Raw genomic sequence first — 52,953 nt, 5'->3', positions numbered from 1 at the left:
TTTTCCTGCAGGATCTTTGTGGTAGAGGGGGCTGATGGCACAGCAGCTGGAATGGCTGAATTGGGTACCTAATTTCTGCTTGGAGAGCATAGATTAGAGATTCTAGATATGTAATCTGTCCACGTAGACTGCTAATTTGTTTACAAAGAGGACAGTACCCAAATTTGAAAAGAGTACTGCGAAAGACAGCTGCAAAACAAGTATTGCACTGAACTAAGCCAGTCATTTTGAATAGAATAAAATCACAATCTCAAGTGGACCAACCCTGAATATATTATTGCAATTTTTGATTTATAGTGATTAGATTAGGTTGTGAAAATGAGAAAGAAATGCAGGCAGTTTCCCACCCCCAATTCCTCCTTAAAGCAGCAACTCTACTCACGTGCTTCTCTGAAGCAAATCAGGAAGAAATGCAGGCAGTTTACCACCCCCAATTCCTCCTTAAAGCAGCAACTCTACTCACGTGCTTCTCTGAAGCAAATCAGGAAGAAATGCGGGCAGTTTCTCACCCCCAATTCCTCCTTAAAGCATGTGTTCAGTTGTACATTCATTTGTTATCCAATTGATAAGAGGTAGGTTGAGGTCACCCAGGAAGATGAGAGGATAAGGGCAAGAAGCAGCCCATGTTAGTAGTGTGGTTTTGGTGAAGGAAATTGCTGGGAAATATTAATAAACTCACTAAACCACAATTCATTTGTGTGTGTGAGTGAATGGAGTAGCACAACATGGGAGAAAGAGGTGTGTGCTGGGTACTCCTTACCTGGAGGCATTTCCTAGAAGGGAATAAGCTCTCTTTCGAGGTGTGGATGGACCACAAAAACCTGGAGTAGGAGAACAACAGGGGTCCTATAGAAATATCTCAGATGCTATATTAATTACCAGTAGGATGATTGTACCAACTTCCTCCCTTTTGCTGAAGTGGCTCATAACAATGCCGTACATGGTAGCACAGGATTTACCCTTTCAAAGTGGTTACAGGGCAGGACTTTGTGTCAATGATCTGACTAGCAAACCCAAGAAAAATAGACACTCAGGAACTTTTAAAGCAAAACCTTATTACACCTCACTGCAGGAAAAAAAAAACTTTTCCTCAACCAAACAGCAAGCTAATTGTTCTGAGTCTTGCAGATTGAGCAGAAAAGTAAAACTACTATTTTTTTTTTAAATGTTCAGAATACTGTTATGTGACTTGACTATGCGGTTTCATCACTGGAAAAGAAGTGTATTAGCTGAAGAGAATGGAGACTAAGCAGATATAAAATGAGCTAATTGTAGGGATGGAAAATATTCAATGTGCTTGGTTATCATTTATTACAACGGGAATTTTTAAATATCCAAATTTTGAGGGCTGGGGGAGTAGGATAGCTGCCAACTATGCTGCAGCCCTGTTTGTATTTATTGTTTTATTCTCTTCTTTTCTTTTCTTTCCTGACTCCTTCTAGGCAAATAATTCTGCCATTATTGATCACATTTTTGCCAACAAAAGTATGGTAAATTCTGCCATCCCAGCTTATGCACCAAGACAAATTCCTTGTGTGTCCAATCACACTTGGCCAATAAAAAATTCTATTCTATTCTATTCTATTCTATTCTATTCTATTCTATTCTATTCTATTCTCACCTCAGAGACCTCCTCAAAAGGTATGCTATCCCTATTTGAAAAAGTGGTCCCTTTTACAAAAAATTGTATCCTTAGTTCAAGATCAATTCCAGAAATACAGCTTGTCCACATTATTGGTTTTGGCCAAGAATGTGGACTTGTGAATCTGAATAATGCTAATTTTATCGTTGGTATAGATACAGGACAGTTTAAATTGGTGACATTGCCAAGTTCATAGCGGAATCCAACATGTATAAATTCACCAGTTTAGAAATTACACATGGTATGTTTTCATTAAGGTAGCAGTTTAGCTTTGACTTCTGTAAATCTTCAGATGGCTTAGTTTAAAAAAGATAATGCCCTACTAGTTTAAAAGTTGCAACTGGAGATATACCTAGTGTTAGAAATAAAACTGGTGATTTATTTATTTTATTTATTTATTTATTTATTTATCATATTTATATACCGCCCTATCTCCCTAGGGACTCAGGGCGGTTCACAGGAAGATAAAAATACATATATACAGGATAAAATAGCAATTAAAAAACTTATTCTACATAGCCCGATTATTTTAAAAAACCATATCCATAATAAAACCCATTAAAACCAATATAAAACCAATATAAAATTTAAAATCTACTCCAGTCCTGCACAAGTAAATAGATGTGTTTTAAGCTCGCGGCGGAAGGTTCGGAGGTCCGGGAGTTGACGAAGTCCTGGGGGGAGTTCGTTCCAGAGGGTGGGAGCCCCCACAGAGAAGGCCCTTCCCCTGGGTGTCGCCAGACGGCACTGCCTAGCTGACGGCACCCTGAGGAGTCCCTCTCTGTGAGAGCGCACGGGTCGGTGAGAGGTATTCGGTCGCAGCAGGCGGTCCCGTAAGTAACCCGGCCCTATGCCATGGAGCGCTTTAAAGGTGGTTACCAAAACCTTGAAGCGCACCCGGAAGGCCACAGGCAGCCAGTGCAGTCTGCGCAGGAGAGGTGTCACATGGGAGCCACGAGGGGCTCCCTCTATCACCCGCGCAGCCGCATTCTGAACTAACTGAAGCCTCCGGATGCCCCTCAAGGGGAGCCCCATGTAGAGAGCATTGCAGTAATCCAGACGAGACATCACGAGGGCGTGAGTGACCGTGCATAGGGCATCCCGGTCTAGAAAGGGGCGCAACTGGCGAACCAGGCGAACCTGGTAAAAAGCTCTCCTGGAGACGGCCGTCAAATGATCTTCAAAAGACAGCCATTCATCCAGGAGGACGCCCAAGTTGCGCACCCTCTCCATCGGGGCCAATGACTCGCCCCCAACAGTCAGCCGTGGACTCAGCTGACTGTACCGGGATGCCGGCATCCACAGCCACTCTGTCTTGGAGGGATTGAGCTTGAGCCTGTTTCTCCCCATCCAGACCCGTACGGCTTCCAAACACCGGGACAGCACTTCGATAGCTTCATTGGGGTGGCCCGGCATGGAAAAGTACAGCTGGGTGTCATCAGCGTACAGCTGGTACCTCACACCGAAGCCACTGATGATCTCACCCAGCGGCTTCATATAGATGTTGAACAGAAGGGGCGAGAGAATCGACCCCTGAGGCACCCCACAAGTGAGGCTCCTCGGGGCCGACCTCTGCCCCCCTGTCAACACCGTCTGCGACCGATCGGAGAGATAGGAGGAGAACCACCGATAAACGGTGCCTCCCACTCCCAATCCCTCCAACCGGCGCAGCAGGATACCATGGTCGATGGTATCAAAAGCCGCTGAGAGGTCTAATAGGACCAGGGCAGAGGAACAACCCCTATCCCTGGCCCTCCAGAGATCATCCACCAACGCGACCAAAGCCGTCTCAGTGCTGTAACCGGGCCGGAAACCGGACTGGAACGGGTCTAGATAGACAGTTTCATCCAGGTGAAGGGGAAACTGATGTGCCACCATACTCTCTACAACCTTCGCCGCAAAGCGAAGGTTGGAGACCGGACGATAATTACCTAAAACAGCCGGGTCCAGGGAAGGCTTCTTGAGGAGGGGCCTCACCACCGCCTCTTTCAAGGCGGCCAGAAAGACTCCCTCCAGCAATGAAGCGCTCGTAATCGCCTGGAGCCAGCCTCGTGTCACCTCCTGAGTGGCCAGTACCAACCAGGAGGGGCACGGGTCCAGTAAACACGTGGTGGCATTCAATCTACCCAACAACCTGTCCATGTCCTCGGGAGCCACAGGGTCAAACTCATCCCAAACAATATCAACAAGACCGCCCTCAGACGCCCCATCTGAATCGCCGCAATCTTGATCCAGACCGTCCCGAAGCTGAACGATTTTATCGTATAGATAACCGTTAAACTCCTCAGCACATCCCTGCAACGGGTCATCCCGCTCTCCCTGGTGAAGGAGGGAGCGGGTCACCCGAAACAGGGTGGCTGGGCGGTTATCTGCCGATGCAATGAGGGAGGAGGCGTAGCAACGCCTCGCTTCCCTCAGTGCCACTAGGTAGGTCCTACTATAGGATCTAACTAGTGTCCGATCAGCCTCTGAACGGCTGGATCTCCAAACACTCTCTAGGCGTCTTCTCCGGTGTTTCATCTCCCTCAGCTCCTCAGAGAACCAAGGAGCTGGTTGAGACCTGCGCCGGGTCAGAGGCCGCAAAGGCACGACACGGTCAGCCCGACCCGCGGCTCGTTCCCAAGCCGCGACCAGTTCTTCAGCCGTGCCATGGGCAAGATCCTCAGGGAATGGCCCAAGCTCCGTCAGGAACCTCTCCGGGTCCATCAGGCGCCTGGGACGGAACCACCGTATTGGTCCCGTCTCCCTGCGGTGTTGGATGGCGGTCTGAAAGTCTAGACGAAGGAGAGAGTGATCCGACCATGACAATGGCTCAATGACTACGTCTCCTAAAACCAGATCACTCATCCACTGACCAGAGATAAAAATCAAGTCCAGTGTGCCTCCCCCAATGTGGGTGGGGCCATCCACTACTTGAGTCAGGTCCATGGCCGTCATGGAGGCCATGAACTCCCGAGCCGATGCTGATGATGTGCCGGAAGAAGGCAGGTTAAAGTCCCCCATGACCATAAGTCTAGGGGTCTCAACCGCCACCCCGGCAACCACCTCCAACAACTCGGGCAGGGCTGTCGTCACGCAGCAAGGAGCCAGGTACATGACTAACAGACCCAACTGACCCCTATGGCCCCACTTCACAAGGAGGGATTCACAACCGGCAATCTGAGGAACAGTGGTCTCCCTCGGCTCCAGACTTTCTTTTATAACAACCGCCACCCCACCACCCCTACCTTGATCCCTCGGTTGATGGAATACTCGGAAACCTGGTGGGCACATTTCCCCAAGGGGCACCCCCCCTTCAGTGCCCAACCAGGTCTCCGTGATGCCCATAAGGTCCGCGGAGCCCCCCTGTATAAGATCACAAATAAGGGGGGCTTTGTTCACCACGGACCAAGCATTGCACAACATCAACCGAAGGCCCAAGCTCTGAGGATCCTGACCATCCGGGGAACGGGAGAAGTCCAAGGGATCGGAGCGCGTGATCGCTTTCAGACATCAAGCACGCGCTCCCGGAAATTGATATGACCCCTCACTTCCACCATACCTGCCTCTCCCACTTACCGTGTCAATAGAACCACCCTCACAAATAGGAACACACTCCTCCCTCATAACCTCCGAACCTGATAAAGAAGAACCGCCGCGAGCATGTGCAGGAACTGGCCCCCCACCCGACGGGCTACCCCCATTACCCGCCCTTACCCTCCCACCCCTTAAAAATTCCATTTCTAAAAAACCCCACAGGCTCTTCTTTTTCGCGTGCCACCTCTGTGGGTCCTAAGACCCGTCATGGAGGCCGGCTCTCGGTAGTGAGGAGGGCCATTCCTGCGAGGCGGGGGCACCTCGCAGGCGCAAGAGTTCACAAGAAGTATAATGCGTAGCAGCTGAGGATAGAAATCGGCAGTATAGAGGCTCCATCTCCAAATGGCAAGATGATAACAGATGGTACTAGTCCAGAATGAGGACAGACAAAGAATGGAACACCAGTTGGCACCGAATGACAGTCTGGATGGTAATCTGTCCGGTGCATAGATCCTAGGAGACAGTGGTTCTGAGACCTGAGAGAACTTTTAAGCCATCCAATTGCCTCCCAAAGCAGTGGTCACCAACTGGTGGTCCATGGACCACTGGTGGTCTGCAAGAAAATTTTGGTGGTCCATAGAAAAATTATTTCCATTTTTTATATTGCACTAAATCAGGGGTCCTCAAACTATGGTCCCTGGGATGGATATGTGCAATGAACGTTTGTGTTGCTGCAGAGAATCTCCCCCTTCGGGGTCTTTTTCTGTGGGTCGGAGGGAGGCAGAAATTCTGAGTTGGGGTCTGCTTCAGCTTCCTGGTGCTGGGGTTGGGTGAAGGCTGGAGGGAAGTACCACTGGTGACGAACAGCCGGAGGGCCTTGTTTCAGTGGGACTGCATCATGGCCTGGAACTGGCTGACCATCTCAGCCCGCTGAGCTTCCAGGCGCCTGTACCTGGCCTTACACTCCTGCAAGTATTCCCTCTGTTTGGAAAACCTATGCTCGTAGTCCTCAATGAGGTGCTTCTACTGAGCCTCCTTCTCGGTCAGATCCAATCTGAACTGAGCTGTTTTGCCAACTCTTTCTCATGATGGCTGCTTTGCTCCAACAACTGCTTCCTGTTGGGGCCATAAGGAACCTGGGCAGGGAGGTGAGAAGTAGCTGGGACGGGAGGGGCGAGTAGAGGCCGGCGAGGCACCACTCAATGTGAGTGACATTGAGTTGGCCACACCCACTCAGTCACATGCCCACCTAGCCATGCCCACCCAGCATGGCAGATCATTAGGCCGATCATATTAGTGGTCCGCAGGATTTAAAATTATGAATTTAATGGTCCCTAAGGTCCAAAAGGTTGGTGACCCCGTTCCAAAGGATTTTAATAGAGCAGTAAAATATTATTCACAACTTTCTACTTGAGGCTTGTTTTGTTTTGCTTTTTAAGGACTATCAGTTTCAGTTCTTGAAACAGAAGTTGTCCATCTACAGCAGTAATGGCTAACCTTTTCTGGACTGAGTGCCCAAAGCGCGTGCCCAAATTCCTAAAATGCAATGCATTGTGGTACCGTGCATGCGCCACGCCACCCATGTGCACCCCCACACATGCGCATGCGGCCCCCCTCAGGAGCCCCACCCCCTGCGCATGAGTGGCAGGGACCCGAAGACCAGCTGGCTAGCGGGAGGTACATGCGCATGCGCAATGCAGCTGAACTGGGACGACGGTTTGCGTGCCATTGGAGAGGGCACTGCGTGCCACCTCTGGCACACATGCCATAGGTTCGCCATCACGGATCTACAGAAATAGCATACTGTATTAAAATTAGATATTGTTATAAGTTCTTGACAAAACATCGTTTTATCACCAAGAGATTGGACTGCCATTTGTCAGAAATGGTGTAGGGTCTCCTGCTTGAATGGGGGAGGTTGGACTAGATGACCTATAAGATCCCTTCCAACTGTGTTAATCTGTTAAAGGATAGCCTTGTTCCAAAATGAGACTGCACCTTTTCCTCAAAGTGACTTTATACTGATTTTGAAAATATCAAAATCTCATGGGACAACAGATTGACATTTTAATTATCAATGCCTATTTAATCATAATGGAAATGCTTATTGTGCTTTTATTATTTTAACAAATCATAGTTAAGTTCAATTCCTAGAAGTCAAGTAAGAAATCTGAGATAGCACAGTTCAGTGGCCTTTTTTTTTTATTGAAAAAGTTTTTACAAAAAAAAAAAGCTTTCCCCCATTCCCCCCCTCCCCCCCTCCCTTCAAAAATTTCCTCCCCCTCCCCCCCCCGAATTTCCGGAACAAACACAAGGTATAGTTTAAAAATAATACAAACATATACTAAAAATTTCCCTCCTAATTCAGTTATACTCCTGCAATTCTCATCAAATCCTAACCTCCCCCATAGCAATCAGAAATAATACATCCTAATCATTCAAAGGCAGTCTGATATCTCTTAGTCTGATATCTGTTTTGGATACAGTCAATCCATTTTTTCCATTCATTTAAGTATCTTTCTTGTGTATTGTCTTTCAAAAAGGCTGAGATGTTTGCCATTTCAGCCAAATTAGCAACTTTCAATATCCACTCTTCTATTGTAGGTAATTCTTTTTTCTTCCAATACTGTCCTATCAGTAATCTTGCCGCTGTTATTAAATTTAAAATCAATTTAATCTCAATTACTGTACAGTCTGTGATAATTCCCAGTAAAAAAAATTGTGGCAGGAACTTTATCTTCTTTTTCAAAACATTTTGTAGAATCCACCAAATTCTTATCCAAAAAGCCTTAATATTCTTGCAAGTCCACCAAATATGAAAATATGTAGCATCATCACAATTACATCTCCAACATTTTGCTTGCATATCTGGATACATACACGATAATTTCTTAGGATCTAAATGCCATCTATAAAACATTTTATAAAAATTTTCCCTTAAATTCTGTGCCTGCGTAAATTTAACATTTCTCAAGTTTCCAATAATATTGGCTCCTGAAAATTTTGTGCCCACTTTATCATACAGTCCTTTACCAAATCCCTTTCAGAATCTATTTCAAGTAACACATTATACAATCTCTTTATATGCTCCTGAGACTGGTTTCTAATTTGCTTTACCAAATTTTCCTCATTCTGCACTATACCAATTTTCTGATCTTCTTTCCATCTAGCACGTAGTTGCCCATATTGAAACCAAGTATAATTTTTCCCTTCTTCTTTTAATACATGCAGAGATTTTAATTGCAAACTACCTCTTTCAGTATACAAAAGATCTTTATATGTAATCATTTCCTGATTCTGTTCTATATTTATATTCTCTATTGTATGTCTGGGATTTGCCCACATAAGAACCTTATAATTTAGTTTGTAGGAGTATTTTTTCCAGACACGCAAGAGAGCAGTTCTTAACACATGATTTTTAAAAGCCTTATCCACTTTTTTATCATAAATTAAATATGCATGCCATCCATATAGTAAATCATAACCTTCTATATTCAGGATTCTTTCCTCCGTTAGATTAAACCAATCACTTATTGCAGAAAGAGCAGCTGCTTCATAATATAATTTAAAATTGGGCATTTTTAAGCCTCCCCTTTCCCATGAGTCTTGCATTATTTTCATTTTAACCCTCGCTTTTTTACCTTCCCATATAAATTTATTAATTCCAGTCTGCCATTCCTCCAAATTTTTATCTTTCTTAATTATTGGTATCATCTGAAACAGAAATAAAAATCTAGGTAAAACGTTCATTTTAATAGCAGCTATTCTTCCCAGTAGCGATAACTGCAATTTTTTCCAAACAGTCAACTCCTTCTGAACTTTTTGCCATAAAACCTCATAGTTATTCTTATACAATTTCACATTTGATGATGTAATATAAACCCCTAAGTATTTAACCTTCTTTACAATTTCAAATCCTGTTATTTCCTCTAGTTTTTCTTTCTGTTGTGTGGCCATATTTTTTATTATCACTTTTGTCTTTTTCTGATTTACCTTAAACCCTGAAACCTTCCCATATTGATTAATTATTTCCAACAAAGATTTACTAGAATTTATAGGGTTTGTTAGAGTAATCACCAAGTCATCTGCAAAGGCTCTCAGTTTATATTCATGTTGTCTAACTTTAATTTCCTCTGTCTCCTTTGATTCTCGTATTTTATCCAATAATGGCTCCAGAGTTAAAATAAACAATAATGGTGATAAAGGACATCCCTGTCTTGTTCCTTTCGCAATCTTAAAAGCTTCTGTTAAATTACCATTAATTATTATCTGGGCTGTTTGCTCTCCATAAATCGCTCTAATTATTCTTACAAAACCATCTCCAAATTGCATTTTATCTATTAATTTAAATAAAAAATCCCAATGCAATCGATCAAAAGCTTTCTCTGCATCCAATTTATTAAATATTTTTGATCTGATAGTTTAATATGTGTCTCTTGTAAAGAAATCACATCATTTTTAAATTGTTTCAAATAATGAAATATTTTTCTTCTTTTTTGAGCTGAATTCAAACCATTGACATTCCAGGTCAGAATTTTATTTGCCATTACTGGCCTCCTGAAGCTTTTGAACAATTAGCTAAAGATCCTCCTCCGTATCTTCGGCCTTGCTCCTCCCACCGCTTCTGTAGCAGAATCATGACCTTTGCTTTGAATTTGTTGGTCCTTTTCTTTACGCTTGAGGGCTTCCCTCGTCACTCTTTGTTCTTGTGGTTGTTCCTCAGATGATAACATCACTGGGGTCACCTCAGCTTCCACACTCATTTGACTCTCTTGAATTCTTTTTTCTATTACTTCTATTTCAACTTTCAACACGGTAGAAAGAAAATCTTTGGCCTTAAGCACAGTATCTATACGATATCTTCTTCCTTGATAATACACTGTCAAACCAACTGGTACCTCCCATCTAAATTGAATCTGGTACTTTTTAAGTTCTTGTGTAAAAAATATAAAGTCTTTCCTATCTCTTAGCATCTTGGGAGGAATCTCTTTCAAAACCTTCAGCTCCTGTTCTCCTATTTTCAACTTTTTCTGATATGCAACTTGCAAAATCTGATTTCTCATTGTTCTTTTCACGAAGTAAACCACAATGTCTCTAGGAAGTTTCTTCTGCCTAGGAATCCAGGAATTAACTTTGTATGTTTTATCAATTTGATAAGCAATGTCTTGTGGATCAGATTCAATAAATTCAGCCAAGGCTTCTGATAAAATTTTCTTTAAATCTTCACCTTTTTCCTCCTGTAATCCCCTAATTCTCAGAGCTCCTTCCATCATCCTATGCTGCATCACCACCACTTGATTTCTTGATTTCTTGCACCTCCTCCTCCAACCCCTCCAGTTTTTTTGCGAAATCTTGAAAAGCCATCAAAATACCTTCTCTTATTTTTTTATTATTCTCTTTTATTTTATCTCTTATTTTCTTATTATTTTCCATCATCTCCTTAAACCTCTCTTCAAACATTTTCCCTTGCTCCTTAAGCATTTCTTCCAAAGCTACTTCCGATCCCCTTCTGGCAGCAGCCTTAGGTGGTTTAGTAGCCATTTCAATTTTTAAAGTCACAAAATTTAACTTTAAAACTTTTCTTTTCCCCTTTGAGTATAGGAGAGCTCAATTCGTTACAATCCATAAATAACGTTTCTTAGTTACGCAGCCAGCTTCCACTTTCACTTCCTCTCAGAAGCCATTTTAAACAGTCAATTAAAGCAAGAAAAAAAAATTCTCTTTTTAAAGGGTAGAAGTCAGGAAGTCAAAAATACTTGCAATCCAGTAATTGTTCACTCGCGCTCCTTCCATCTGCATATAGAAATCCACAAAGAAAATCAATTAGGCAGAGATGGACACTTTCTTCTTTTCCTGCTTCTGCAAGAGTGCGCTGAAGTTCGGAGCTCAGCGGGGTTCAGTGGGACCCAACCCTCCGGGGCTCCGCTTTACAAAGCCAAGCCCCTGGGGAGATCTACCACTCTCCCGCCGCTCTAGTCTCTCCCTTTCTCCCAGGGAGAGAGCTTGAAGCTGGCAAACAGCTGATTTTTGCTGTTTCGCCAGCTTTTACGAAGTTTCAGCACGGAGCGCCTCGTTTAGGCGCCTGGCGAGGAAAGTGGCGCCACCGGAAGTCAGTTCAGTGGCCTTTTAATTGAAGATTTAAAGTTATAGCTTTAAATAAATTGTAAGTATTATTTAATATTTATTATTCAGAATTTATATAGCCACCCATCTGATATATAGTGGCTTATAAACAATTAGAACAAATATAAAAATAATACAAGTTGTTTGTTTTTCTTAAAACAGAAAAAAACCATCATAGTATTCATAATAGGACTGGACTAGAATTTCAAATTTTAAATTTGGTTTTACCGGGGTTTTATTATCTTATTGTAGTTTTAATATTCGGCCTTATTTAATAAGTTTTTTAAATTGGTGTTTTATTTTGTATTTATATGTATTTTTATTAGGCTGTAAACCGCCCTGAGTCCCTTGGGAAATAGGGCGGTATAAAAATGTGATTAAATAAATAAATAAATAAATAAATCTCACAGCTGAGGGAACCCAATTCATCAAAATAATTAGTACATTCACTGCACCTGTTTCACCACACTCATCAGTCCTCATGCCCATTGGCAAAACATCAGGGCCTTGCAAAAAGCAAACCAGGTCAGGGCTAATCTGATCTCCAAGGGGACAATGTTTTTGACAATAAAGACTCAGTTCAAAGATTGATAAACAGTGGTGGGTTGCTACTGGTTCGCACTGGTTAGGGAGGACTGGTAGTGGTAATTTGGGCTGGTTCACCGAACTGCTAGTAATTGCTGGCTGGCATGCTCCTGAACCAGTTCCTGCTTGCTCGCCCTAGCTGCCTGACGCTCGCTCACCCTGCCCCCCTCCACCCAGTCACTCCTCACTTATACTGTGTGGGTCCTCACTTGCAGCTTGCTGCCTGAAGCACTGCACCCCAACTGAGCGGCCCTGATCTGCCTTCCAGGTAAGTCTGTGAGTCCTGTGAGTCATGGCCTACCTAGCTGCCCCTGCCTGCCCCCCACCATCCCAGCCTGCTTCCCCTACTCCCTTTCCTGCAGCCCATAGCCCTTCCATGCTTGCCTGCCTTCCATGCAGCCTTCCCAGTGTCCCCGAGACCAGCTTGCAAATGCAGGTAACAGGCCTGACCGTGGGGACTGCCAGGAAGGCTGGCAAGCGTGGCAGGGTCAGACTCCCAGAGTTCCTCAGCCAGCAAACCTCCCAGAGTTCCTCAGCCAGCAAAGCAAAGCTGGCTGAGGAACTCTGGGTGTTGAAGTCCACAAGTCTTAAAATTGCCAAGGTTGGAGACCCCTGCCCTAGGCAAACAATCCATGTCACTAAACCCCCCCCCCCCAAAAAAAACCCCAATCCACGTTGCATCTGTTTTAGAGGAGGAGGTTCAATTCATCGCCCAGTTAAAGACTGAAATGAAATGCTCCGGGCTGACAGCATTGCTTCCAAAGACATTCAGCTCCAGATCAGATTGGGCTTTTTTTTCCCCCATGAAGGAAAAACATGGAACAAATGAAAAAAAGAGCCTCCAGCCTCCGACAGATGCTGTAGCGGCCATCTCCAGTGCTGGATGCCGGGTACACCTCTTATTTTTGTCAGACAGTTACCTCTTTGGGGCAAGGGTTGCTCTTTACAGCTTGGTGAGGAACAACAAACAGCAACCGTCACCTTGGGTGCTGCTGCTTCCCTTACCCTGCAGAGGTCAAGCTGTCCGAAGATGTCTCCGTGGTCATGTGGCCGGCATGACTAAATGCCAAAGGCGCACAGAACGCTGTTACCTTCCCACCAAAGGTGGTCCTTATTTTTCTACTTGCATTTTTCATGTGCTTTCGAACTGCTAGGTTGGCAGAAGCTGGGACAAGTAACAGGAGCTCACCCCGTTACGCGGCGCTAGGGATTCGAACCACTGAACTGCCAACCTTTCGATCAACAAGCTCAGCGTCTTACCCACTAAGCCACCGTGTCCCTTGCAAAGTTGTGGTAGTAACACTAGTCAGCGGCTTTTGATACCATCGACCATGGTATCCTGCTGCGCCGGTTGGAGGGATTGGGAGTGGGAGGCACCGTTTATAGGTGGTTCTCCTCCTATCTCTCCGACCGGTCACAGACGGTGTTGACAGGGGGGCAGAGGTCGTCCTCGAGGTGCCTCACTTGTGGAGTACCTAAGGGGTCGATTCTCTCACCTACCCTGTTCAACATCTATATGAAGCCGCTGGGTGAGGTCATCAGTGGTTTCGGGGTGAGTTATCATCTGTACGCTGATGATACTCAGCTGTACTTTTCCACCCCGGACCACCCCAACGAAGCGGTCGAAGTGCTGTCCTGGAAGCTGTACGGGTCTGGATGGGGAGAAACAGACTCAAGCTCAATCCCTCCAAGACGGAGTGGCTGTGGATGCCGGCACCCCGGTACAGTCAGCTGCACCCGCAGCTGACTGTTGGGGGCGAGTTAGTGGCCCCAAAGGAGGTGGTTTGCAACTTGGGCGTCCTCCTGGATGGACGGCTGTCCTTTGATGAACATCTGGCGGCCGTCTCCAAGAGGGCCTTTTACCAAGTTCGCTTGGTCCGCCAGTTGCGTCCCTTCCTTGACCGGGATGCCCTATGCACAGTCACTCATGCTCTGGTTACGTCTCGGCTGGATTACTGCAATGCTCTCTACATGGGGCTGCCCTTGAGGGGCACCCGGAGGCTGCAGTTAGTCCAGAATGCAGTTGCGCGAGTAGTAATTGGAGCCGCTCGAGGCTCCCACGTAACACCACTGCTCCGTAGTCTGCACTGGCTTCCTGTGGTCTTTTGGGTGCGCTTCAAGATTCTGGTTACCACCTTTAAAGCGCTCCATGGCTTAGGACCCGGGTACTTACGAGACCGCCTGTTGTTACCGTATGCCTCCCACCGACCCGTACGCTCTCACAGAGAGGGTCTCCTCAGGGTGCCGTCCGCCAAACAATGTCGGCTGGCGGCCCCCAGGAGTAGGGCCTTCTCTGTGGGAGCATCGACGCTCTGGAATGAACTCCCCCCTGGCCTACGTCAAGTGCCTGATCTTCGGACCTTCCGTCGTGAGCTAAAAACATATTTATTTACTCAAGCGGAACTGGCATAATAGTTTGATTTTATATTGGGGTTTTATTAATATTTTAAATTTTAAATTCATTTTTAACTATCAGCCGTTTAGTAATTGCTATATTTTAATTTCTTTTAATTGTATATATCTTGTATTTTATTTCTGGCTGAGTCCTTCGGGAGAAGGGCGGTATAAAAATTTAATAAAATTAATTAATTAATTAATTAAATAAAATAAATTTCTTTTAGGATTCTGCTTTGTTCTCCCAAGATTTTATAGATTCTTGCCTAGATTACCATCCACTGTTATCACTGAGTTGCTTATCTATTATTTATAATTTGTATTTATTTTACACTCTAATTTTTATTTCTATTCTATTATCCTTAATTACTACAGACCTATCAGCCTGACCTCAATACCGGGGAAGATTCTGGAAAAGATAATCAAGCAACGAATCACTGAACACCTAGAAGCAAACCAAGTTATAACCAAAAGCCAGCATGGGTTTGTCAAAAACAGATCATGCCAGACTAATCTTATTGCATTCTTTGACAAAGTGACAAAATTAGTAGACCAGAGGAATGCTGTCGATATAATTTACTTGGACTTCAGTAAAGCATTTGATAAAGTAGACCATAACCTACTACTAGATAAAGTAGAAAAATGTGGGTTAGACAGCACCACCACCAGATGGATTCGTAACTGGCTGACCAACCGCACTCAACGTGTAGTCCTCAACGGAACTACATCCACATGGAGGGAAGTATGCAGCGGAGTACCCCAAGGCTCTGTTTTAGGCCCAGTACTCTTCAACATCTTCATCAATGACTTGGACAAGGGGATAGATGGGGAACTCATCAAATTTGCAGATGACACCAAGCTGTCAGGAATAGCCAACACTCCAGAAGATAGGCTCAAATTACAGAAGGATCTTGACAGACTTGAACATTGGGTGCTATCTAACAAAATGAAATTCAACAGTGAAAAAAGTAAGGTTCTACATTTAGGCCAAAAAACCAAAATGCACAGGTACCGTATATATGGTACCTTGCTCAATAGTAGTACCTGTGAGAGGGATCTTGGAGTCCTAGTGGACAACCATTTAGATATGAGCCAGCAGTGTGCAGTTGCTGCTAAAAAAGCCAACACAGTTCTGGGCTGCATAAACAGAGGGATAGAATCAAGATCATGTGAAGTGTTAGTGCCACTTTATAATGCCTTGGTAAGGCCACACTTGGAATACTGCATTCAGTTTTGGTCACCGCGATGTAAAAAAGATGCTGAGACTCTAGAAAGAGTGCAGAGAAGAGCAACAAAGATGATTAGGGGACTGGAGGATAAAACATATGAAGAACGGTTGCAGGAACTCGGTATGTCTAGTTTAATAAAAAGAAGGACTAGGGGAGACATGATAGCAGTGTTCCAATATCTCAGGGGTTGCCACAAGGAAGAGGGAGTCGGGCTGTTCTCCAAAGCACCTGAGGGTAGAACAAGAAGCAATGGGTGGAAACTGATTAAGGAAAGATGCAACTTAGAACTAAGGAGAAATTTCCTGACAGAGCAATTAATAAGTGGAACAACTTGCCTGCAGAAGTTGTGAATGCTCCAACACTGGAAATTTTTAAGAAGATGTTGGATAACCATCTGTCTGAGATGGTGTAGGGTTTCCTGCCTGGGCAGGGGGTTGGACTGGAAGGCCTCCAAGATCCCTTCCAACTCGTTGTTGTTGTTGTTGTTGTTGTTGTTATATATCAGTAGCAAAATGTAGAATACAATACAATATAGTTACAATCCAATTACAAATCATTCTATATAGTTACTTCGTATTTAATCAATTCCTTTAATTAATTAGACCAAGTAAACTAAATTAAATATAATAGGTGTATGTACTCTTGTACATTTAATTTATGAAAATCTATAAACATTTCTTTATTAAATATAATATCTCCGCTATGATCTAATTAATCAAAAATTACTGGTAATACTAGATCTATATATTTTTACGTATGATCTTACTATAAGAATAGAATAGAATAGAATAGAATTAGAATAGAATTAGAATAGAATAGAATAGAATAGAATAGAATAGAATAGAATAGAATAGAATAGAATAGAATAGAATTATTTTTTTTTATTGGCCAAGTGTGATTGGACACACAAGGAATTTGTCTTGGTGCATATGCTCTCAGTGTACATAAAAGAAAAGATACGTTCATCAAGGTACAACATTTATAACACAATTGATGGTCAATATATCAATATAAATCATAAGGATTGCCAGCAACAAGTTATAGTCATACAGTCATAAATGGAAAGAGATTGGTGATGGGAACTATGAGAAGATTAATAGTAGTGCAGATTCAGTAAATAGTTTGACAGTGTTGATGGAATTATTTGTTTAGCAGAGTGATGGCCTTCGGGAAAAAACTGTTCTTGTGTCTAGTTGTTCTGGTGTGCAGTGCTCTATAGCGTCGTTTTGAGGGTAGTAGTTGAAACAGTTTATGTCCAGGATGCGAGGGGTCTGTAAATATTTTCACGGCCCTCTTCTTGATTCGTGCAGTATACAGGTCCTCAATGGAAGGCAGGTTGGTAGCAATTATTTTTTCTGCAGTTCTAATTATCCTCTGAAGTCTGTGTTTTTCTTGTTGGGTTGCAGAACCGAACCAGACAGTTATAGAGGTGCAAATGACAGACTCAATAATTCCTCTGTAGAACTGAATCAGCAGCTCCTTGGGCAGTTTGAGCTTACTGAGGTGGCACAGAAAGAACATTCTTTGTTGTCCTTTTTTGATGATGTTTTTGAAGTTAGCTGTCCATTTTAGATCTTGCGATATGATAGAACCTAGAAATTTGAAGGTTTCTACTGTTGATACTGTGTTGTCTAGTATTGTGAGAGGTGGAAGTATGGAAGGGTTTCTCCTAAAGTCTACCACCATTTCTACTATAAGAACAATATCAAATATCAAAACAATACCAAAATAACTATTCAGAAGAAGGGAAAGATCCTACTTCCAAAATATTAGTCACTGTCTATAATATAGCAGCCTTATTGATATTCTTTTCTTTTTTTTTAATTATTTTTTACACACAAACAAGAACATACAATATATCTTTTCTGAACAAAATATGTTCAACATCTACATGAAGCCGTTGTGCGAGGTCAGCAGTGGCTTCGGGGTGAGTTATCAGCTGGTGACACTCAGCTGTACTTTTCCACCCCGGGCCACCCCAACGAAGCTGTTGAACTGCTGTCTCGTTGTCTGGAGGCCGTACGGGTCTGGATGGGGAGAAACAGACTCAGACTCAATCCATCCAAGACGGAGTGGCTGTGGATGCCGGCACCCCGGTACAGTCAGCTGCAACCACAGCTGTCTGTTGGGGGCGAGTCGCTGGCCTCAACAGAGAGGGTACGCAACTTGGGCGTTCTCCTGGATGGACGGCTGTCGTTTGAAGATCATTTGGTGGCCGTCTCCAGGAGAGCCTTTTACCAGTTTCGCCTGGTCCTTTCTGGACCGGGATGCCTTATGCACGGTCACTCATGCTCTCGTCACTTCCCGCCTGGATTATTGCAATGCTCTCTACATGGAGCTACCCCTGAAGTGCACTCGGAGACTCCAGTTAGTCCAGAATGCAGCTGCGCGGGTGATCGAGGGAGCTCTTCGTTGCTCCCAAGTAACACCGCTCCTGCGCAGTCTGCACTGGCTACCTGTGGTCTTTCGGGTGCGCTTCAAGGTTTTGGTTACCACCTTTAAAGCGCTCCATGGCTTAGGGCCCGGGTACTTACGGGACCACCTGCTGTTACCTTATGCCTCCCATCGACCCGTACGCTCTCACAGAGAAGGTCTCCTCAGGGTGCCGTCCGCCAAGCAATGCCGGCTGGCGGCCCCCAGGGGAAGGGCCTTCTCTGTTGGAGCACCTACTCTCTGGAATGACCTTCCCCCCGGTTTGTGCCAAATATCTGACCTTCGGACCTTTCGCCGGGAATTAAAAACTCACTTATTTATTCAAGCGGGACTGGACTGATTTTTTAAATTTTAAATTTTAATTTTTAATCCTTTGTAATTTTATATGGGGTATTTTAGGTTAGGTTAATCTGACGGTTTTAATTCGGCCACTATTGAATAAGTATTTTAAATTTATATTTTAACTTTGTATACTTGCTATTTTTATCTTTGGCTGTACACCGCCCTGAGTCCTTCGGGAGAAGGGCGGTATAAAAATTTAAATAAATAAATAAATAAATAAATAAATCAGGTACATGTTTACATCTAGTTAGCTTTTTTCCAACACTTCTTATATGCTTTCATCAATATATTTTCCTTCCCCTTTTTTTTATTCCCCTACTTGCATTTCTCTTGAAAATCTAATCTAACCCTCCATCCCCCATTTTAATCTTTAATCAAATTTATCCCTCTCTTCCCCCCCCTTTTTTCCCCATTCATGTTAAACCCTTATATTCCCATTTACTAATTTTTCTTTTCAAACTTCTGCATAACATCAACATCGATCATATCTTTACATTTCAACGACAGTTTTTAAATTGTTATCCATAATCCTATAAAGAAAATAAAAAACAAGCAAAACTCTATTTTATTTTTTTCCAAATTAGCTTCTACATTATTCTTAATAAAAACCTTCAAACATTTTCATCATTTCAAAAGTCTAATATTTGTATATTCCCATCTCATTAATATTTCAACCCTTAAATTAGTTCAGTTCTCTTCTTTTCTTTTCTAAATTCCTTACTCTCTTTGCTTGTCCTATATTTCTATCCATTCTCCTTTTCTTCCCTTCCCACATTTTTTGTTTTTCTCTATTAGTCCCTATGTAGTCCTTTGACTTTGTGTTTTTTCCCTTCCCTTCTTTCTTTCCTTGTGTCTTCCTTCCCTCATTATTTTTTCCCCTTCTTGTTTTCAGTATTTTTCCATTTACTTTCCTCAATTTCTTTGTGCTATTTCCCTTTTTATTATCCCTTTTTCTGGAGATCCCTTCACCTCTCCCCTTAAACTGTTTTAAAATTTCATAATCATTTAATGATTCTTCATCACTGTTTTTTTCTTCATCTTCCAACGCCCTCTCTTGCTTCATGGATTCATTGTTTGCTGTCAGTTCTGGTGCAGCTCTTATTTCTTCTGGTTCCTGCTTTTCATAAGGTCTTGTAATTATTTCTTTTATTTCTTGCTTAAAAGTCATATGCATCTCTTTCATCATTTCAATTATTCCCTGTGCCATTGGGGGGGGGGGATTGTAATTCTTATTTTTATCAGAGTCAAACAGTTTGTTGACAAAATCTTCCCTTTTGGTTCTCACCAGCTTTATCACTACAGTAAAGAAATTTTCCACAGCAAATGTTAGTCAGAGTAATTTTCTCTTCTGCCTGAGGGTGTCACTTTCCAATCCACAATTCAATCAACAATTAGCAAAGGTATCCCTCTTGTTTCCTTTACTTAAAGCTGCACCTTGTTTTGCTTTAACTTTTTAATTCTTCCAATTAGTCCCACTTAAAATCCATATCCCAATTTACTTAATTCCAATTCATAGAGGAAAAAGAAAATCAGAGAAATTCCACCACGTTGTAGTTTTAAATCCTGCGGGTTTTTTTTCTTTTTTCCTTTTTGTAGTCTATAACAAGTTTTAAAAGTCTCCAAATTTTCCAGCTTTATTAAGGGTTCCCTTATTTTTTCTTTTTTGTTTGAGGGGGTCTCTGCTTCAGTTTTAAAAGTCAAACTTCTCTTAGGTCTTTGGGTACTGCTTCCATTTCTTTTATTTTGCTGTGTTTACAGTCCTTCTTAATTTAGCTGCTATTCCACCACCAAATTTTTTTTGCAAATATCAAATTTAGAGTGCTTCTTTGTGAGTTGGTATTCAATCACCCGGCTTCGATATTTCATCTAAATCACTGCTCCTGCTCAAAAACTTGGTCCAGTTGCCCCAGCTTAATGATGGCTGCCATAGCCATCTCCCCCACTGTTGAGTCAAAGAGTTTTCCTCTGACCTCCGAGGAATTTGCTGGTTCTTCTTGGTCTTCCGAGGCACCTCTCCTTCTTCACTATCCCTACAGGACAGTTCTGGTCCAAAGACCCCTCAAACGGCAGTTCGTCGGCCCAGGGATTCACAGAGCTCACCAGAGCTCGCTTTCCCCCATCCGTCTTGCCAAGAGACTTCCGGTCGAATCCAGCCTTATTGATATTCCACACGAGACAAAGCCTCTGTTGTATCTTTTAAGTTTTTCAGATGTTTCAATGGTTTTACTAATCCCAGCTTCGTTTCCACAGCACCGCTATCCTCTTTTCCACTTAGTTGCTCAATATTGTATTATATTCAAGTCTCTTTATCACTGCTGTTCCTCTTTCTTCTCCTCATCACTCTCTCACTGTTTCTCCTTGGCATCCTTACTTCCACCGGTAGAGTCCAATTTAGCCTAATCACTCCCTTTTCTCTCCACTTTTCTCGTTGAATATCACCAATCTGCTCTCTCAGACATCACTTTCTCCAGATCTTTCCGTCCGATTCTCCTCTCTTTTCCAAGTTATTCCTTGCCTCTCGTACACTTCTTCATCACCATTCAATTCCTGTCTTGGTCTGTCTCCTTCTAATCTCCAATAGTTTTATTAATTCCCAAAATGTGAGTTCTCTTTCTTCCCCCCCCCTTTCTTCCCACCATTATCCTATACTCTCTCACTTTTGTTCTCACACTTACAGTCTTATTCAAATCTTACTTTCCTTTTTGCTCTCCTCCCTCAGCAGTTTTCTTTTTTTTTGATGAGTCACAGCTCATCTTGCTAATTTTCTATTGGAGCTTCTTTCAGTTTTGCCAAATAATTTTTAAATTTACTCACTTTCACAGGTCCAATCACCACACATAAAGGAGTTTCTCACCAGTAAAAATAGGCACAGTCTGCTAATAATATTTTCTTCTGATCCTTTTGTGGGCTGTCACAGCCTCGGGGCCGCCATTTCAGATGAAATGACAGGACGTCTTCTCACCGGGGTAAAGAGGGCTTCCCTTGCTTCAGCGGGCAGTTGCACACCACCTCGCCGATCTCCGGGATTCCCCTCTGCTTCCCACAGCTTTTCAAGCTCCACATGCCTTCTGTAAAAAGTTTTTTATTTTTTAACACACACACCAACATACAATACATTTTTTCTGAACAGAATATTGGCCAGGTTTCAAATTTATACAACTTTTAGTTTTCTTCCAACACATTTTGTATGCTTACATTAATACATTTTGCCTTTTCTCTCTCATTTTTGCTTTTTGCTTTTGTTTATGTTATATATCTAATCTTACCCTTCACCCTGAATTCTAATCATTTATCAACTTCTCTCTTTTTCCCCTCTTTCCCCCCTCCTTACTCCCTCTAAATTAAACCCTTTATTTCCCAATTGATATTTTTAAAATTTTATATATACTACTTATGTTTGTGGAGGATCTTGGGAGGAGGGCTGTGCCGTTTTCTTGTTCTCTGTCTTGGATTTTAATGGATTCCAGAGAAATAAGATTACCAAACTAATCCAAAAAGAACCCCCCCATTAAAATCCAAGACAGAGAACAAGAAAATGGCACAGCCCTCCTCCCATATATAAAAGGCACCACAGACAGAATCAGCAAGATCCTCCACAAACACAACATCAAGACAGCATTCTGCACAAACCAAAAAATATCCACCATCCTAAGAAACCCCAAAGACAAAATTGAGTTAGAAAATCAAGGAGTATATGAAATCCCATGCACCACCTGCCCCTCCACATACATTGGACAAACCAACAGAAGAATAAGTGCACGCATTGAAGAACACAAGAACTCAGTCAAAAAAGAGGAACCAACTTCTTCCCTGGTCCAACACTTTAAAGTCACAGGACATGATATTGACTTTAAAAAGACCAGAACTATCGCCAAAACTGAACATTTTAACAACAGAATAATCAGAGAAGCCATTGAGATAGAAAAACGCCCACACAGCATGAACAAACAAGATGATACCTCCCGCCTACCAGCCATTTGGAAACCTGCCCTTATTGACAAACGAGTCCCTAACACGAGGAATGACACCAGACCCACACTCACGAGGTCCACACAGGATGTCACCACTGCACATCCACCCAGAAAGCAGACCCAAACCCACACTGATCATGAAGCACGACCAAGGACCAGAAGCCAGACCGCAGCTGCAACATTAGCCATTTCAAACCCCTCCAATCCATACATGCAGCAGACTGACACCCACTATGAAGATGTAGCACGACCACAAAGCCAAGCAACAGCTATGCAGCTCACCAGCTCAAGTCCCTCTGCAACACAGACTTAACTGAGCACAACCAAGCCCCCACCCAAACAGGACACACCCCCAGCCAATCAGAGCACAAAAACCCCCCCAGCCAATCAGAGCACAGCCAAACTCCCACCCAATCAGTTCAAACCCCCACTAGCAGTTAAAAGGAAGAAACAGCTGCGATCACACATTGCTCCCAGAAGCACGAAGCTGAAGCCTGAAGATGACGAATGAGACTTCGTTGAAACGTCGCCAAGACACTTCCAATTTTACACGGGAGAAAACCCGAACAACCAAAGACCTACATACAAACACCTGTGAAAACCTCAGAAAACAAATATATATATATATGCAGGTTTTGGTATGTTCGGGTCTTTTCCCATGTAAGATTGGAAGTATTTATGCAATGTTTCAATGAGATCTCACTCATCATCTTCAGGCTTTGGCTTTGTTCTTATGTGAGCAAAGTGTGGATTTTAACTGCTGTTTCTCTATAAATACTGGTGGGGGGGCATTTTTTTGAATTGCAGGCCTAACTGTTGCAAGCTGATTGGTTGGCTGTGTTGCTAATTGTTTAATGGGGTTGATGTTTGTGTGGGAAGTAGCATTTTGGGCCCTGGTCTGGTTCCGAGTTTGAGGTCCTATTATGTGTTGATGTTTGTGTGGGGAGTAGCATTTTGGGCCCTGGTCTGGTTCCGAGTTCGAGGTCCTATTATGTGTTGATGTTTGTGTGGGGAGTAGCATTTTGGGCCCTGGTCTGGTTCCGAGTTTGAGGTCTTGTCATGTGTGGATGTTTGTGTGGGAAGTAGCATTTTGGGCTCTGGTCTGGTTCCGAGTTCGAGGTCCTGTCGTGTGTTGGTGTCAATTTTTCTAGCTGGGATTCGTTTCTTGACTAGTGCTAGTTTCCAGATGTTTGGTGAGCAGGAAGTATCGTCACGTTTATTCATGTTATGGGGGTGTTTCTGTATTTCTATGGCTTCCATAATTATTCTCTTGTGATAGTGTTCAGTTTTGGAGATTAATTTGGTTCCTTCAAAATCTCCAAAACTGAACACTATCAATGCATAGTCTCATCCCACCATCTTTCTTTTCTTTGAATAATAAGGGGCCTGGGTTTTGCTAGCTGTATGAAACCCCTAGTCAGGTTGATGTCAATGTACTCCATTACCTCCTTCATTTCTCTGTGGGTCATGGAGTACATTTTTGGTTTTGGTAACTTGGTCCCTTCCATGAATTCTATCATGCGATCCGTGAATTGGTGGGGGGGTAATATATTGCATTCTTCCTTGCTGCGGTCTGGCTTCTGGTCCGTGGTCATGCTTCATCATGGGTGTGGGTTTGAGTCTGCTTTCCATGTGGATTCTGCTTTCCGCTTCACCACCACACATCTATGTGGAAAGCAGATTCAAACCCACACCAATGATGAAGCACAACCATGGACCAGAAGCCAGACCGCAGCTGCATCATTAGCCATTTCAAACCCCTCCAATCCATACATGCAGCAGACTGACACCCACCATGAAAATGTAGCACAACCACGAATGCGAAGCCAAACAACAGATATGCAGCTCACCAACTCGAATCCCCCTGCAACTCAGACTAACCTGAGCACAACCAAGCCCCCCCAACCAAACAGAACACCCCCCCATCCAATCAGAGCACAGCCAACCCCACCATCCAATCAGAGCACAGCCAAACCCCCAACCAATCAGAACACACTTCCACCCAATCAGAACATGGCCAAGCTCCCAACCAATCAGTTCAAACCCCCACTAGCAGTTAAAAGGAAGAAACAGCTGCGATCACGCATTGCTCCTAGAAGCACGAAGCACTAAACACCAGCCTGAAGATGATGAATTAGACTTCGTCGAAACGTCACCAAGACACTTCCAATTTTACGCCGGAGAAAACCCGAATAACCAAAGACCTACACACACACACACACACACACACACACACACACACACACACACACACATGATATGAATCCTACTCCAAAATTTCTTTACTTTACCACATGTTCACCATAAATGATAAAAGGTCCCTTCTTTACATTTACATTTACAACATTCATTTGAAATAACTTGTCCGATGTTAAATATCAGCGATACATCACCTTATAGAAATTTTCTTTTAAATTGGTCTTCATGAATAAAATCTTATCTAGTCTTTTTGCCAAAACTGCAGCAAAGAGTTTATAGTCCTTGTTTAATAATGCAATTGGTCTGTAATTCTTTGTCATAGTAGCATCTTGACCTTCCTTCGGTAGCAACACAATATAGGCTTCTTTCAACATTTGAGGTATCTTTCTCCCCTGTAATATATCATTCATTATTATATCCTTTAGTGGCTGAAGTTCATCTTCGAAGCTTTTATAATATTGGCGAATAGAATAGAATAGAATAGAATAGAATAGAATAGAATAGAATAGAATAGAATAGAATAGAATAGAATAGAATAGAATTTTTTATTGGCCAAGTGTGATTGGACACACAAGGAATTATCTTAGTGCATATGCTCTCAGTGTACATAAAAGAAAAGATATGTTCATCAAGGTAAAATACTTAATGATAGTCATAGGGTACAAATAAGCAATCAGGAAACAATCAATATCAATATAAATCGTAAGGATACAAGCAACAAAGTTACAATCATACAGTCATAACTGAAAGGAGATGGGTGATGTGAACAATGAGAAGATTAATAGTAGTTTGATAGTGTTGAGGGAATTATTTGTTTAGCAGAGTGATGGCGTTCGGGAAGAAACTGTTCTTGTGTCTAGTTCTGGTGTGCAGTGCTTTTTAGCGTTGTTTTGAGGGTAGGAGTTGAAACTGTTTCAACTCCTACCCTCAAAACGACGCTATAGAGCACTGCACACCAGAACAACTAGACACAAGAACAGTTTTTTCCCGAAGGCCATCACTCTGCTAAACAAATAATTCCCTCAACACTGTCAGACTATTTACTGAATCTGCACTACTATTAATCGTTTCATAGTTCCCATCACCAATCTCTTTCCACTTATGACTGTATGACTATAACTTGTTGCTGGCAATCCTTATGATTTACATTGATATATTGATCATCAATTGTGTTGTAAATGTTGTACCTTGATGAACGTATCTTTTCTTTTATGTACACTGAGAGCATATGCACCAAGACAAATTCCTTGTGTGTCCAATCACACTTGGCCAATAAAAATTCTATTCTATTCTATTCTATTCTAAAACAGTTTATGTACAGGATGTGAGGGGTCAGTAAATATTTTCACTTTTGTAAGGCCATTTACATTCATTTTTCATTTGTTTGTTGAAGAGCAAAAATCTGGTTTGGATATCTCCTTTTCATATAAAGACCCACGCTTTCTAGATTTTCATTGTCACATTACACAATTTCAGTCAGAATGCTTGCAAATATTTTTCCAAACATGCTTTACAAACTAAAAATTAATGTTTTTGCATTCACTCTTGATGTTTTTCTGATAGTGAATTATCAGACATGGATTGCACCTGTGTTAAATAAATTGCATAGCTCCTTCATCAACAAATCACACCCACATATTAATATTTTCCCAATTACATCATCTATTTCTGCAGCTGTACCATTTTCAGCATTTAGTATTCACAATATTTATGACTTCCTTTTCATTAATATTTTTTTTATCACTAGCATTTCTAATATTTGCTTCAACTCCACTATCCACTAAATTACTATCATTCTCATTCAGCTCTTTCAACACCCCTCATTTTGGTTTTCATTTTATCACTCAGAATTCATCAGTCAGCTTGGCTCATTTTTAGATATGACACAAAGGCAATCAAAACTCAGTATAGCATGCTTAGTTTGCTCAAGTTATTCTATGTCAGGTAGGATCGAGAGCTTTTCTTTCCTCCCATCTTTCCCAGTTTAAGAGCCTCCCCTAAAAAGTTAAATTTATAATAATGTATTCGAAGTAGAATGATTTGGGCCTGGTTATTTGTGCCTATGTAATAGAAAACTTTCGTCTTAAAGTGAGGAGACAAGACCACGAAGGATTTGAGAAACAAGAATTAATTTATTATTTGCGCAAATAGGACACAGACCCCCGCTCACGTGGAAAACAAAGGTCTGAGCATCAAGCATAATCTTTTATACCTTTGGTTACAGATATTGTCATAAGCAAAAAAAAGAAGTTATCCTAATTGGTTAAAACAGACAAAAGCCCATATATGGACTACTCTTATAACATAACATAACATAACATAACATCAGAGTTGGAAGGGACCTTGGAGGCCTTCTAGTCCAACCCCCTGCCCAGGCAGGAAACCCTACACCATCTCAGTCAGATGGTTATCCAACATTTTCTTAAAAGCTTCCAGTGTTGGAGCATTCACAACTTCTGAAGGCAAGTCGTTCCACTTATTAATTGTTCTAACTGTCAGGAAATTTCTCCTTAGTTCTAAGTTGCTTCTTTCTTTGATCAGTTTCCACCCATTGCTTCTTGTTCTACCCTCAGGTGCTTTGGAGAACAGCCCGACTCCCTCTTCTTTGTGGCAGCCCCTGAGATATTGGAACACAGATATCATATCTCCCCTAGTCCTTCTTTTTGTTAAACTAGACATGCCCAGTTCCTGCAACCGTTCTTCATATGTTTTATCCTCCAGTCCCCTAATCATCTTTGTTGCTCTTCTCTGCACTCTTTCTAGAGTCTCAACATCTTTTTTACATCGTGGTGACCAAAACTGGATGCAATATTCCAAGTGTGGCCTTACCAAGGCATTATAAAGTGGTACTAGCACTTCACGTGATCTTGATTCTATCCCTCTGTTTATGCAGCCCAGAACTGTGTTGGCTTTTTTAACAGCTGCTGCACACTGCTGGCTCATATCTAGATGGTTATCCACTAGGACTCCAAGATCCCTCTCACAGGTACTACTATTGAGCAAGGTACCACATATACGGTACTGGTGCATTTTGCTTTTTTGGCCTAAATGTAGAACCTTACTTTTTTCACTGTTGAATTTCATTTTGTTAGATAGCGCCCAATGTTCAAGTCTGTCAAGATCTTTCTGTAACTTGAGCCTATCTTCTGGAGTGTTGGCTATTCCTGCCAGCTTGGTGTCATCTGCAAATTTGATGAGTTCCCCATCTATCCCCTCGTCCAAGTCATTGATGAAGATGTTGAAGAGTACTGGGCCTAAAACAGAGCCTTGGGGTACTCCACTGCATACTTCCCTCCATGTGGATGTAGTTCCGTTGAGGACTACACGTTGAGTGCGGTTGGTCAGCCAGTTACGAATCCATCTGGTGGTGGTGCTGTCTAACCCACATTTTTCTACTTTATTTAGTAGTAGGTTATGGTCTACTTTATCAAATGCTTTACTGAAGTCCAAGTAAATTATATCAACAGCATTCCTCTGGTCTACTAATTTTGTCATTTTGTCAAAGAATGCGATAAGATTAGTCTGGCATGATCTGTTTTTGACAAACCCATGTTGGCTTTTGGTTATTACTTTGTTTGCTTCTAGGTGTTCGGTGATTCGTTGCTTGATTATCTTTTCCAGAATCTTCCCCGGTATTGAGGTCAGACTGATAGGTCTGTAGTTTCCTGGATCTGTTTTTTTTCCTTTTTTGAAGATGGGAACTAGATCAGCTCTTTTCCAGTCCTCTGGCAGCTCCCCTGTGCTCCAGGATCTTTGAAAGATATAGTTCAGTGGTTCTGAGATCACGTCTGCCAGTTCCTTCAGAACCTTGGGGTGTAATCCATCCAGTCCTGGTGATTTGAACTTGTCTAGGGTAGACAGGTGTTCACTTACCATTTTCTTCCCTATTTTAACTTGCGTTTCTAATCTGTTTTTTGTAGTGCTGTTTTTGATAGGTTGGATTGTTTTTTCCTTTTGTGTAAAGACAGATGCAAAATATGAGTTAAGTAGATCTGCTTTCTCCCTGTTGTTTGTCATCTTCTTGCCACTTTCTCCCAGCAATGGGCCAATTGTTTCCTTGACTTTTTTCTTGTTTTTAACATGTTGGAAGAAGCTTTTTTTGTTATTTTATCTTATCATACACCTTCCGGATACATATGTTGATACATATGTTACTCTCAATGCCCCCTCCTTTGCACATATAGTTACTGGAACAGGTTACAAAAAACAGTTTGTAGAAATATTTCTGCACTTTCCCGAAAGCTTGCAATACCAGATCCCTGCCCAATGGTATACTTCTGCTTTTTAAGTGACACGTTGACTTCTATACAAGTTTGTAATATCTGATTTTGGGGTTATCTATATTGGGGTTTTTCTTTAATTCCCCCCTCCTGGAACTACCCAATTATCATCAGATTCCAGGGTAGTTTCATACACATTGGGTTCTGTATCAAAAGTAGTCATTTGTTCATATTCCTACAAGACCAGAACCTTGTCTGTAGCTCTCTTGTCTACTAGCAAAGACAAGCTCTTAGAAATTGTACAGACAAAAATGGGGAGAATACAAGGTAAAATAACACATCCTGCTGCAATCAAGCCAATTAGGGCTACGATAGCCTGTAACCCAGGGAGTTTAGGAATCCATGATCCAAAAAGGTTGCCCCAGTCGAACCCTTTCCAGTGGTGAACCGGGACATGGGCAACTTTTTCTATACGCCGAGCATTATTTTCAATGATTTCTCCCACATCATCAAAATTCCAAACAACAGTTGCTGAAATTGAATTTTGCACATATACCTCCCTCAGCAGCCAGGAGGTAATCTAAAGCTAAACATTTCTGATAGATCGCATCCTTAAATTTTCTCTGTTGTTGGGCCAATGTTCACAAAGATTGGGCAGTTTCATTGGCTATGAGCTCTACCACTGCTTGTAGCCTGATAATGCGATTGAGCATATAAATTGGAGTCTGGTATCCCCACATGCCATCATTTGCCCACCTGGCAGGATCGTACACCTGGATAATGCGTTCCGCAGGCTATTCATCTTCCCTCCATTTTTGATTACCACCTATTTTAAAGTCTGTTTTCAATTTTCTTCCCTGCCAATGGTCTGCCTCCAATACCTGCAGGCGGTCCAGGGGCAGCATGAAAAAAGCAGGGTTCACTACTCCCAATGTACATGTGCCTTTCCATCCTATCGGAAGGCTATTGTATGCAATGTACTCACAAATCCAATGTACCCCCGGAGGGGCTACAGTGATATTGTCTAATGAGAAGTTTGACCAGAAGTTAATAGTCTGATTAGGCCAATAGAGCCATTCCCTAGTGGTTTGATTCCATTCATGAGTTTCCATACAGCAAGTATTGCCCACCTGGGGTCCAGTTCCGTTAGAGTTGGCCAGACACCATCGAGCTACAATGGCTGTTTGTAATTCCCATCTCGACTCAGGTTGGTGTGCTGGCATTGCAGACATATTATATGGATTGGAGTAGTTCTACTCTTGTGCCACCCAGGGCCACTGATCACCCATTTTTGTTCCCCCGCATACATAACAACTAGATACATTGAGGGTGTACGCAATGGTGGAAGCCAATTCCAAGAATAAATTACGAGCCTGCTGAGAGGGCTGAAATTTGATTTCTACTTCCTTCCAAAATTCAGAGAAATGTCTAGTATAGTTCTTAGTAGGATGATATCTGGTTTCCAAGGATAGATGAATAAGGCCCCCTGGATCAGTACTTGATGCCCATAGCCTAATACCCATAGTGGGTTCTGCGCATGCGCAAGATGGCGCAGTGGTGAAGAGTCGGCTCTGGCGTTTGAGGGGCCTCCGAGCTTGGCAAATGTCTAAACCGCCCGCCTAGCCGCCTGCTGTCCCCGGCCTGGACTGTCATCTGATCGGCAGCCGTGGGAAGGGTTTTCAGACTTTTTTGAGCCCACGGCTGCTGAGAACGGGGCCGGGTAAGCAGTCGGTGAAGTTCCGGTGGCCATGTTTGTTTTCGGGCCTGGGAGTGGGGCGATGACTCGGCGTTTTCTCGGCTGCTTTTCTGGCCGATTTTTCAGTTAATTCTCCAGTTGGCTCCTGCAATTGGCGTTGGGTCCTAGCTTGTTATGGTTGGCCTGCCTCCTGATTGTTACATCGTGTCGTCCTGGCTGCGCTGTGCCGTTCGGGTCTGGATTTTTAATCGGGTCTGGACTTTCCCTTGCTGCCAGATGATGATCATGGCGTCCTTTTTATCCTCCAGCCTCTCGGAGAGGCTCAACCTACAGGATAGGCTTGGCCCCTCGGAAGGAGAGGTTTGGAGAGTCCGGGCCTCCGAACCGGGTGAGGAAGCACTAGGGGGTGCTGGAGTTGAAGGGACCCCTGGATTGTGTTTTCTATCCTGGCTTGAAGGTGTTGGTTGGAGGACAGCGGGAAGGCGATGGAGGTGCTGTGGATTTATCAGCTTGGAGACCCTCTTTGGACGGTTTAACATCTGCTACACCTCTTCTGGCCTTGTTGGCATTCTTGGCCGGTGTTGGCCCTTTTGGGGCCTTGGAAGACGCAGGAGATTCAACAGAGGCCGACATTGCATATGATGGAACATCCCCCTCCCCTTCTTCTTATTCCAGGATGTTTGATTTCAGACTTCCAACAGACTACCATCTGGACTGTTTTGTGGTTTTTACTCTTGTCTACCCTTATTGGGATTATCAGCATTCTGGTTCATTTATTTGTGCCATCATTTTAGGCCTGCTTTTATTTAGGATTAATAATATTAGATACCATCACTAACTTTACCATCATTCTTGTCTCTCGGAGTTGGACCCCTTTTCGCCGGTCCTATCTTCTATTACGACGCGCTACTCTTATGAACTCTTGCAACTGCGAGGTGCCCCCGCCTCGCAGAAATGGCCCTCCACACTACCGAGGGCCGGCCTCTATGACGGGTTTTGGGACCCACAGAGGTGGCATGCGAAAAAAAAGAACCTGTGGGGTTTTTTAAATAGGGAATTTTTAAGGGTTGGGAGGGTTGGGTCGGGTAATGGGGGTAGCCCGTCGGGGGGGGTTTTAAAGAAGGGGAGGGGATTGCCAGTCCCAGTGCATGCTCACGGCACTATTTTATCGGGTCCGAAGACAGGGGGGGAGGGGGAGGTTCAGAACGGAGTGTGTTATTCCATCTGTACGGTGAGTGGAAGTGGCAGATATGGCGGAGGCAAGGGGTCATATCGTTCTCTGGGAGCACGTGCTCGATGTCTTAAAGCGATCACGTGCTCCGGCCCCTCAGTCCTTACTCGTTCCCCGGTTGGTCAGGATCCTCAGAGCTTGGGTCTTCGGCTGATGCTGTGCAATGCCCGCTCCGTGGTTAATAAGGCTCCCTTGATTCATGATCTTATCCAGAGGGAGTCCGCGGACTTTACGGGCATTACGGAGACCTGGTTGGGCACAGAGGGGGGTGTTCCCCTGGTCGAATTGTGCCCACCAGGTTTCCGTGCATTTCATCAGCCGAGGGCCCAAGGTAGGGGTGGGGGGGTGGCGGTTGTGATCAAGGAAAGTCTAGAGCCGAGGGAGTCCACTGTGTCTCAGATAGCTGGTTGTGAATCCCTCCTTGTGAAGTGGGGCCATAGGAATCAGATGGGTCTGTTGATCACGTACCTGGCTCCTTGCTGCGTGACTACAGCCCTACCTGAGCTGCTGGAGGTGCTTGCCGAGGTGGCAGTTGAGATTCCCAGACTTTTGGTCATGGGAGATTTCAACTTGCCATCGGCCGGCTTGTCGTCGACGGCAGTTCAGGAGTTCCTGGCTTCCATGACGGCCATGGACTGATTCAAGTAACTGATGGCCCTACACACACGGGGGGAGGCACACTAGACTTGATTTTTATCTCTGGACAGTGGATTAATGATCTGGAATTAGGAGATTTAGTGACGGAACGGTCATGGTCAGATCATTTTCTCCTTTGCCTAGACTTTCGGACTGCCGCTCACCACCACAGGGAGACGGAGCCAATGCGTTGGTTCCGTCCCAGGCGCCTGATGGACCCGGAGAGGTTCCAGATGGAGCTTGGGCCGTTTCCTGAGGATCTTGCCCACGGCACGACTGAAGAACTAGTTGCGGCCTGGGAACGGGCCGCAGCTGGGGCTTTGGATCGTGTCGTGCCTTTGCGGCCTCTGACCCGGCGTAGATCTCAATTGGCTCCTTGGTTTTCTGAGGAGCTGAGGGAGATGAAACGCCGGAGAAGACGCCTAGAGAGCACCTGGAGGTCTAGCCGTTCCGAGGCTGATCGGACACTAGTGAGTTCTTTTACTAAGACCTATCTAGTGGCAATGAGGGAGGCAAGCGTTCTCGTTTCCACCCTCATTGCATCGGCAGATAACCGCCCAGCTGCCCTGTTCCGGGTGACCCGCTCCCTCCTTCGTCAGGAGGGGCTGGATGACCCCCTACAGGGACGGGCTGAGGAGTTTAACGGTTATCTATACGATAAAATCGTTCAGCTTCGGGATAGTTTAGACCAAAATTGCGATGATCCAGGTGGGATGGCTGAGGCACTTCTTGTTGAGGTTGTTTGGGATGAGTTTGAGTCTGTGACTCTCGAGGACGTGGACAGGTTGCTGGGAAGGTTACATGCAACCACATGTTTACTGGACCCGTATCCTTCCTGGCTGGTGCTGGCTACTCAGGAAGTGACACGAGGCTGGCTCCAGGGAATTATAAATGCTTCATTGTTGGAAGGGGTTTTCCCCGCCGCCTTGAAAGAGGCGGTGGTGAGACCCCTCCTCAAGAAGCCTTCCCTGGACCCAGCTATTTTGGGTAATTATCGTCCAGTCTCCAACCTTCGCTTTGTGGCGAAGGTTGTAGAGAGTGTGGTTGCATGGCAGCTTCCCCAGTACCTGGATGAAGCCGTCTATCTAGACCCGTTCCAGTCCGGCTTCCGGTCCGGTCACAGTATGGAGACAGCTTTGGTCGCGTTGGTGGATGACCTCTGGAGGGACAGGGGGTGTTCCTCTGCCCTGGTCCTATTAGATCTCTCAGCGGCTTTCGATACCATCGACCATGGTATCCTGCTGCGCCGGTTGGAGGGATTGGGAGTGGGAGGCACCGTTTATCGGTGGTTCTCCTCCTATCTCTCCGACCGGTCGCAGACGGTGTTGACAGGGGGGCAGAGGTCGACCGCGAGGTGCCTCACTTGTGGGGTACCTCAGGGGTCGATTCTATCGCCCCTCCTGTTCAACATCTATATGAAGCCGCTGGGCGAGGTCATCAGTGGTTTTGGGGTGAGTTATCATCTGTACGCTGACGATACGCAGCTGTACTTTTCCACCCCGGACCACCCCAACGAAGCTGTCAAAGTGCTGTCCCAGTGTCTGGAAGCTGTACGGGTCTGGATGGGGAGAAACAGACTCAGGATCAATCCCTCCAAGACGGAATGGCTGTGGATGCCGGCACCCCGGTTCAGTCAGCTGCAGCCGCAGCTGGCTGTGGGGGGCGAGTTATTGGCCCCAACGGAGAGGGTGCGCAACTTGGGTGTCCTCTTGGATGGGTGGCTGTCGTTTGACGATCATTTGACGGCCGTCTCCAGGAGGGCCTTCCACCAAGTACGCTTGGTGTGCCAGTTGCGCCCCTTCCTTGACCAGGATGCCTTATGCACGGTCACTCATGCCCTCGTCACCTCCCGCTTGGATTATTGCAATGCTCTCTACATGGGGCTGCCCTTGAAGTGCACCCGAAGGCTGCAGTTAGTCCAGAATGCAGCTGCACGGGTAATAGTGGGAGCAACTCGTTGCTCCATGTAACACCACTCCTGCGCAGACTGCACTGGCTACCGGTTGTTTTCCGGGTGCGCTTCAAGGTATTGGTTACCACCTTTAAAGCGCTCCATGGGTTAGGACCCGGGTACTTACGGGACCGCCTGCTGTTACCTTTCACCTCCCACCGACCCGTACGCTCTCACAGAGAGGGCCTTCTCAGGGTGCCGTCCGCCAAACAATGTCGGCTGGTGGCCCCCAGGGGTAGGGCTTTCTCTGTGGGAGCTCCCACGCTCTGGAACGAGCTTCCCCCTGGTTTACGTCAAGTGCCTGATCTTCGGACCTTTCGCCGTGAGCTGAAAACGCACCTATTTATTCAAGCGGGACTGGCCTAAAATTTTATTGGGGTTATTTATATCTTAATATTTTAAATGTTTTAAATTCGGCCACTTTATAATATGTTTGTTTTAATTTCTTTTAATATTTACATTGTAATTTTTTACTTGGCTGTACACCGCCCTGAGTCCTCCGGGGAAGGGCAGTATAAAAATTGAATAAAATAAATAAAATAAATAAATAGAGTTTCTGTACCTGGAGATCCATGCCTGAGGGTTGGGGATGGTGATGTTTACTAGGTTGCACTGATATTTTTGACAATCAGAGAGGGTAGGAACTCTAGATATTTTGAGGTAGGTTCCTTTGCCTTGGTCTTGGAAGAAGGTCGCCCATGCGGCACACTTCCAATAGGGACAATACAGTTCCTCGGTATTACTACAGTCCCATTTTCCAATTCCATACCCTGACGGCCACTGGTAGGGGCAAATGTAAATGTCATTCTGAGTAAGAGACCTATGCCTTGCCAGGTCACCACAGGATGTGGGCCAATAAGCTATTTTGCAAATATCGAACTGTAAGGTGCCAGAATGTGCAGTTGATAATATCTGAGTTTGTGCCATCACAGGCCCACTACTTGAACCCTTAGCTCTAGCTATCAACCAAGTCTGGGCTGGATTTATTCTTGGATCATAACATTCAGCCTTTTGGTCACAAATAGTATACCACGTTCCCTTATAACAACAAGAGGTACGTTTTCCCTCACATCTATAATAAGTATGATAGATCAAAGTAGTAGTGATTGTGCTACCTCGAAGCACAGTTTTTATGCAGGTTGTGCAATTGTTAGGACACGGGGAGTTATTAGGAGGAGGTGGGGTAGGTCCTCCCAGAGTGTGTTTGGGAAGAATCCTAGGGATTAAGGAACCATTATAACACTTGGTTATTCCTCCAGAGAGGCAGGTTGTGTACATCCGCTTGTCATACTGACAAGTTCCCTTATTGTTGCATTCCTTGGGCAGCTCTGGATGCATGAGTCACACCTCACAGTCTGACCCCTCGATGGTGCCAGTCATGGGACTCTAGCCCACCTTCGAGCCCCCAAGTGTTTGGGGATCCAAGTTGTGTTTAGCAAATGGCATTTTATGGTAGCATTGTATGCACATTGCCAAAAGTACATTCCATGGTGTATGCAAGGTGGAAGGTTATTAATTGGACAGTTAGGTAATTTGGCAATTTTGTATATAAAATGTTTTCCTGTTGGAGCGTTAACAAAACAATGTTCACACTGGGAATACTGTTGTGACACAGTTTCCGTCTTCAAGGGTGATAAAACTCTAGCTTCCCTATTTTGTGGCTCAGGGTGTTTGTAAGTGGGTATTGGGATCATCATTTTCCTCCACCCTTCTGGGACATAGGTATGTGCGCTCCTTTCCCTCTGATATCTAAGTTCCTCCTCTGTTAAGGGACTCACTTCAAAATTTCCCCCTTCTTTGGCATTCAAAAGCTTGAAATGAATGACAATACTGATAAGCAGTAGGATCATCACGATCCATGTGGTTGTTATCAGACCTCTGCAGATGTAAGTGGTCTGGTGCAACCTCTGGTTAGATTCCATTATTTGCTATCTTAGCCTTCCCCCCTTTTTCAACACAAGCAAGTGGTTTACAGTGTCCTGTTAGATAGGTCGTATCTGTGATCACAGCATCCCTGGAAATTTCCTGCCGTTGCCAGTGCGATGGGTGTCACGTTTCCGGAGTGACACCTGCAGGGGATTTATTCACCTCATTCGTTCATTGAGGGACAGCTTCCTGGGGTATCACCAGAAGGAGTGAGGTTCCCGTTCTTCCTTCGTTTCTTCCTAAGGGTTAGTTTAAACAGTTGGGAAGAGTCCCTCTTTATTTCCCACTGAGTCGGAGCAGCCAACTTAACACGGGACCAGTGAAGCCAGGGTTTGATCTCAGCTACGTTAACAGCAAGGGGAGAACACATGACAACTGTATATGGCCCTCTCCACTTGGGGCTTAGAACCTCCCTTTTCCAATCTTTCACCCAAACCTCATCTCCTGGGCAGATGTTACGGGTAGCTGTGACCAACATCTGGTGTCTACAGGTTAAAACATATTTCTGTAGTCTTTTAACTACGTTGCTCAAAGCTACCAATTGCTTGGCCTTAATGGTGTCAGCTATGTGATCACTATTAGGGACATGGGGTTGGACCAAGTTCGGGACCCTACCATATAGCAACTCAAATGGAGATACCCTTAGGCCTTTTTGTGGCGTGCAGCGTACAGCAATAAGCGCCATGTTAAGGGCATTTGGCCACTTGAGGTGTGTTTCCTGACAAATTTTTGCTATTTTCTCCTTAATAAACCTGTTGGCCCTCTCAACAAGACCTCCACTTTCCGCGTGGAATGAACAGTGAAGCTTCCACATTATCCCCAAGGTGGTGGCTAGCTTCTGAGTGGCCTTATGTATAAATTCAGGGGCATGGTCAGAGGAGATCCTAGAGGGCAGACCATATCTAGGGATAATGAGTTGTAGTAATGCCCTGGCTACCTCAGAAGCTTTCTTTGTCCAGGTCGGTAGGCACTCAGGCCACCCGGTGTAAGTACAAATGATAACTAGCATAGCCCTATATGGACCTGATCTGGGCATGACAGTGAAATCTATCATTAGGGAGTCAGAAGGGTAACTTCCTCTTGGTTGATGTCCCCGCGGGGGCTGGGGCCCTTGCCTGGGGTTGTTGGCTGCACAAACCTGGCACCTGGTACATACGTTGGCTGCGGTACTGTGGATTTTGTTAATGTAAACTTCCTGCAGTAACTCATTAGCCAAGACTGTCCTCCCTAAATGCAGGTGCCTGTGCACTTGTTGTACTACATCCCATGCCAGGCTCTGAGGGACAAAAACTCTCTGGTCAGATAAGATCCACCACCCCTGCTCTTGGATTGCCTCAAGTGCCTGGGCCTGTTCCGATTCTTCCCAAGAGTAGCAAGGTTTAACTCCCTCTTCAGGGACCCAGAGAGCTAAAGAAGTTTCTATAGAGATCATTTTATTTGCTGCTTGGCGTGCTTCCTGATCAGCCCTATTATTTCCTAGGATGGTGTCTGACATTCCCCGCTGATGTCCCTTGCAATGCACAACAGCTACTTTCCGTGGGGCCCATACACTCTCTAGCAGCCGCCTGATCTGTGGTCCATGCTTGACTTCTTTTCCTCCAGCGGTGATGAGGCCTCTCTCTTTGAGTTCCATGTACTTGCACTGTCATGAAGGCGTATTTTGAATCTGTATAGATATTAACACACAATCCTTCTGATAGTTCTAGTGCTCTGGTTAAGGCATGCAGTTCGGCAAGCTGGGCACTTGTGCCTGGAGGGAGGGGCTCAGCTTCCCAAACATCTTGCAAAGTTACAACTGCGTAACCTGCTTTTTGTGTCCCTTCATAGAACAAGCTTGTTCCATCTGTATACAAGATATAATCTGGCTCAGGGAAGGGCACATCTTTCAAATCTGGGCGGCTAGCAAATGTTTCCTCAATGGTGTGAATGCAGTTATGGGATGCGCCTAATTTTGGTTCAGGCAACAAGGTAGCCGGATTTAAGGCGATGGACTGAATTATTTTGACCATTGGGTTGTGCGTGATCAAAGCTTGGTAACGAAGGATGCGAGGATTCGTTAGCCACAAATGTCCTTTCGCCTCTAAGATACTCTTTAAAGCATGGAATGTGTGAATTTCAATTTCCTGACCAAAAGTTAACTTGTTAGCTTCCTGTGTTAGCAAGGCTGTTCCTGCAATGGCTTTCAAATAAGCTGGCCAAGTCTTGGACACGTGATCTAATTGCTTAGATAGATAAACCACTGGGCGGTACCATGTTCCCAATTTCTGGGTCAGCACCCCCACTGCAACGTTTTGCTTGGTATCCACATATAACTGGAAAGGCTTATCTAAGTTTGGCAGTCCTAAACTCGGGGCTTGTAGTAAAGCGTCTTTGAGGGTTGTGAAACGTTTCTCTTCCTGTTTTTCCCATATCAGCGGATCCTTATCACTTCCTCTTGTTGCTTCGTACAGAAGCTTCGCAATTAAGCTGAAGTTTGGTATCCAGATTCTACAGAAGCTTGCTGCCCCCAAGAATCCCCGCAACTCCCTCTTGGTTTTGGGGGTTAGTAACTGACAGATGACTTCTTTCCTTTCGTGACCCAAAGTCTGTTTCCCCTGCTCTGTCATATCCTAGATACCTAACCCCAGTTGAGACTAATTGTGCCTTTTTCCTGGATGCTTTGTAACCACATTCTTGCAAGAGATGAAGCAGCTCATATGTATTCTGCCAGCAACCCTCCTCTGTTTGTCCTGTCACTAATAAATCATCCACATTTTGAAGCACTACATCCGGTGGAGGGATCTGTAACCCCTGCAGATCCTTGCTTAGAGCCGTGCCGAAGAGCGTGGGACTATTCTTAAACCTCTGTGGCAGTCTGGTCCATGCATATTGTTGCTTTCTCCCAGCTACTGGGTCTTCCCATTCGAAAGCAAACAGATGCTGGCTCTTTTCATATATTGGTATGGTGAAAAAGGCATCTTTAAGATCTATGACTGAGAACTAACGGGCTGTAGGGGGGATCAATCCCAGGATTACATACGGATTGGGGATGGCTGGATGAATAGTGACCGTTGAGTTATTGACAATTTGGAGCACTTGGATCAGCCTGTACCTCCCCTCACCCTTAGAGATTGGTAGGATTGGGGTGTTCCATTTGGACTCTATAGGTTCTAGAATGTGATGGGTAAGGTAGAAGTCTATGATCTTCTGTACAGCCTGCACGATGGGTTGTGGATATGCACATTGCCTAACTCTCACTGGGTATTTCCCAGGGATTTCTTCTACTATTATCGGAGGATGGTGACATGCAAAGCCTGGAGGATTATCTTCAGCCCAAAGGGACCTCAAATTCTTTCCATCTGGCGTCTTTAATTATCTCTTGCATCAGCATCGTCATTCTCCATCCCTCTTCTCGGGGCACTTCCATCTTCACCTTCCCATATTTCATTGCCATCGTCCCATCTTCCTCAAAAGAGATCTGCGTCCTTAATTTACATAGCAAATCTCTCCCCATAAAGGGGACTGGGCAGTCAGGCATGTATACAAATTGGTGGGTAATAGTTCAGCCTCCCGTGACACAGGTTAAAGGTTCTAGGATTGGTGTTTGCAATATATTTCCAGTTGCACCCTGAATACTATAATATATAATATAATATAACAGCAGAGTTGGAAGGGACCTTGGAGGCCTTCTAGTCCAACCCCCTGCCCAGGCAGGAAACCCTACACCATCTCAGTCATATGGTTATCCAACATTTTCTTAAAAATTTCCAGTGTTAGAGCATTCACAACTTCTGCAGGCAAGTCGTTCCACTTATTAATTGTTCTAACTGTCAGGAAATTTCTCCTTAGTTCTAAGTTGCTTCTTTCTTTGATCAGTTTCCACCCTTTGCTTCTTGTTCTACCCTCAGGTGCTTTGGAGAACAGCCCGACTCCCTCTTCTTTGTGGCAACCCCTGAGATATTGGAACACTGCTATCATGTCTCCCCTAGTCCTTCTTTTTATTAAACTAGACATATTGAGTTCCTGCAACCGTTCTTCATATGTTTTAGCCTCCAGTCCCCTAATCATCTTTGTTGCTCTTCTCTGCACTCTTTCTAGAATCTCAGCATCTTTTTTACATCGCGGTGACCAAAACTGAATGCAGTATTCCAAGTGTGGCCTTACCAAGGCATTATAAAGTGGCACTAACACTTCACATGATCTTGATTCTATCCCTCTGTTTATGCAGCCCAGAACTGTGTTGGCTTTTTTAGCAGCTGCTGCACACTGCTGGCTCATATCTAAATGGTTATCCACTAGGATTCCAAGATCCCTCTCACAGGTACTACTATTGAGCAAGGTACCACATGGAGTGAGGGGAAGCAGGGATCAGGGGTTTTGTTAAAACTGATCGCATTGTGCCTGTGTCCACTAGGAAGGGGATAGGCTTGCCTCCTATATTCAGGCAGACCATAGGCTCCCGGAGGCTTGAACCTGGTCGGCTTCAGTCCCATTCCTCCACTTCTGCCAATCCTACGAGAGGGGGCCTTGTAAATCCACCTCTATTTGGCCTCCCCCTCCAGCTTCGTCCTAGGCCGCATCTGGAATTCTTCACAAACCTTCCCCTATTTCCTCCTTCTTCCTTCTCCTTATCCTTCTCTGGGCATTCCCCTTTCCAGTGCCCTTCTTTCTTACAGATTGCACACTGGTTTCATCCCAGACTCATCTCATATCCTCGACCCCTTCCTGCTCCCCTCCCCTTTGGCATTCCTGTGAAGGCAACAACTAACAGTTCAGCCTTCCTCTGCATTTTCTGGTCCTTTTTCCTTTCTTCTTCCTTATCTCTGTTAACAAACGTTTTCCGTGCTATCTCCATCAATTCACTCATGGGCTTCCCCAATGCCCCCTCAAGATGCTGTAACTTCCTCCTTATATCAGGGACACTTTGGGAGATAAAATCCATTGCCAGCATTTGACCGTTTTGTGGGTCGGTTGGATCTATAGGAGTATAAATCTGGTATGCCTCGATTAGTTGGGTATAGAAAGCTTCAGGGCTTTTGTTAGCTTCCTGGATAACCAATGAGGGTTTGGACATGTTAGTGGCAGGCTTTCCTGCTCCCCTGATTGCACTAACAACCACTCCTTGGTATTCTTGTAATTCTCTCAGGTGCCTGTATGGATCCCACTGGGGGTCCTTTGAGGGGAAGCGCCGGTCCACCCATTCCTCCATTGTATATTGCATGGGTTTACCTGGCTTCAGGATCTTGGACACTTCAATTCTGATCTTTTCTCTTTCCTCTGGATTAAACAATGTTCCCATCAACTGTTGAAAGTCCATCCAGTTGGGGTTATGGGCATCGACTATAGTCTTAATTAGGTCAGCTATCTCGTTGGGCTTTTCGCTATATGGGCCATAATGGAGTTTCCAATTCAGGAGATCAGAGGTGGTAAAGGTATGTGTTGAAAGAGAGAGGCTCTGTCTGTTTTGGTTGGATCATCTTTATTGACAATCATTTGGTCTAGTTGTCTGAGGGGGGCATTCAAGATAGGCTGTTCCATTTTGGCCCTTATTCTTTCAGCTATTGGTCCTTCCACTACTGGTTTAGCTGTGGCTGGCCCTGCTCTTGCTCCCTCCTGTTCATCTTCATCCTCTGGGTCAGGGGTGGAGGCTTTCGGTGAGGGCCCCACTTGACCGGACCTGTCTTGACTCTCTGACCTGGGCTTAGCAACGCCCTTACCTTTCCTTTCCCTTGATTCCTTTGACATTGGGGATAGCATGCACTGCCACCTTGATTCCCCGTTAGTGACTAAGGATCCTCCAGTCCTCATGGACCTTCATCCCAATCCTGATGGGGCACATATGGAGGTGGGTGGGGTAATTCTTCTGGGCAGCTAGGTAAAATTGGAGGGGGACACTTCCTACTCTTTGAATGTTGGATGGTTCGGGAGATTAGAGCTTGCACTGTCCTGCCTTGCATTGTTTTAACCAGTTCAGGGGATGGTTCAAAAGGTCTACCCAAACATCAATATACGGTGCCTGATCCGGATGACCTAGTGTGGGGTGGAAAACTATCTGATGTACCCTCACAGCTATGGATATGTCCAAAGTTCCCTTTTCTTGCCATCCAATTTTAAAAGTTGGCCATTCTGCTTCACAGAAGGTTTTCAGTTTCTGCTTACTCCAATTAATACCATAATCTTGGGACTCATATCCTGCCTTAAAATGTTTCAGCATGCACTCCAGAGGAGTCAAGGGTATACTACCCCCTCCTCCCATGATCCTCCCAGAGCACCAGACAAGACAAATAGGGAGAGGGGTTTTGAGAGGAAGGTAAGGGGTCCTTTCCACTCAGGAGACACAAGGAAATAGTTTGCCACTTCACACAAGCCTGACCCACAGAGCTGGAATCTTGATGGTCTCTGGTGGGAACTGCAGACTTTACTCACTTAACACACACACACACACACACACACACACGTCAAGCCTCCCACCTTTTCCTTGAAGGGAGGGTGATCAGTCCTCCCCAACCGTCCCTGCTGAAAAGGGAGGGTTTTCCTATTTCCCTTATACTTGCCTGCAGGCTGATGTTTTCCTCTGGCCAGTTCCTCGGCTTTGTTCTTGGTCTCCTCCTCCACCTGTGGTTCTTGTGGAGGCTGCTGCAATTGCCTCTACTCTGCTCCAGCGAGAAGTCCCTCAGAACAATGGTCCGGTGGCGCCAATGAAAAGAATGTTCTCCCTGACCCACTAGGACCGGGGCAGTGGGCAAGGCCCCCACTCAGAAGGTCTCAAAACCTCTTGTCTTCAGGCTGGCTCTCCAGTAAATATAATAGAAAACTTTCATCTTAAAGTGAGGAGACAAGACCATGAAGGATTTGAGAAACAAGAATTAATTTATTATTTGTGCAAATAGGACACAGACCCCCACTCACGTGGAAAACAAAGGTCTGAGCATCGAGCAAGGCTCAAGCATAATCTTTTATACCTTTGGTTACAGATATTGTCATAAGCAAAAAGAAGAAGTTATCCTAATTGGTTAAAACAGACAAAAGTCCATATATGGACTACTCTTATCATACACCTTCCGGATACATATGTTGATACATATGTTACTCTCGATGCCCCCTCCTTTACCACATATAGTTACTGGAACAAGTTACAAAGAACAGTTTGTAGAAATATTTCTGCACTTTCCCGAAAGCTTGCAACACCACATCCTTGCCCAATGGTATACTTCTGCTTTTTAAGTGACACGTTGACTTCTATACAAGTTGGTAATATCTGATTTTGGGGTTATCTATATTGGGGTTTCTCTTTCACCTAGAGTGAGAATTCTTGAGTTGAAAATATTGGAACAGAAACATATATAAAGAACAACTGTTTACCCTCTCCCATATGTTAGAGGGTTAGGATGTTTAGGTGCTCGCTCTTAGCAATGCCCCCTTCACCCCCAGCCACCCACCTCAGCTGTTCACAGACACCTTTCCTCAATTGACAATGGTGGTGTACAGAAGTGATTGTGGATGGGGGGGCAGTGGGGTATATGCCAGGCAACTGGCAGTGGTGGCATGCAGAAGTGATGGGGGGGCACTGTACCAGCCAACAGTCAGCAGTGGCATGCAGAGGCTATTGCAGGGGGGCAGGGAGAGGCAACGGGGAAGCAGCAGAGTCTTTTGAGCAATAACTAAGTTGAAGGCTTTGGATTCAGCTCTGGCCTTGTGGGAAACCCTGCACCATGAGTCCTTTTGCAGAGGTATAAAATCCAGATGGCAGAGACAGAACAGGAGCAAAGAGGTTCCTTATTTATTTATTTATTTATTATTTGCATTTCTATACTGCCCTTCTCCGAAGACTCAGGGCGGTTTACAGCCAAGATAAAACACATGTACAAAAGTTAAAACACAATATTTCAATTAAAAATCTGATTCAATTGGCCAAAAATATTAAAATAACGAGTAAAACTATAAAACCAAACCATCAATAAAACCACCCATTAAAATTGCCATTAGGGCAGCCCTGCTCGGTGAAACCAAAAGGTCTTGAGCTTGCGCTTAGTAGCTCTCCACTCCAAAATCAGCTCCCTGGGTCTACTTCCAGTAGCTCTTCTGCACCCAGGAAAGTTTCTCCAGGAAGTTTCTCTAATCCAGCAGGTCAAGAAGCTGTGAGAAGGGAGGGACATGTCTGCCTCCCCCACATCATATAGATTTTATACAGGATAGGCTTGCAGCTCTATGCTTTCCTGGAGCAGATAAGCAGCTGTATTTTAGTCACCCTGTGGTGTGCATGAGTGATGGGTGGCTGCGATCTAAATGAAGCCTCTGAATTGTTTCTGGGTAGAAAATTAGGCCAAAGCCTGCCCTACCTACCTGCCTGCCTGTGGTTTTGCTCTCCCTCAGCAGTATGGGCACCAAATGGATCTCCAAATGAGACAGGAATGTCTTACCCCATTTTAATGGTAGGAAAACTTTCCTAACTCAGTTTTGTCTCCAGAAGACAGGGCCAGGGCCAAATCTAAAGTTTCCAACCTGTAGTTATTGCTCAAAAGCCTCTGCTGCTTGCCCAGCACCCCACTGCAATCACTTCTGCATGCCGTCAACACTGCTGCCCCCCAGCTGCAATCACTTCTGCACACTACCACCACCAGTTGCCTGGAGCATCCCTTCCTTACTGCCCCTGCAATGGCACGTTGTCCCCCGGCAGCTTGCCATCGATTGCTTGCTGTTGCCTGCCCCCATTGGCTGGCAGCTTCTTGTCCCATGCAGCCAAAGGCCCAGATCAAATGGTGTCTGGCTAGTCCAAATCCTCCCCTTAGGGAAATTGAAAATCAATTTTCATATTGATTCTTGCTTTTCCGCCTGCCATATAAATTTCATTATCATTCTATTCAGGTCTCCAAAATATTTTTTTCCAGTTTTATTGGTATTGTTTGAAATAAAAACAACAATCAATTTAATATATTCATCTTAATTACTGCTATTCTTCCCATTAATGATAATCGCAAATTTTTCCATCTTTCCAAATCGGTCTCAATTTGTCCTTTCAATTTATAGTAATTATCTTCTTTAATCATTACACACCTTGCTGTTAGTTGTATTCCTAAATACCTTACCTTTTTAGTAATCTGAATATCTAGTTTCTCCAGTAAATCCTTTTTCTGTTTCTCTGTAATACTTTTCACCATCTGTTTGTTCTATCAGTCTGGGTCCTACTTCTTGGGGCTCCTTTAAAATAAACACTAGATCATCTGCAAATGCTTGTAGTTTGTATTCTTTTTTAATTTTCATCCTTTTAACTCTTCATTTTGTCTTATATTTCTATTTAACTCCTCTAACGTCAACACGAATAACAAAGGGGATAGAAGGCATCCCTGCCTTGTTCCTTTCATAATATTAACCTTCTCTGTCATATCGCCATTTATTATCACCTTTGCAGATTGTTTACTATAAATTGCCTCAATCATATTTATAAATCTTCATAATATTCCAAAGTATTTAAAATTGTCCTCATATTGTCTCTAATTTGTCTCTTCGGTAAGAAACCATTTTGGTCTGTATGAATAAATTAATTTAACAACCTCTTCAATCTATTCGCCATTATTGATGCAAATAATTTATAATCCGCATTTAACAAGGAAATTGGTCTATAGTTTTCAACTTGTAAGTATGTATCTTCTTTCGGTATAAGAGTAATATATGCCTCTATCCAAGATTGGGTATTTTTGCATTTACTAAGAGTTCATTAAATACTTCCAACATTGTATTACTAATTACGTCCTGTAATATTTTATGCAACTCTGCTGGCAAACCATCTGGACCAGGGGTGAAATGTAAAATTTGTTACTACTGGTTCTGTGGGCGTGGCTTGGTGGGGGGGGTGTAATGTGACTGGGTGGGCATGGCCAACTTTTTTTTTACTTTTAAAAGCATTTTTTCTACAACCTCTTCAACCTCTTATGCTTTTAAAAGCATAAAAAATGCTTTTAAAAGCATAAAAAATGCTTTTAAAATCCTGTGATGATCAGGCAGCTCAGCTGGGATTGCCAGAGGAAAAAAAGCTTTTAAAGGGTTCTGACAATCCCAGCTGAGTTGCCTGATCACCGGAACCTTTTAAAAACATTTTTTTACAACTTCTTCGGCCGAAGAGGTTGTAAAAAAATGCTTTTAAAAGCCTCTGGCGATCAGGCAACTCAGCTGGGATTGGCAGGGGAGCCTTTTAAAAGCTTTAGAAAAAATACTTTTAAAGGGTTCTGACAATCCCAGCTGAGCCGCGCGATCATCAGAGGCTTTTTTTTACTTTTAAAAGCATTTTTGGCGGAAGAAAAAAATGCTTTTAAAAGTTTAAAAAAAGCCTCTGATGATCGCGCGGCTCAGCTGGGGCGGGGGGGGCCAGGAATTTTTGCTACCAGTTCTCTGAACCTCCTGCCGCCATCAATACTGGATCGGGCGACCTGGTCTGAACTGGGAGCATTTCACCCCTGATCTGGACCCGGCATTTTACCATTCTTTTGTTTTTTAATCCCCACTGTTAATTCCATCATTGTTATACTTTCCTCCAAAGCCTCCTTGTATTTTTCTGGTATTTTAGGTAATTCAGACTTTTCTAAATATTGCTTTATCTTCTCTTCTGATATTGTCTCTTGTTTATAGAGTTTCTTATAGTATTTCTGTATTATTTTCTTCTTTTTCTCATTTCGATAGCATAAAGTTCCTTCCTCATCCATTAATTGATTAATTAGGTTTTTTTCTCTCCTTTTTAATTTTATAAGCCAACCATCTACCTGACTTATTAGCATTTTCAAAGAAGTTTTGTTTGGACATCTTTATTTTATTTGCCAAGTCCTCTTTTTCAATTAAATTCATTTCATGTTTTTTCAAATCCATTTGATTTTTAATCCTCTTACTTTGTGTATCTTTTTGTAATTCCGTTGCTAACTTCTTATATTCCTCTTCCAGTTTTTTTGAGTTTGTTTTTTCTTTTTATTTCTTTTTCCCAAATAAGTCATTGCCAACCCTCAAATGTATGCTTTCACTGTATCCCACACATTTTGCACTGAGGTATCTTCCTTTTTGTTTTCCCTGAAAAAGAAAACCAATTCTTTCTCCATATATTGTTGAAATTCTTTTTCATTTAATATTGTTTGATTCCAAGTCAATCTTAATCTCTTTCTTTGTCCCTTCCATATGATTGTAATCGGGTTATGATCTGCCCAAATGCTTGCTTCAATATTTATATCTTGCACTTTAGCTAATAAATCAATTGACAGCCACATCATATCTATTCTGGACCATGACCTATGTCTATTTGAATAGAATGTATACTGTTTTTCCTTCAAATCTCTTTCTCTCCAGGTGTCTTGAATGCCTAGTTCCTCTACCATTGTAAAAAAAAGATTCTGGAAGTTTTTCTAGGCTTTTTGTTAGTCTTTGTTGTTTTATAGTCCAAATCAACTTCTCTTATCACAAAGTCTCCCATCATGCAGATGTTTTCATACTCAAATTCTATTATTTTCCTATGTAATTTTCCATAAAATTCTTCTTTATTTGGTGCATATATCGCCACCAAGAGTATTTGTTTGTAATTCATTGTTACTTCCACTATAAGGATCCTCCCTTCTTCATCAGTAAATATTAATTTAGGTTATAATTTCTTTTTAATATATACTATGCCTCTTTTACTTTGGTGTGTCAATGCAGAAAATAGTTCTCTCAATTTTGGATATTCCAATAGTGGAGGCTTTCCAGGTCTCGTCTTCATTGTTGCACAAGTGGCACAGTTCTTTACATAGTCCTCAACATCTTTTTTCATCTTTGGCCACCAGAACTGTCTCCTGGCTAAGTGCAATGTCTTTAACTAGCCAAAATGTCCTCCTTGTTTAGAATCATGGCTCCTTTGCAGGACTTGGATTCACAGAGTGTTGGGGACATATAATTTTGACCCTTTCCAAGCTAGTTAAAAGGTCCTTGTTGTCTTGGAACCACGGGTCCATTGAAAGCTTGTCTTTCAATCTTTTGATCATTGCATCTTTGTCTTTTGGGCTGTGCTTTTTTGCTTGCGCTTGGGTGGTGACTTATGACATTAATTGGGAAGGATGAATTATAGCATGAATTACCTCCTCTCTCTTGCTGTTGAATTGTGGTTTTCTGGACAACACATCTGCTAGGAGATTTTTCCCTCCTGGAATGCATTTGAGTTCAAAGATGAACCATTTGAAGTATTGCACCCACTGGACTTGTTTAGGGGACAGTCTCCTGGTGGTTTTTAGCGCCTCTAAATTTTTATGATCAGTCCAAACCTCAAAAGGTTGTTGACTGCCTTTGAAGAATTGTCTCCATGTGAGTAGTGCCCAGTGTACTGTATACGCTTCTTTTTCCCAGACAGCCCATTGTCTCTCAGTCTCAGTGGGTTTTTGGAATTTAAGTGCAGGGCTGCAGGTTTCCATTGGCATTTTTCTGAAAGAGGGCTGCTTGCATTGCTACGTTGCTGGCGTTGGCTTGGACTTACAAAAGGTTGCTCTGGGTCTGGATGCTTTAGTACTGTTTCTTTTGCAAAATGCCTTTTTAAGTGTTCAAATTATCATTGGCATTCTAAAGTCCAATTTAGAGGTTGCTCTCATCAGCTTTTTAGCAACTCTGTAATGAGAAGGGTGACCTCTGCAAATGAGGGGATTAATTGGTGGTAAAAATTCATGCACCCTCAAAAATTTTGCAACTGTTTCCTGGTGTGCTGGGGTTGCCAGTCAAGGACTGCTTTCACTTTACTCAGGTCCATTCCACCCCCTGGTTCAATATGCGGTAGCCAAGGTAATCTAAAGAATATTTGTGGAACTCACATTTTGACAGTTTTGCATATAGTTTGGCTGCCAGTAATTTCTTCAGTGCTTGCAGAACCAATTTCACATGTTCTTCCAGGATTTCAGTGTAAATGAGAATGTCATCTATGTAAACGAGGACCCCCTTATATAGGTGCTCATGCAGGACCTCATTTATCAACTGCATGAAAATTCCAGTGGCTCCCTGTAGTCCGAATGGCATCACCCTGATTCAAAACTTTTTAAGGGGCAGTTGAAAGCAGTTTTCCACTCATCTTCTTTTATTTGTATGTGGTAGTACGCCTCTTGGAGATCGAGCTTAGTGAATAGTTTCCTTTTTGCAAGGTGCCCCAACGTGTTTCATGAGAGGCAAAATAGAATAGAATAGAATAGAATTTTTATTGGCCAAGTGTGATTGGACACACAAGGAATTTGTCTTGGTGCATATGCTCTCTGTGTACATAAAAGAAAAGATACGTTCATCAAGGTACTTGTTGTGTATGCATACTGCATTTATTCCTTTAAAATCAATGCACAGTCTCATCCCACCATCTTTCTTTTCTTTGAATAATAAGCGGCCTGGGTTTTGCCAGCTGTATGAAACCCCTAGCCAGGTTGATGTCAATGTACTCCATTAGCTCCTTCATTTCTCTGAGGGTCATGGAGTACATTTTTGGTTTTGGTAACTTGGTCCCTTCCATGAATTCTATCACGCGATCCATGGATTGGTGGGGGGGTAATATATTGAATTCTTCCTTGCTAAAGGCCTTTTCCAAGTCTCTATATTCCCTGGGGATCAGTGGGGTCCCAGGGGGTTGTTCTGATACCATTGCTGTCACCTCCCTTCAATCACCAGGGGTTTGCTACCTGTTTGCCTGTTCATGTGATAGGTTTGCAGGCAGTTCAGGGCCAAGCACTAATTTGAGTTTTCGATAGTAATAGTTGGACACCATCTGTCAAACCAGGTGATGCCCAAGAGTTGACTTGGTCATTTTTGGCACTACTATGAATTAGCTCCCAATGTTTTCCCATCTCTAGCTATTTTTTAAAAAAATAATTTTTATTAAACATTTTTTAAAAAACAAAAAATAATCTTTAAACAATAGTTTCTTTCCAACAATTTCGCAATGGTTAAATATTTCTTCTCCCTTATTTCAATGTATCCTTTAGATTATTATTTACACCAGTGCAGCACGTTAGAAAAGTAAAGAAGCTGTGTATAAACAAGCTATGGATATACTGTATATCTGTATTTGAGAGGCTATGTGTCCTGGGAGACTTTGTTCCCATAAATACTAAATCACTTGCTGTGACTGTGATGATTAAGGACAGTAAATAGTTTGCATTCAGTTAATTACTTAGTGATAGAGTACTGAAGGCAAATTGTTAAGGAGATGATCTTTGCAAAAATAAAACTTTAAATCAAACCATTTTGTACTCTTCTACATACAAATATGACATGAATTAATATTATGGTTAACAGTTAGGGGGTTATGCAGAGTTGTGGAAAAGTGGCAGATCTGACAGGGGGTTTGCTCTTAAGAGTGAATTTTCCTGGATTTATGGTCCCACCGAATTCCACTATCTCCAACTTCAAACACGCTCCTGTTTTTTTTTCAGGAAAAAGGAGTAGGGGGTCATTTCTGCTCAAAAGGACTTATTAAATTGATTGATTTTCTAAGCAGACGGGAATTTCACAAGCGTTCGATCTTTGATGTAGAATCAGCACGGCAAGTATACCGACTCCCTTTCTGAAACCTGAAACCTTTCTTTGTCTTTGATTAATTGACTTTTAAAATGGCGTCTGAAAGTGAAAGTAAATTTTTTTAGTACGATAAAGTAGCGTTATTTGTGGATTGTTACAAACGGAGTTTTTTTTATACTGAAAGGAGGGAAGGAAAGTTGTTAAGTTTAAATTCCTGATTCTTTTGAAGACAGAATGGCAGCTAAACCTTTAAAGCCTTCTGGAAGAAGGGGATCTGAACCAAGTCTTGAGGATATATTGAAAGTACAATTAAAACTTTCTGAAGATAGGCAAAAAGAGATGATGGAGAATTTTAATGCAAAAATAAGAGAAGATATTCTCATGGCAGTTCAAGGACTGAGTAAAAAAATTGAGGGATTGGAAGAGGAAATGCAACAGATCTCTCAGTCAAATAAGCATTTAGAAGACAAAATGAAAGGTGTTCAGAAAAAAGTGGATCAAAATGAAGATCAGGTTGTGATATTACAATATAAACTTATGGAAGGAGCTCTTAGAATCCGTGGTATGCAAGAAGAGCGAGGAGAAGACTTAAGAAAAATTATATCAGAAGCATTGGCTGAATTTATTGAAGTGGAACCCCAAGAGGTAGCTTACCAAATTGATAAAATATATAGAGTTAACTCCTGGATTGCAAGACAGAGAAAGCTTCCTCGGGACATTGTGGTTTATTTTGTGAAAAGGACTATGAGAAATCAGATTCTGCAAGTTTCATATCAGACAACTTTAAAAATTGGAGAACAGGAGCTGAAGGTGCTGAAAGAGATTCCTTCAAAGATGTTAAGAGATAGGAAGGAATTTGTTTTTTTTACACAAGAACTTAAAAAACATCAGATTCAATTCAGATGGGAGGTGCCAGTTGGACTGACAGTATTCTATCAAGGAAGGAGATATAGAATTGACACTGTTTTAAAGGCAAAGGATTTTCTTTCTACAGTTTTGAAAGTCGAAATAGAAGTGATAGAAAAACTTCAAGAGATTCAAGAAGGCATGGTGATCCAAGAGCCTTCATTGCTGCCAGTATCAGAGGAACCACAAGAGCAAAGGGTGACAAGAGGAGCTCTTAAGCGTAAAGAAGAGCAACAGTCTCAAAGTAAAAGTCAGGATCCCAGTATGGAAGCTGTGGGAGGAGCTAGACGGAAGATACCGGAGGAGGAGCTTCCGTTGTCTGCTTCAAAGCTTCAGGAGGCCAGTAATGGCAAATAGAATTTTGTCATGGAATGTTAATGGCTTGAATTCAGCTCAGAAAAGAAGGAAAATATTTCACTACTTGAAACAATTTAAAAATGATGTGATTTGTTTGCAAGAGACACATATAAAATTATCAGACACATATAAAATTATCAGACCAAAAATATTTAATTAACTCAAAATTGGGTAACCATTTTGTTGCATCAGCTTTGGAAAAGAAGCATGGAATTGTTGTATATATCAGGAAGGATATACCAGCTAAGTTAATTGAGGCAGATATTCAAGGAAGATTTATTGCTATTGAACTGGTGATAGATGCAAAAAAGACTTTGCTGATAGGTATTTATGCACCTAATCAGCAACAAGAAAAGTTTTACAAAATGTTACACGAGAGGTTGACCCTCTGGGATTATAGTTCGTTTATTTTATTAGGAGACTGGAATGGAGTAATTGATACAAGAAGGGATAAGAGAACCTCCTCCAAGAAGATACCTATACATGCAAAACTACCAAAATCCTTTTTTGAAATGATGGAAGACTTTGAGTTTAGAGATATATGGAGGTTACGGAATCCAGATGAGAGAGATTTTACTTTTTTTCCCGATAGGCATCAATCTTTCTCACGTATTGATTTTATTTTAATTTCTAATGACTTGCTTTCTAGGGTGAAGAAAATGAAGATATTTCCGAGGTGTTTAACTGTCCATAGCCAGTATGGATGGAATTATTACAAGGGAAAAAAGGTGGTAGAACATGGAGGTTGAATGAAAATCTGTTTAGATATGAGGATAATGTAACTTATTGTAAGAAACAGTTGAAAGAATTTTTTGATTTTAATATGTACAAAGGGACACCTATAGGAACTGTGTGGGAGGCGAGCAAAGCGTTTATTAGAGGGATATTGATTTACTTGGACAATAGGCAAAGGAATAATAAACAAAGGCAGCGTAGGTATTTGGAAGAAGAAATTCAAAGGAAGCAACAGTTATTAATTCAAAACCCACAAGATCATAAACTTAAAGAGGCTATAAAAATATTACAGAGTCAATTTAATATGTTAATGGCAGACCAGGTGGCAACGAATATACAATATGCTAAACATAATACCTTTTGTAATGCAAATAAACCTGGGAGATGGTTGG

At 43.2% G+C, this 52,953-nt stretch overlaps 1 protein-coding gene across 1 annotated transcript; it reads left to right on the top strand.

Moving 5' to 3' along the window:
• Positions 1 to 15,097: 15,097 nt before the first annotated feature.
• Positions 15,098 to 52,495, top strand: LOC131194637 (uncharacterized). The gene is made up of 2 exons (XM_058175855.1): positions 15,098 to 15,228; positions 50,479 to 52,495. The coding sequence occupies exon 2, from the start codon at positions 50,798 to 50,800 to the stop codon at positions 51,824 to 51,826; it is 1,029 nt and encodes a 342-aa protein (XP_058031838.1). The 5' UTR covers positions 15,098 to 15,228; positions 50,479 to 50,797; the 3' UTR covers positions 51,827 to 52,495.
• Positions 52,496 to 52,953: the final 458 nt, after the last annotated feature.

Source organism: Ahaetulla prasina, chromosome 3 (genome assembly GCF_028640845.1).
Source record: "Ahaetulla prasina isolate Xishuangbanna chromosome 3, ASM2864084v1, whole genome shotgun sequence".
NCBI classification, from domain to species: Eukaryota; Metazoa; Chordata; class Lepidosauria; order Squamata; family Colubridae; genus Ahaetulla; species Ahaetulla prasina.
Note: the sequence above shows the minus strand (reverse complement) of the source record. Positions and strands in the feature narration are given on the sequence as shown.

Coding starts and splice junctions, on each gene's coding strand:
- LOC131194637 (XM_058175855.1), top strand. CDS start 50,798: ATGGCAGCTAAACCTTTAAAGCCTTCTGGAAGAAGGGGATCTGAACCA.